Genomic DNA, 72089 nt, shown 5'->3' with positions numbered 1-72089 from the left:
ACTGAAGGTATGAAAACCTTTTTTTTTAAACAAAAGACATTAAACATAGCCTACATAGCCTAATCAAGAAAAAACTATGTTTGTCAGGTAATATTTAAAACTAAAAACATATCTTCTATATAAAAGGGTAAATGCAACCGATAGAGTTAGACTTGCAACGTAGTGCACCGTACAACATATTTAATATTATTACTATTTTGATTAGCAAGAGCTCATAAACAGTTTTTATTAATAAAGCGAGAACAATATGGACACGAAACTACGCCACTACTAGGAATATGTAGTCAAAGACACTTTCCATGACTATCTCTTTAAATGTAAATGTTAGTTCAAACGAGGAAGTCGTGCTTGGAAACACTTCCGGCTTTGCATCTATCTTCAAGATTAAAACAGTTCAAAGCATTTTAAGATTTAAAGATTAGACAAATGGATGGGCTAACACACAAGGTATGCATTCTGATCTGGGCCATGTCAAAACATATTTGCCATGCTACTTCTGAACTGTCCCAGCGATAACACGATAACAAATACAATTTGCATGGTGTCTAAATGCAAATTGTATGAATGATTTTGAATGCATACTTTTTCTGTGTATGAAAAGGCACGACAGGGGTTTTGTATATATGTTGTTCAAAAGCTGTACAGTTGGTCTCACTTTGTATTGTCATTTTTAACTGGAATTACATATCTCATACTCAAGAATAATTTGGTTTGGCTCGAGCTAGGATTTGTGTAGATGAGCTTTTATTCTGAAAATCTAAATCGGAAGTCGTTTTGTTATGGCTGTTAGCCGAACAAAGTCGTCATGTTTGTACCGTGTAGTTAGCACTGCTGGTCATGTAGCTACATACAAGCTTATGTAAATGCTGCAGTTTTTACACAGAGTGTCTCTATTTTTAACCATGAACAGGACCCAGCTGAAGCGGTCCAGTATCCTGAGGATGGCTCTAGCCGGCTCGGAAACGATGTACCCGGACGGCCATGGAGAGACGTTCATACTCCGGGCCGTCCGGATAGGAGCTGTGGTTGCACTGTACTGGTTTGTCTCCATAACAATGGTGTTCCTCAATAATTATCTGCTGGACAACCGAGAATTGGACGCACCATTGTTTGTCACGTTTTACCAATGTTTGGTGACTGTGGGACTGTGCTGGCTCATGCAGCTGCTGTCCAAAGTGTGCCCGGGTCTCATCGACTTCCCGTCGGTCAAATTTGACTTGAAGACGTCCCGGGAGGTCCTTCCGCTGTCCATTGTGTTCATCAGCATGATCACCTTCAACAACCTGTGCCTGAAACATGTCGGAGTGGCTTTCTACACGGTCGGTCGTTCTCTCAGCACAGTGTTTAACGTGCTGTTGTCGTACATCATCCTGAAACAAACCACATCACTTCAAGCCATAATGTGCTGCGGGGTCATACTAGGTAGGTTAACGGTTTTTTCCCCCGTAGGGTGTGTGGATGATATCGCAGGGTTTTATCTCTATACTAGATTAATAGTAAGGTGAATAATTTGGAAACTATTATTGACATGTGCTGAATAACTAAAAATAAAACAGTTTCTTTAGTAGATGTGTCAGAAATCTATTTATCTTCTGCATTATCCTCAAGCCAGTCAAGTTTTTCTACACCAACCCCAGAAAACAGTTGCTCTCATTGTTTTGGGGAAATAGTAAAAAGGGCCTACTTTTAGCTTTTGCAACAAAGTTTGAAGCAAAGTATTGTCTTAAACTTAAATGGGGCCGAAACAATGAACAAGTGGATAGAGTTGTATACTTACTGTTTGAAATACTCGATACATTGTTTACAATAACATGACAACCCTATTCAAAACCTATATTAATACAAATCTGGAGTAATATACTATTTAATAACTTGTATGACTTAAAAAAATACTAGAATGAAAGATTTTGGCATATTTCTGATTTAAAACTCAGCAACTTGACTGTTCAAGTGTTGAACACATGCTTTATGTGTATGTAGGCCTGTCGCCCTTCACAGCGCGCCTGGCTAAAATGCTGGTCACATCCTTATGTAAACAAACACGCATGTAAATGGCAATTTATCGAGCTCAGAAAAGTTATTGAGTCCATTTTTATTTATCGTACGATAAGTCAATTTATTGATTATCGCGACAGGTCTATGTGTATGGTGTTCTCACAGTCCTGCTTGTGTCCATGCTTCTCAGGTGGATTCTGGCTTGGTGTGGACCAGGAAGGCATGACGGGGACCCTCTCCTGGACAGGCGTCTTTTTCGGGGTGGTGGCCAGCGCATGTGTCTCTCTGAACGCCATCTTCACCAAAAAGGTGATGCCAGCAGTAGACGGAAACATCTGGAAACTGTCCTACTACAACAACATTAACGCCTGCGTCCTCTTCCTGCCGCTCATTCTGTTGTTCGGAGAGTTGGGCAGTCTGGCCAGCTTCAGCCGCTCCTCTGACCTCAAGTTTTGGGGCATGATGACGCTCGGAGGAGTGTTTGGTTTCGCTATCGGCTACGTCACAGGCCTCCAGATCAAGTTTACCAGTCCACTCACACACAATGTCTCAGGTACAGCAAAGGCCTGTGCTCAGACTGTCATTGCGGTGGTGTACAACTCCTCCAGTAAAAGCCTGCTGTGGTGGACCAGCAACATGCTGGTTCTTGGGGGCTCTTCAGCCTACACTTGGGTCAAAAGTCTAGAAATGAAGAAGACTCCACAAAGAGTCCCTCCCGACTCAGCGAAGGAAAAACTGCTGCCAGGGGAGAAAGGCAACCTGGGAGTTTAACCATTTTAAGTAGCCTGTGAAATATTTTACTTTTATACATATGACGTGAGAATATGAAGTAATGTAAGCTTCAGAACCTGACTGATTCAAATTTGTGGTTGGGTTTAATAGTTTGTGTTTTTTTAATGTTTGACTTGAGGCCTGAAGGATTTTTTATTTATAGTTTATTTAAAGCTGCTCACATGCAATTGGGGCCTTTTTACATTATTATGTATAACACAATAATGTATCTTTTATGTAGTCTACAAGTGAAGAGGGAACAAATCATGTTTTTATTGGTAGGGATGGTATGCTGATATTAAGTGTTGGCATCATAGCAAAAAGAAACTTTCTTTTATTTTTTTATTATGATTCTAAAATCTGTAGTGTATGTCACTATCTTGTTTTTTAAGGTTTTTACGGTATCATCTGCCTAACAACATGTCTGCTTTCTTAAATAATAACGAAGCCAAGACAAATTGATTTATAATCTTCTGCGGTTAGGTAACCTAGGTAACCTTACTTAGGTAATCATGAACCTTGTTTGAGAGGGACTGACACAATAGGCCTTTCATTTCTAGAGAAAACACTCCTTCAGCATTTCAAACCATTTCATGCGCTTCAACAGCATATGATGTTTCTGAGCTGGTCACATTTTCACCTGTTTACGCAGGTGATGGCACTAGGTCTATGAAAATATATTTGCATTTCAAAACAAAAGTGGGACACAGAGACACGTGACAAAATATCTAGTCAAAGGTAACAGGCAGCCATGTACACACCTTAGTCTTTTCAACTGTCGTTCGCACTTTCTTTGTGACGTACCAGGCACCTCTTTTACCAACCTGAAAATGCAACTGTCTCTTTTTAAAGCCCAGCTTTTTTCAAATGACTTTGAATTGCTGTGACATTTCAATTGAACTCCAAGAGCCAGGGAGCCTATTTCAAAGAATACATTAAAGATGATGTACATTTAAACTCTTTTCAAGTGTTCTCTTTTTGAACAAAGTGAGTTTTATAATTTGTTTGCACATATGTTTTGGTAATTCTGTCAAAATAATGTTTTTATATTGTATCCATCTTAAATTAAAGTGGACCTATTATGCTATATTTGAATAATATAGTGTAGGACCATACCTATATAAGGCATATTTATACTTTTTTTTTTTCAAAATACCAAACAGATCATGCATTTTAGCCATGCCTCATTTTGCTCAATTTGACATTTTTTATCCCTGTTTTTGCAAGGGCAGATTCAGTGAGAACAGCACCATCTACAGGCCTGGCATATGTACTACAGCGTCTCCAGCGCTTTTGAACGGCAATGGCCGTGGCTGTCTCCTCCTGATTGGTGGATTTGGCCCAATAGCCGTAGCGCCACCGTCCTGGCGTCAGGACAGTGTTCAAATCTGGATCAGTTTTTATCAGATCCGTTGCAGCCCCTTTTTTAGAGATTTGGGTATGGAGGAAAATAGAGAGGGTTGTGTTTTCTGACACTTGGTGAGTTCCCTGGAACACCGTGGACACATATTCATGTATAAAAGATGTACAAAAGTGCATTTTGCATGATAGGTCCCCTTTAAGAGACAGTAGACTGCCATTCAAGAGTTTCAAAAATCCTATATTATTCTGATATTGTATTTGTTCTCACATGATAGCTATTTTTAACAGCAGTGAATACAATATAGTACAAATACCCAATGTATTAACTGAAATGGTCTTTGCCCCCATAAAATAGAATACAATTATTACAAACTTTTAATGGTTTTAATATGTTGTTCAGTACAGAAAAGCTCAATGGGCCATAGATCATTATGTGATATCTGCCATCTACTCTTTGGTAAGATAAAATAGGTTTACTGTGATTGATAGTCCGTAGTATGTTGAGCTGAGATTCCCTGATTCAGTTGCGACAGTGTTCCAACCTTTCTATTTTAAGTGTGATGTTAAAAAACAACGCTAAAGAAACAGAAACATGCCTTTTATGCCTACTAGAGGCATTATTGTTCACTCTCATCCTCAGATAATTTCTCATCTGTGGTTGTATTTTAATTGTAATATAATCATTCAAAACCAGAACTTGTGAGCGTTGATAATGCTGTAGGTGGTGGTTTTAGGCACTTTGATGTTAAAACAACACATTGATTGTTATCTTAAAAAAATCACAATGTATCAGCACACACACCACTGGATGCCAGTTTTCAAGGTGACAAATGCTTGGCACACGGAGCAGTTGGCCACATGCAGAGGTGTCTGATAAGTGAACATTTGAACACCTCCCTCCTGCTGGAGTTAATGTTTAATATGAAGGCACAAGAACAAAGCAATGACTCCTCAGTGAAAGCATTGTTAATGTTTTTATGACCACAATGACGCAAATAAGGTGTTCATCCTCAGAACGGCTGGAATGAATACATACAAAATGAAAGGATACAAAAGGAATAAACATACTTATAATTTACTGAAATTATCCCTTTTTAAATCACCAGTAGGATTAGGTTCAAACAAAGCTAGTACATTGTTTAGTATGATTTGGGGCAATACATTACCACCAAACAGCTGTTTGAATAAAGAAAACTAAGTAATATATGTTTACCTTTTTTGGTTTGAGACTGCAATCCAAAGAGGAGTGAAATTAGATATTACTTAGTCTTAAAGCAGCTTGATAAAACATGACAAAAAGCTCAAATTGATTATGTCTGCCGGCAAAGACATACATAGATAATTGCAAGTAACTGCTTCAAAAAGATATATCTTCATAATCCTGGCTATACTGCTGGCTTCATTTGAGATGATGAGGTGTGTTTTAGTCCGATGTCCCTCATTTTTGTCACTATAGACCAGGGGCGTCGCCTGGACCTGAAAACATTCGGGGCTTAGCCCACAGTGGCGGCGGCACTACAGTGGCATTTTTCACTGCAACACTCCCCACACGCACACACACAGTACACCCGCGACTGTTACAATGAAGGCTCGATAATCAGCTCATGGCATATAGGCAGGGGTAAAGTGGTATTTTTTATGAGTGGGGGGCTCACCTCCTCTAGTGGGGTCCGGGGGGATGCTCCCCCGGGAAGATTTTTTTTTAAATATTGAAGTTAAATGCATCAATCTGGTGCACTTTGAGAGCAAAATGAAGAGATCTATGGATACCTCTCTCAACACCCATATGAAGCAGAACTGTAAACAGATGTACTTTTTCTTTATGGATATTTTACTAATCACTCCCCTTTTAAACTCTATTCTTGTTTTACTGCCATATAGTATTTCATAACTGTTTTTCCTTTATTCTCTTATTTTTTTTATAACTATAATGATCATATGAAGGTGTGCCTCGGAAATAATCTTTTGAATCATTTGTGACCGAACCGTTTGAGACCCACTGAGATAACTTAAGACTAAAGTTAACTATCTAAACACTCAGAGAGTCCTTTAGCTCACCTAAGTCTCTCAATCTGAGAGGAGAGGACTCTCCTCCAGCTTGTTGTGGAACAAACAGCTCCTTATGTCCGTTAGTGCAGCTAGCTAACCAGATGCTAACAACACGGACCCTGCTGGCACCGGTTCCTCCCTCCCCCTCTCTCCCTCTCTCTCTCTCTATCACACTAAATGCGCTATTGCCACACACACAGAGCCGAGCTTGAATGACACAAGCACACGTTTATTTCCATGCAACTCTCTGATTGGTCTGGTGTCATGCCTCTGTTGCATTCACTGAACACGGGAAATTACAGTGCTGCCGTCCTCTCTTGTGTCATGATGAGGTTCACGTACGTAAAGCACGGTTAATGTATTATATTATTGAGGGAGAATTGTCCGGGGCTACAGAAAAAACATTCGGGGCTAAAGCCCCGGATGCCCAGGCCATGAGACGCCACTGCTATACAGTGGCGTTTTCTCCCGGAGGCCAAGGGAAGCCAGGCTTCCCCTGTTTTTTCGGATTGTAGTTATAATTTAAATAAATAAATAAAAACACTTTGTTTTGTTTCGATAATTCTCCTTTGCTGTGTGTTGCTGCCGGCCCGTCTCTCCCCCACTCTCATTGAGTATTTTACAAAGAGTGAAACAAACAGCGCCCCTCTAGATGTTATGGTGAAACAGTAGATTGCATTCACTGTTGCGAGAGGAGGCCAGCCGGATCGGGCTTCCCTTGGTGAAAACAAATTGAGGGATTGACCAATCAGATGAGGCCCACGTGATGCCCCTGCCAACCTGTGATTGGTCAGGGCCATGCCAAGGGAAGCCAGCTTTCTCTGGCTTCCCTTCAGAGGCGGCTGGCGGCTGGCGATTTGATTGGACACTGCCATCCAATCGATCACCTGAATAGATGAGATTGTTTATATTTTTTAGTTACTTTTGGACTACGGACTGAGCTAATTACAGAGACGAGGACTGTTGCTGCACTTGCCGTGTGTTAGAAAGGGAAGGGAAGAAAAGGTGGACTATCACATGCAAATGTTTCTGTACATAATTGTTTTTGAATTCATGTGCTTCATACACGCCTACTGATACTTTGATGTGAACGTAAAACTTTAAAGGTCTCCTGATTTACTTTGTGAATGAATGCTTTTTTTTATTCATTACCGAATCTGCACTGCGCATTGAGCGGCTGGTATTGCATTTGGGGGGGGTGGTGTCTGCATAAATTAATAAGAAAATGCTTAAATTAATAAGACGAGAGAGTTTCGGTTGGAGAGTGCGTGCGGACCTGTCGGTTAGATAACAGGCGTGTGCAAGTCCTGCATCTGTGTGATACAAATGTGTTTAAAATGATACCGGGCGCTGTAATCACTCATCTGGTTACGTTATTGACCACCCCCCCCCCCCCCCCCAACCCAAAAAAATGGGCTTCCCCTAAATTCTTCCCCACGCCACGCTACTGCTGCTATAGATAATTGTCGGTAGGTATTGTCACACTATGGAGCTGAGCAAGGTCAGTGGAGCACTGCTGGATGAGAGTCTCTGGGGATACTTGTCAGAGCAACAGGGGGGCTAAAAATAGCTGACAGAGCTACACGGTCAATTACATGTACCAGAAAAACACTGGTTTCTGATGTCAGGAACTCATTTCAACAGTTAATGGGCAATGCAATTTGTATAACTGTATCATAATGTGTAAAATACAATTCATTTTAAAGTTCAAGTTTTTATCCTGAACTTTGAAAAATACAATGATGTATTCAAACCAAAAATAAGTATTTGAAATAATTGTTCAGGTTGAATATTATTTTTGATTCAGTTCAGCAATTTTTTTGAATAAAATATTTGTTTTCATATTTCACTTTTATACATATTTTGATATTTGAATCCTTATTTTTTTTGAGTTGCAGATTTTACGTTTTCAGATTCAAAATAATAATTTTTTCAGTTTCAAACTTGTTTTTTCAGGTTTCACATTGCTTTTTGCCTTCAGATCGTTTTTCACTTTCAGATATTTTTTTTCGCTTTCAGATCTTTTTTTTCACTTTCAAACTTTTGGCCCTGATGTTGCTTGGGGGGCGGGGCTTACCAAAGAGTAGTTTGGCATCCTGAGTGACAGGCATCCCTCTGTCATGTTGCCTTCATGGATGTTAGCGCGAGAAATATAACTCAACACTTTCTATACAATACTCCCGTGATTGGTGGTAAACAAAACTGTCAGCGTTCCGTTGAGCATCGTAGTTGGCAACAGTCGAGGTATAAGAGCAATAAACTGCTAGAATGTGAAATTATGTATCCACAATTAAGCGTTGTCCTTCCCCACTTCCACGTAGCTCAATGAACGCAGCATAATATTGGCTTGGTTTTTGCGATCAGAATCTGAATTTATTAGTCCCACTGTCCCCACAGGGGATACATTTACATTGTTACAGCAAACAAGAGCCAAAGACAGCTTAATGTTACCTAAAACATGCATAAAAAAAGTATGAAAGATTAAAAAAAGAAATGTTAAGTTTTAAAAAAGTTACACATTTTACATAATACACACCCTGTAACAGTTATGCGGATTTAGCAGCAGCCAGGTAGCCTACACAGTTTTTCACGGCATGTTATATATTGCACATATTGCAAATATTGCATAGTTGGTATTATTTATCAACAAGAGGTGTTATAAGCCTCGTCTCAATACCCTTCCTCGACTCCTCCTTTCCTTCACTCGCGTCCCTTCCTTGCGTCTTAGCTCCGCCTCCGTAAGATGCGAGCGAGAGACACGAGGAGGTGACGCGAGGACAGAGGAGTCCTCAGGTATTAATTTGGGGTTGCGGTCGAATACTCCAAAAAAACAGCTCCTAAATTCTAACCCTATCGTCTATTCCTTGACCTTGGAGTGAAACGTCATGGGGTTAAGGGATAGTGGATAGGAGAATTCAAAAGGATTTAGGAGAAGAGACTGCGGTACTTTAGAGAATCCGAGGTTGCGTTCGAATACTCCAAAAAAACAGCTCCTAAGTTCTAACCCTATCGTCTATTCCTTGACCTCGGAGTGAAACGTCATGGGGTTAAGGGATAGTGGATAGGAGAATTCAAAAGGATTTAGGAGAAGAGACTGCGGCACTTTAGAGAATCCGACTGCACTTTCACTATCCGACGTGTTTATGATGCGCCAGCAGAGGTCATAAATGTGCGCCTGCTGCTGTGGGGAAACTATGGAAACTACAGTTTTCTATACAGCGGACTACAACATGGATGTTTAATAAGAACGAGGGACTACTGTAAACTCATCTAGAGACTCTGCACCGTGCTCTGATGCTGTTGTTTTATGCTTTATGAACGGGGACAACAGAGAAACATATTCTTCATGACCAAAGTTGAAATTGAAATAAAAAAGGAAAGTGAAACTTATGCTCGTCACCCTCTCCCTCCGGTCCACATTAATACAAATGATCCCAATACATATGATTGTATGAAAAGATCTTAAAATCAATACAAATGTATTTATTATAAACGTTAGTCCTTAACATCTATCACTGTGTATATCACCATTCAAACATCTTTTAAAAGTTGAACAAACCCCACACAGCTCAGTAAAGACTGTGAAATGTTGACTTTATTTGATCATTTCAGTAAAAACTAACGTTCATATTTCTCTTTTTGATTATAATACTGATGAACGTTCAAAACAAAGCACTTTGGCAACTTACCACATACGTTTTAAAATGCTTAATAAGCACCGTAACTTTCATGATATCATTTCTCGTTCATAATCGGTTGTTTCCGTGAACGGCCGACTGTTGTGTGACGGCAAATGCTGCGGCCGCAAGGCATTGTGGGGCAGCATTTTCTCCTCTCCTTTCGGTTAGGGAGGTCCAGTGGTTCCTAGACTAAAGGAGGTTATAAAGGAAGTTTGAAACCTCCTTTCCTTTTAATTTAGAGAATTCGAACGGCACTTATCATGGCTGCCACTGAGGGACTTCCGGGTCATTTCACTCCGTTAGGAAGGTTCCTAAGCTAAATGGACTATTCGAATGCAACCCGACTGCACTTTCACTATCCGACGTGTTTATGATGCGCCAGCGGAGGTCATAAATGTGCGCCTGCTGCGGTGGGGAAACTATGGAAACTACAGTTTTCTATACAGCGGACTACAACAGGGATGTTTAATAAGAACGAGGGACTACTGTAAACTCTGCACTGTGCTCTGATGCTGTTGTTTTATGCTTTATGAACGGGGACAACAGAGAAACATATTCTTCATGACCAAAGTTGGAATTGAAATAAAAAAGGAAAGTGAAACTTATGCTCGTCACCCTCTCCCTCCGGTCTACATTAATACAAATGATCCCAATACGTATGATTGTATGAACTATGAAAAGATCTTAAAAGCAATACAAATGTATTTATTATAAACGTTAGTCCTTAACATCTATCACTGTGTATATCACCATTCAAACATCTTTTTAAAAGTTGAACAAACCCCACACAGCTTAGTAAAGACTGAAATGTTGACTTTATTTGATCATTTCAGTAAAAACTAACGTTCATATTTCTCTTTTTGATTATAATACTGATGAAAGTTCAAAACAAAGCACTTTGGCAACTTACCACATACGTTTTGAACCGTAACTTTCATGATATCATTTCTCGTTCATAATCGATTGTTTCCGTGAACGGCCGAATGTTGTGTGACGGCAAATGCCGCGGCAGCAAGGCATTGTGGGGCAGCATTTTCTCCTCTCCTTTCGGTTAGGGAGGTCCAGTGGTTCCTAAGCTAAAGGAGGTTATAAAGGAAGTTTGAAACCTCCTTTCCTTTTAATTTAGAGAATTCGAACGGCACTTATCATGGCTGCCACTGAGGGACTTCCGGGTCATTTCACTCCGTTAGGAAGGTTCCTAAGCTAAATGGACTATTCGACCGCAACCGGGGGTCCTTCTCAGGTCGATTAAATGGAATCCTTGCGTCCCTCACTTGCGTCGTTTCCCTGCGTTTAGTCCCTCCCACCAGGGAAGCATGGAGAGACGCAAGGAAACCACGAGAAGCAGGGAAATGAGTTTTAAGAGCAATGGGACGTGCTTTCCTCCGGAGCGTCACGTGAAGCGACGTCCGTTTGTGATGACGCCGCACAGCTGTTCGTCTGACAGCAGCTCTGTCCCCGTTATTTTCACAAACACCCCCGCCTCTGTTAGTATACATTTACTGACACAAACATTTGTATCATCTGTTGTAGACCCAAATACATTAAATAAAATAAGAACTCATTCTCAAAAAAGATAAACGCCATTCTTAAAATGTATAAACGAACAATAGTTGGATTAATATTGATTAGAGTGCACAATAGAAATAAAATAATTCAGAGAAGAAAAAGAGGATATTTTATCTATCAAAACCCAGTTAGATTAACATTCATCATTGCACACTTTGTTTGTGTGGATATGTAGCAAATGAACATGTTAAATAGCACTTAATGACTGACTGAATGGAAATGTAAAACGAAAAAGCGATCATGAAAATGTTTCCAATAAATGAATAAAATAATTTTTGACCACTTTGTTGTTCAGATATATCACATATTTGTAACTGAATGATGCATTAATTGAAACAAAACACAGTATAAACTGAGGAGTGAGTCCCGTGAGTTTCATGTGTTTTCTTCACTCCGCTGGGAAACTCTGCTCTCATGTCAAGAAGCATCAGATCAGTGCATGCGCTGCATCGTCCAATCAGTGAGCGATATACAGTAAGGGGGCGGGGAGAGTATCTGAGGATTTCACCGGAGGATGGTCTGGTGGTTCCTCGGTTATCGCTCCTCCATTATCGCTCCTCGCTCCTCGCTCCTCGATCCTCGGTCCTCCGGCAGAAATAAGAGCCATGGGACACTACTCAAGATGGCGCAGACAAATCAACTTCCGGTGATACCGAGGACCGAGGACCGAGGAAATGAAAATAGTCGACCTGAGAAGGACCCCGGGATGTCCTCGTTCACTCAAACGTCACTCTTGCCCCTTTCACACCAACGCAACTCCGGTTCAAGCTCCGTGCTAGAGCTTTTCTGGTTCAGAACCGGTTCTTCGGTTTAGCGCCGGCTCTTTTCACACCGCTCAGAGCCCGACTGGTGCTGCCGCTGCTGCGTCATGACGTCACAGTTTACGTCGCTGAGTTTCTCCCCAACGCCGGAGCTCACCTCACAACAACAACGGGCCGGGGACTGCGTTGCTTTTAATCATACGAAGCCAGATTAAATTAAATAACGACTTCTCCAACCTTATACTTTACTCCAGAGTGCCGTGGTTCATTGTTTATTAATGTGTTTCAGCGGCATTTACCGACCGCTGCAGTGCTGGCCGGCTGCTCTTCAACGGGAGTGTATTCTCCCGTTAGCTCCGGGTTAGCTCACACGGCTCTAAAGTATTCACTGTCTGACTGTCACACAAGCAGCTGATACATATCCCCAGTTCCCCTTAAGTGAATGTGTGTCAGTCTGAATTGACGCTGTTTGGTGTCAGTCTGAATTGACGCCGTTTGGCATCACAACGCTGTTATGAAAGTTTCTCTGGTATAACATGGGTGATGTTAGCATAGCAACCGAAGCTAAACTGACTACTTGCTAAGCAGTTTTCTACAGGCACTTTTTACCGACGTATTTTTCATTATGATTCTACTTGTGATAGTCGGACATGACAACCTGTGCAGCCCATGTATTGATTCCATCCGATAGCTGCTATAATAACAAACAAAACGTCTGCCTGCTCTCCACAATGATCAATAACAGCGAACGGAGGGTCAAAGTAAGGTACAAATAAACAGAATCACACGAAGCCTGGTTAGTGTTGCCTGACTTTATAAAGTGTGTTTTTTTTAACAAGTGTGTGGTTGCGTTCTAGTCACTTTGCTCAGCACTACTGCTTGTTACAACTTTTATTTGCCGTACTCGCCTTAAGTGTTAGCTCAGGTTAATCTCGCCCCCCTCCGACGTAAGCGTGACGTATGCGGTTCTTGCTTCTAGACGGACAACTTTTTGGTGCTCGAAACGAACCGGATTCCGGAGCTTAGAGGCTGCTCCGCTGCGGTGTGAACAGGAAAACCCGGTGCTTTTCAAGCACCAGCACCGAACCGGTCCTGAAACACCGTTGGTGTGAAAGGGGTATTAAACGACGTCTGTTAATGATGACATGTGCACAGCTGTATCCCCTCTCATTGGGTTTAACTGAATAACCCCTTAGAACCGGCCCATTTATTGTTAAATATGTATTTAAATTATGAATCTTTCTCTTTTTAGTCAAGGAATTCAATGTATGATGGTTAGTCCTGCTTTTGTGTTCCGTTTTGTTTAAAATATACATTTCAATAAAATTATAATTATAATAATGTAAAAGCCTTTACTCTGAAAATGTGTGTCCTGTAGATCCCCACATTCACCACAAACCCACATTCAGGACTGTGAATTTTAAATCATTTAACTCCTGAATATCTTAACAAAAACAATACAAATAATTGTTATTTATCAAGATCTAGCCATTTATGAAATAGCTTTCTTAATAGCTATGTTTTAGTGACGTTCAAGATCATTAAACATGACTTAAATTGTTAGCCTAACCTTAAGAAATGAATTGCACATAATAATTCCCACGGAGCTGTGAGCACTTATACATTTATGTGACGCTTTTCCACTCATTCTTCCAGTTCTCCGTTTCCCTGTGTTGAAATCGACCAGCTGTGAAGGTGGGGGCGGGGCTTTTATACGCGAGTAGTGAAAACACTTCCGCGTAGTCTGCTCTCGTGTATCCTCCCTTTCGTCTCCTACCGCACCCCTCCTCCCTCACCCCTCCTCGACTCCTCTGTGTGCATTTCAGCTATTGGGACGTCCTTCAAAATGGCGTGTCTTGATCGATTTCCGGGTCAAGTCCCGGAGGAGGGGAAGAGAGGAGTCGAGGAGGGGTATTGGGATGAGGCTATAGTCTGTGTTGTTTTGTGGGGGTAGGGGCTGTGCTGGTTGTATAGTCTGACCGCTGCAGGAAGGAAGGACCGGCTGCGGTATCTCACTAGCCTCGTCTCAATACCCCTCCTCGACTCCTCTCTTCCCCTCCTCCGGGACTTGACCCGGAAATCGATCAAGACACGCCATTTTGAAGGACGTCCCAATAGCTGAAATGCACACAGAGGAGTCGAGGAGGGGTGAGGGAGGAGGGGTGCGGGAGGCATGGATGTATAATAAGAACTGGATACAGCGTGGGAGGCGGGGCCTCATTCATTCCTATGAGAGTTGCTCATTCGCGCATGATGATAAAATGGCCCAACTTTTGAGAGAGCGAAACGTCACAGATTACCCGGCATGCCTGAGAAGTACCCGTACGTGCGCTCATAGCGCATGCGCAACTTTAACCAGGGTTGCATTCGAATAGTCCATTTAGCTTAGGAACCTTCCTAACGGAGTGAAATGACCCGGAAGTCCCTCAGTGGCAGCCATGATAAGTGCCGTTCGAATTCTCTAAATTAAAAGGAAAGGAGGTTTCAAACTTCCTTTATAACCTCCTTTAGCCTAGGAACCACTGGACCTCCCTAACCGAAAGGAGAGGAGAAAATGCTGCCCCACAATGCCTTGCAGCCGCAGCATTTACCGTCACACAACAGTCAGCCGTTCACGGAAACAACCGATTATGAACGAGAAATGATATCATGAAAGTTACGGTGCTTATTAAGCATTTTAAAACGTATGTGGTAAGTTGCCAAAGTGCTTTGTTTTGAACGTTCATCAGTATTATAATCAAAAAGAGAAATATGAACGTTAGTTTTTACTGAAATGATCAAATAAAGTCAACATTTCACAGTCTTTACTAAGCTGTGTGGGGTTTGTTCAACTTTTAAAAGATGTTTGAATGGTGATATACACAGTGATAGATGTTAAGGACTAACGTTTATAATAAATACATTTGTATTGATTTTAAGATCTTTTCATACAATCATACGTATTGGGATCATTTGTATTAATGTGGACCGGAGGGAGAGGGTGAAGAGCATAAGTTGCACTTTCCTTTTTTATTTCAATTCCAACTTTGGTCATGAAGAATATGTTTCTCTGTTGTCCCCGTTCATAAAGCATAAAATAACAGCATCAGAGCACGGTGCAGAGTTTCTAGATGAGTTTACAGTAGTCCCTCGTTCTTATTAAACATCCATGTTGTAGTCCGCTGTATAGAAAACTGTAGTTTCCATAGTTTCCCCACCGCAGCAGGCGCACATTTATGACCTCTGCTGGCGCATCATAAACACGTCGGATAGTGAAAGTGCAGTCGGATTCTCTAAAGTGCCGCAGTCTCTTCTCCTAAATCCTTTTGAATTCTCCTATCCACTATTCCTTAACCCCATGACGTTTCACTCCGAGGTCAAGGAATAGACGATAGGGTTAGAACTTAGGAGCTGTTGTTTTGGAGTATTCGAACGCAACCCATGCCCCCCAAAATGCTCGTTCACATCAAGCACGTCAATTTGCGTACACGTAACAGCACCGCACGTTCATGACAGCATGGTAATGGTTTGTTATTATGATAGATTTGAAATTAACGAGGCGGCAGTTAGCAGCTAGCGGTTAGCTAGTAATTATGCTAATTTACACATCAATCGTTATGTACTTTTATATTACGCTGTAACAGGATCTAGTGATATCCAAGCAACAGAGCTTCATTTAGCATGAAAGAATTATTGCACTGTATATATATATATATATATATATATATATATATATGTATTTATATTAGGGCTGTCAAGTTAACGCGTTAATAACGCGTTAACGCAAAAAAAAATTAACGCCACTAATTATTTTAACGCAATTAACGCATGTGTATTTTTTGTCCTCGCCGCCCCGTAGTTTCAGAGCGCATCGAGTTTTAAAACACCATCTACAAGCTGATGCTGACAGCCCCGCTCCTGCTGCCCGCTTGTGGCAGACCACACTTCCACGCTCACCGGCAGCCCCGGACTGGCCATCGGGAGGACCGGGAGGGAGTGTATGTGTGTGTGGCGCGACTCGCGCGAGCGAGGCACACCTTACGTGTTGTTGTTGTTAGCATCTGGTGCTAGCTAGCTGCGCTAAGGAGCTGTTTCAAGGACATTTCGCCGACAACTGCGCCGAGCACTTGACTTTATGCAGGTAGCCAGACAGTGGGACATTGTACGAAAAGTCAGCTCACTCAGCACGGATAGTACGCGCTACATGATTGCAGCGTCCAGGCAGCACACGTTCGAGCATATATGCCTTGAGCGGCACATAGCTCCAACACACACACACACACACACACACACACACACACACACACACACACACACACACACACACACACACACACACACACACACACACACACACACACACACAGTATTATTGTATGAGAGAGGTTCCAGGTTGAATTGAGGCGAATATTTGTAATGTTCAGAGGTTGTTGTGTTTAATATTCATGAGAATATTTGTCATTGTTCAAATGATAATAAACAAACATATAAAGCATATTTGTCCACTCATATGTTGATAAGAGTATTAAAAACTTGAAAAATATCCCTCTAAGGTACATTTAGAACAGATAAAAAATGTGCGATTAATTTGCGATTAATCGCGATTAACTATGGACAATCATGCGATTAATCGCGATTAAATATTTTAATCGACTGACAGCCCTAATTTATATACAGTGCAATAAGCTTCTTAGTGCAATAAGAAGCTACAGGGACGTTAATCTACGTCGGTAATATTAACTTTATTTAATACAACATTTACGGTACAAGATTTAATCATACAGCCCATGTAGTATACTATTTTACAAATGATGAATTACAGCAAACATGTGCAATATATCCATTATTACAGCTCTGTGGGCTGGCAGTAAGGCGATATGGGTCCGTTCTTATTGTGCATCCATGGGTAAAGATAAACGCATGTAGTGCTGAACACGTAACATGAACGTGCCGGGCGGCGCGGTCCCGTGGGTTAGATGCGCGTTCATAATGCAGAGGGAAATAACTCTCAGAATAACGTTATTAGCACATTTTTACAACTTGAGGAACGAATGTTTTTAATAAGGGCTATACAAGTGTTCATACTGGGTAGTTTATTTAGTTTAAAAAAACTCTTTCCCCATGTAAGTCAATGGGAAAAAGTGTTTCCGGGCCTGGCAACCAAAAGGAAGTGTAGTACCGCCGTTTGGCCAGCACGAATATTTTCATCTGAGTCCGGCGCACTTCCTGGGGGCTTGGGATACACGAGAGCAGACTATGCGGAAGTGTTTTCACTACTCGCGTATAAAAGCCCCGCCCCCACCTTCACAGCTGGTCGATTTCAAGAGAGCAAAACGGAGAACTGGAAGAATGAGTGGAAAAGCGTCACATAAATGTATAAGTGCTCACAGCTCCGTGGGAATTATTATGTGCAATTCATTTCTTAAGGTTATACTAACAATTTAAGTCATGTTTAATCATCTTGAACGTCACTAAAACATAGCTATTAAGAAAGCTATTTCATAAATGGCTAGATCTTGATAAATACAAATTATTTGTTTTGTTTTGTGTTAAGATATTCAGGAGTTAAATTATTTAAAATTCACAGTCCTGAATGTTGGTTTCTGGTGAATGTGGGGATCTACAGGACACACATGTTCAGAGTAAAGGCTTTCACATTATTATAATTATAATTTTATTGAAATGTGCATTTTACACCAAAACGGAACACAAAAGCAGGACCAACCATCATACATTGAATTCCTTGACTAAAAAGAGAAAGATTCATCATTTAAATACATATTTAACAATAAATGGGCCGGTTCTAAGGGGTTATTCAGTTAAACCCAATGAGAGGGGATACAGCTGTGCACATGTCATCATTAACAGACGTCGTTTAAGAGTGACGTTTGAGTGAACGAGGACATCCCAATTAATACCTGAGGACTCCTCTGTCCTCGCGTCACCTCCTCGTGTCTCTCGCTCGCATCTTACGAGGCTTCTGTGACGGCCCCTACACACGGCGGCATGCGTTGACGCTTCAACGCTTCTGCCCATTCACTTTGAATGGGGTGACGTCACGATTCGCCGAACTGCATTGTGGGAGCAAAGCGTAGCTTTTCTCGCGGTGCTCGCAAGCCCCCAGGAAGTGCGCCGGACTCAGATGAAAATATTCGTGCTGGCCAAACGGCGGTACTACACTTCCTTTTGGTTGCCAGGCCCGGAAACACTTTTTCCCATTGACTTACATGGGGAAAGAGTGGTCTGTAAATCGTTGGATCATTTTTTTTAAACTAAATAAACTACCCAGTATGAACACTTGTATAGCCCTTATTAAAAACATTCGTTCCTCAAGTTGTAAAAATGTGCTAATAACGTTATTCTGTGAGTTATTTCCCTCTGCATTATGAACGCGCATCTAACCCACGGGACCGCGCCGCCCGGCACGTTCATGTTACGTGTTCAGCACTACATGCGTTTATCTTTACCCATGGATGCACAATAAGAACGGACCCATATCGCCTTACTGCCAGCCCACGGAGCTGTAATAATGGATATATTGCACATGTTTGCTGTAATTCATAATTTGTAAAATATTATACTACATGGGCTGTGTGATTAAATCTTCTACCGTAAATGTTGTATTAAATAAAGTTAATATTACCGACATAGATTAACGTCCCTGTAGCTTCTTATTGCACTAAGGAGCTTATTGCACTGTATATATATATATATATATATATATATATATATATATACATACATATGCATATATATATATATATATATATACAGTGCAATAATTATTTCATGCTAAATGAAGCTCTGTTGCTTGGATATCACTAGATCCTGTTACAGCGTAATATAAAAGTACATAACGATTGATGTGTAAATTAGCATAATTACTAGCTAACCGCTAGCTGCTAACTGCCGCCTCGTTAATATCAAATCTATCATAATAACAAACCATTACCATGCTGTCATGAACGTGCGGTGCTGTTACGTGTACGCAAATTGACGTGCTTGATGTGGACGAGCATTTTGGGGGGCATGGTTAAAGTTGTGCATGCGCTATGAGCGCACATACGGGTACTTCTCAGGCATGCCGGGTAATCTGTGACGTTTCGGTCTCTCAATACTTGGGCCATTTTATCATCATGCGCGAATGAGCAACTCTCATAGGAATGAATGAGGCCCCGCCTCCCACGCTGTATCCAGTTCTTATTATACATCCATGGGTGCTCGCTGCAAAAGTAGAGCAATGTTCTACTTTTGAAGCTGAGGCGGAGGCGTCAGCCAATCAAATCCCGCGTATGCAAATCTGCCAGTACAAGCGCTAGCCAATCAAACCGCGTGTATGCTGGGAGAGCCAGACCGCAGTTCATTTCCTCATATCAAGGTTCAAGGTTCTTTATTGTCAATCTGACATAGCTACAGAGTAATTATGCAGTTGAAAATCTTATGTCACAGGCTTCTCCAACAATGCAACATAATAACATAACATAATAACAATAAGAGCAAGAGCAATACAAAAATAATAATAGTTATAAAAATGAAATAAAGTTATGATGTGGAATAGTGCAGTATGAGTCTATATACAAGTTATTGGAATGATATATATATATTAGGTATTAGATACATACTACTGAGTAGCAGTTGAATGTTTGAAGTTGTTTCAACAGTTCAATTTTTTAACAGTCTCACTGCCCGCGGGAAGAAACTGTCTCCGAATCTTCTTGTCCTTGCCAGGATGCTGCGGTAACGTCTGCCAGACGGCAACAGAAAGAACAGTTTGTGGCTGGGGTGATGGGGGTCTTTGATAATCCGTAGTGATTTCTTCCTGAGCCGCTGGGAGTAAAGGTCCTCCATGGATGGCAGCTCCGTCCTGGTGATGTGCTGTGCAGTTTTCACCACCCTCTGTAAAGCCTTACGATCGAGGTCGGTGCAGCTGCCGTACCAGGCCGTCATGCTGCCAGTGAGGATACTCTCTATCGTGCACCTGTAGAAGTTGCAGAGTATCCTGGAATCCATTTTGAACCTCCTCAACCTGCGGAGGAAGAAGAGCCGCTGTCGAGCTTTCTTAGTGATGGTGGTGGTGTGAAGAGACCATGTCAGGTCCTCAGTGATGTGGACCCCAAGGAACCTGAAGCTTTTGACTCTCTCCACCGTAGTCCCATTGATGGCGATGGGGGCGTGTCCCTCTCCCTGCTGCTTCCTGTAGTCCACAATCAGCTCCTTTGTTTTGCTGATGTTGAGATGGAGGTTGTTCTCCTGGCACCAAGATGTCAGGTTTTCGACCTCCTCTCTGTACGCCGTCTCGTCATCGTCTGTGATCTGGCCGATGACGGTCGTGTCATCAGCAAACTTCACGATGGTGTTGGAGCTGTGTGTGGCCACGCAGTCGTGGGTGAACAGGGAGTAGAGGAGAGGGCTGAGCCTATATGCCAAAAAATAGAGGAGAAAATAATCGTAGCGGTAGGGAATCACCCAGTGCTTTCAGTCCCTGTTCACCTACCGGGATACAAACCGGAGGAGCCAGGCATGGAGGGAGGTGGCAGAGACAGTGGGTGAAACTGGTAGGTTTTCGCCTGTTTGGGGAGTTTATATCCAGTGTACTTCGTTTGAATGGACAGCTAGCAGGCATAGACAGTATTTAGCCAGCATGGAATGTTGCGTAAAATAGCACCATAGACATTAATGTCATAAATGTTCATCATATAAAGTGTGACATGTAAAACCTTTTATGCAATTGACAGCAGAGATTCATGTGATTGGTTGTTGGTCGCGTTGCTCGCGTAAACTCCCCAAGCTCAAGACACGCCCACCGCCAAGCGGCAACGCACGCCGCCGGCGTGAGACAGCAGGGGATGGCGTCAGGTCCACCAGAACATCCTGCTGGCTCGTTGCAGATATGTAATTTCACATTTTAGCACAGTTTATAGCTCTTATACCGCGATTGTTGCCAACTACGATGCTCAACAGCTCCCTTAACGGAACTTTGACGCTGGTATCAGTTTTGTTTACCACCAATCACGGGACGGAGTATTGTGTAAAGAAAGTGTTGAGTTATATTTCTCGCGCTACTAACATCCATGAAGGCAGCATGACAGAGGGAGGCCTGTCACTCAGGATGCCAAACTATTCTTTGGTAAGCCCCGCCCCCCAAGCAACATCAGGGCCAAAAGTTTGAAAGCGAAAAAAAAAGATCTGAAAGCGGAAAAAAAAGATCTGAAAGTGACTTAACGATCTGAAGGTGAAAAGTACGGAGCCCTGGAGGGTTCATAGAGAGAAAAATAAATAAATCGAGGCCACGTTTTATTAATTTGTGCGCATGAGATGTAATTTGTGCGCACGAGATGTAATTCGTGGCCTCAATTTAAAGGGGACCTATCATGCAAAATGCACTTTTGTACGTCTTTTATACATGAATATGTGTCCCCGGTGTTCCAGGGAACTCACCAAGTGTCAGAAAACACAACCCTCTCTATTTTCCTCCATACCCAAATCTCTAAAAAAGGGGCTGCAACGGATCTGATAAAAACTGATCCAGATTTGAACACTGTCCTGACGTCAGGACTACGGCTATTGGGCCAACTCCACCAATCAGGAGGAGACAGCCATGGCCATTGCCGTTCGAAAGCGCTGGAGACACTGTAGTACATATGCCAGGCCAGTAGATGGTGCTGTTCTCACTGAATCAGCCCTTGCTAAAACAGAGCTAGAAATTGTCAAATTGAGCAAAATGAGGCATGGCTAAAATGCATGATCTGTTTGGTATTTTGAAAAAAAAAAAAGTATAAATATGCCTTATATAGGTATGGTCCTACACTATATTATTCAAATATAGCATGATAGGTCCACTTTAACCTGTTACGCACGGCCCCCCCGGTACCGGGCAGATAAACGCGTCATTTGCAGGAAACAATGTCTAAGGAATCTTAATATTTAATAAACTATGAATGTTTTATATCCATGTAACGGGAAGAAACTCAGCTAACTGATCTTTTTAATTTTTTTTCCCAAAAAAAACCCACAATGCTAACACTCAGCCTCTGAATTAGCCACGAGCGAAAAATGTAACCTATCTCTGCACCTAAACTCACTCATAACTCCCTTATTACTTATCCTAGATGCACAGCCAACCCCTCGTTTTGCATCAGCTGGAGACACAGAATCTGGGGTTGCCCACCTCAACACTCAGTGATAAACATTTGCGACGCTATAAACGAAAGCGTACATCATAACATGTGGAGCTAGGTAGCTAGAAACGCTAACATGGCTTACCTTGGTCAAAACTGGTCTTCAATGGCATTAAAACGATAAAAAAACGATGCTGCAGTTAATCCACAGGTTAATCCAATGTGTATGTGTCCTCTTTGAAATGATTTCTGATAATCCATAAGCAATAAAACTGCTTTTTCGTTTCCAAATGTCAGAGCTAGAGATAGGTCCACTCTGCTGCAAAATTACATGCGCGCAGCCCGCACCTTTTCTCTTCACAACGTGTGTGTGTGGGGGCCTCCCCCTTCGATTCTATTGGCTCTAACCGTCAGAAAGAGGTGTCAACCATCAAAATCGACCAAGGGGGGCCAGAAATATGGAAAAAAAAACATTTTCACCCAAATCACCTCAGAGGAGGGGTGGTTTTGGCTAAACCTCCCTAAAAAGGTCAAATGTCACTTGTTTTGCATCAATCTTGATACAGGGTACTTATTATATGTTGTACTTTGGATTTCTAAAGCTTTTAGTCTACTAACCCATCATCCAAGGGTAGTTTTCACTATCTGTAAAAAAGAATTTTTGGACGGACACTATAATTTACAGTTTTTTACTATGTAAAATCTGAATTTTCTTTAAAATAAAAAACATCTATATTGATTCTGACTTCTACATCCAACTCACAGATGTAACCTTGCTTTGATAAAAGAAATTATTCATATAACCCTTTTAGAAGTTAAGTTGTAGTCATTTATTTTGGGCATGTCATTTTCGAGCCTGAAACATGAAAAACAGGCCATTGCTTAACAGGTTAAATAAAACGAGGCCACGCTTTATTAATTTGTGCACACGATATACTTTCTCGTTTGCACGAGATACTTTTTCTTGCGCACGAGATACTTTTACCGGTGCGCCAAGTAGGAAGTGGAGCGCACAGGAGACAACCGTTTCATTGCAGACTGTTATGTTTATGTGGGGAAATGACAGTGCATACATTATTTTAGATATATTTCAAACTTGGACTTCATTTTAGGGACATTTCGGCCAAAGGTGTAGAGCTATTTGTTTAAGCACCGGATTCGCAAAACAGGAGAGTCTGTGAACCAGTCTGCCTTGATCTATGAATTCATGTCCGTGACTCTCACAGTATCTGCTATCTGCGCGCAGAGAGCTGTGTCTTTTACGCAGCGCCTTCACTGTGTTTACCTTCAGAACAGCTGAATAGAGATCGAGGCTGCTACGTTTTAGCCACACACACACGCACACACAGACACACCTCTAGACACATCGAACTGCCCGATTATTCCCCCTATTCGTTTTATGAAGGAGATGTCCGGTCACCAGGGCGCATGATGTGTAAATAACCCAATTTGTGTTCTGTGAAACTGAAAAGGATATGACATTGTTTTTGTTACTTTTGTTCCAGTTGTATATGTCTTAAATGTAATTTAGGTTAACTTCCTGTGTTATTTAGATGCTTTTATTTTGAAGGCGAGTTTACGCTGTTGACAGGAAGTTGTTGTTGCTATGGAAACTTGTGTGTGTGTGTGTGTGTGTGTGTGTGTGTGTGTGTGTGTGTGTGTGTGTGTGTGTGTGTGTGTGTGTGTGTGTGTGTGTGTTCGGTGTGTGTGTCTGACTCCGGCATTTGTTTTCACATCTGGCTAACTCCATATATGTATTCCCAAGTGAAAGAAATTCGTTTAATCTTAATCTCGATGTAGGCTAGTGCTAAATGCTGTTGGAGTGCACCGGAACGAACGCCATAATGTCTTCTGAAAACAAATGCCCACACATACACACACACAGACACACGCACACACAAACATACACACACACGCCCTGGCGACCGGACATCTTCTTCATAAAACTAATAATATGGCGTAATAATCGGGCAGTTCGATGTGTCTCACCATAAGAAAGTATCTCGTGCGAACGAAAAAGTATATTGTGCGCACAAATTAATAAAGCGTGGCCTCGTTTTATATAAATTGAGGCCACAAATTACATCTCGTGCGCACAAATTAATAAAACGTGGCCTCGTTTTATTTAAATTCAGGCCACGAATTACATCTCGTGCGCACAAATTAATAAAACGTGGCTTCGTTTTATTTATTTTTCTCTCTATGAACCCTCCAGGGCTCCGTAGAAACAATGTGAAACCGGAAAAAACAACATTTGAAACTGAACAAATAATTGTTTTGAATCTGAAATCAAATTGCTGAACTGAATCAAAAATAATATTCAACCTGAAAAATTATTTCAAATACTTATTTTTTGTTTGAATACATCATTGTATTTTTCAAATTTCAGGATAAGAACTTGAACTTTCAAATAAACGTATGACCCTGAAATAGCTCCATAGCTAACATACTGTAATATTAGCATTCATTTGGATTTATGTCTGACCGCCAGATGGCAACATTTGGATATTGTTTTGCCTGAATTCTTCATTGTAATGTGATCATAGCTTGTTATCCAAACCGGCTGTGTATGTTCATTGAGGTAAATCATTTATGTGGACTTGAAAGTGTGAGAGGTTTTTTTTATTGACCTTTTGCTAAAAAAGTACGGGGTATAACTTGAATGTCAGCATGAAAGCTTGACTTGAAAATGATGTCTAAATTAATTATAATTTAGATGCCGGTTATATATACTGCAAGTGTCTACTTTTCCCCTTTGGCACTAATTACAGCTTTCATTTTAGTTTGAAGCATCTGTAATTACCACATAATTTCTACTCCAGTCAAGCTGGAGAGATTTTCATGGCAGCCTAGCAACAACCAGCATACAGATAAAGACAAGGTTGTGAAGTGAAGCCAATTAACTAGCAAGCTAGAGACCAGACTTTTTGTTGTTTTTGTATTCTAGATGTGTGAATAGACAGTTATGTGCCTTATACCAGCCTTTACAACATAGTGAGATTCTAATATGTCAATATCATGTGTGTGTATTTTGGAGATCCTATGCCCTCTAGTGGTCAAACATATATAAATTAAGCTTTAAAAGAGAAAAGGTTTGGACTGAATAGGAAGATGTATTCCTTAAAGAACAAAGAATATGAAGATTTACATCTCTATTTGTTAAAAAAAAAATGTTGTCCAAAGTATCAACGTCTCTTGAGTAAGTAGTAAGTCTTCTGGCTGTGTGACAATTTTTCAGATAAACCAAAATATATATATTTTGTAACTATTATTTAAAATGTAGGAGACATTTTTATGCTAAACTAAAAAGCGCTTAATTCTTCAGATTTTGACCAAAACAATTGATATTAATTGTTATCTCCACCCATTAGAGATATACTGTATACCTAACATTTAACTACACTGTAGCTACAGATGGAGCCTCTTATTTTGGACCCCAGCATACAGCTTCCTGCCGACTGCCAGCCAGTTGCCAGCCAGTTGCCTGCCAAAGACCAGTATTCAGGAATGTTAGGCCCTCCCACTATTCTCCAATTTCAGGGTTTAACCAGGAGATGGCGCTATATATTAAATAACTAAGACTTAGTTTTTCACAATAGAAAATGCAGATATTATATAAAAAACTAAAGTTAAAATCTTGTTTTTAATGCCCCAAGAGCAATAACATCTTGTCACAAGCTTTTTGGAAGAAAAAGACTGACTCAAGAGACCTGTAGTTGACTAATTACAGGCCTCAATAAAGTTCTGCCATTGGTTGTGAAAAACAACAGTGGACATAGTGGAAAGTGAAATTGACATTGTCGAATTTAATAAAAATACAAAATAATGTATCTGTGTACGTGTTTTACTATGTGATCTGCACTTATCAAACATCTAATTAAGGCGAGACACCCCAGGTGAATAGGGTATTTTTAACTTAAAGATATCAGCTAAATATTTCTCCAGTTAATTACTTACAATAAGGCAATTGTTTTTTGTATTACAAGTTTTCTGAAATAGCATGTTTAAATATCCAAATGAACCATTATCTCATGAAATATGCGCATATTTTAACACATTTCAGGAACCGAAATCTGAACTTTGGATAAAGCCAGGATCAAAATTATTGTTTCATTTTGTAGTCATATTAGTATCTAAGGCTTTTACAGAAGGGATTTTGGATATCTCTTTGTATCACTCCATAAATCAGAAAATACTGTCAACAGCCCTAAAATATCAATTTTCACCATGTTTTTAGGTATAAAATGTTATATAATTCAGGCTATGAATTATATATGACCAAACCCTTCTGTAAAAGCCTTCATAATATTGATAGGAATATAACTGGAAGGTTTGGTGTATGTAACTGCTGAGTGATTCTACAATTTAGGGTACATTCCATGTCCATTGATGTCCATTGATGATAATTATAATTATTCTAACTATTTTCTTCAAAAATATCATATTTTGCCTATTATTGGAAAGCATGTTATAATATCACACAAACATTATGTGCATCCTATGCTTTATTTAGCTTGAAATGTGTCATGATGTTCTTAAATTGTCAGTTTTTGCTATGTCCGTTTTTCAGTTGAGGGTGTCTTGGATTCAAAATAATGAATAAAAACCATTAAAGTAAATTTAAAAAATGATTCATTTATTTCAAAAGTCTAAATACTAAAGAATAATAACATATTTTTAATTGATTTCCCCCTTTAAATAATTTAAATATCTTAATATATGAATGTCCGCAAAAGTTCTGTCAACTATGTTACTAACAGAACTTCCCCCTTTAACTCAAAAATTGTTTGTCCCAATACCATGTCACCAGCATCACATGATGCTATGTTCCTCTTTGGCAGACATTTTGAACACACTGTGGTGATTGTCCTCTACATTTTTACAATATTTTATGTATAATAGCACATGGTCAATTAATATACTCATTGACAATCAACAATGTTACGTACATTGTTATGGTTTACAATTGTTTAATGATTTTAATTCAATTATATGTGCAAATGTGATGTTAACCTGTTCAAGAAAATGACATGTGGTCATCCAGGCAAGGCCTACCATTGAAATGATGGGTCAAAATAGGGAAATTGTCAACTAGGTTACCTGTCAACTGAGTTACCCAGTACTGTAATAACTGTAGTAACTTAGTTGACAGGTAACCTAGTTGACAATTTGTATGACATGTAGACGTCATTACAGTGCAGGACTTAATCAAATGATTGTAATGACATCAAGTTTGTCCGTAACATAGTTGACAAACTGAGTAGTGAAAACATCCTTTCCCTTAAAATAAAAAAATATATAAAAATGTTTAAGCTTTGCAACTAGTGGATATGTTACACTGAGGAATATACTAACTTGAACCACTGATTGTTCTATCTATACATTTTATTTGGCATTAGTAAATAATTATGCACATTTACAGATATTTTACATGATATGAGTGATAACACGTGTTATAAGGGCTATTTCGCACAATAGGTGTGCCTTGAGATTTTTACTTGTCCTTTGGTGTGCCTTGGGCACAAAAAGTTTGGGAACCACTGCTGTAGAGAAATGTAAACGTTCACCATCCCCCACCCGCCTACTGTATGTTGCTTTTTGACATGTAAATGGGTAACTACCCCCCTCTGAGTGAATACCTGTTGTACCTGTCCGGGGCTAAGCCCATAGGACGATGCTCTGATGTCATCACCCTCGCACATTGGTCATATGTTTACAAAAAACGATGTTAACACTTTCTCGTTCTTAATATATGCTATATTTAGGGTCGATATGTGTTGAATTTACTTTAAAATAGCAGATCACTGTGATTCACTTCTCCGCGGCTCCTCCGTGCAGAGAGGCCCCCCCCCGTTGACAATTCACGAGCGTCTAACTCTCTCCCCCCTGTGAAGAGATATCACAGGGGGGGTTGGGACACACACATTCCGATGGCCAATTCGTTTTAAACAAAGAGTGGGGTGGGGGCTGGTGAACGGTATGGTCAATGTTTGTAAACACTGTGACATTTTGACTTTATTTGATCATTTCAGTTAAAAACTAACGTTCATATTTCATATTACTGTTTTGCCTGGCTGGACCTGTAATTTACAGGAAAGGAGTGCACGCTACTAAAGAGACACGCTACCATGGAAACCAAACAATGGTGTTGCTGTATTGAAGTCCGAGTGGAAACAGTCATATTTGGAGCGTTATGTTAGAATGAAACAGCGAGGTCGTGACTCACAAAAAAAAAGTGTTACTTCACTAACTGTAAGCTTGTCACTCAGAGTAACCTACAGTTAACTTAACTGTTGGAAAAGAAAGATCAGAGTTAGGAGTGTGAACACACAGCTGAGAGCTGCCGTTTCATTCTGACTGTTTAAAAAACGGTAACAACGGACTATTTTTCTTAGCGGATGCATGTAAATTTAAATCAATACATAGAACTATGTTTTAAATCAATAAAAATATTTTCTAAATCCATAAAAGCATTTTAATTAATATTGGGAGTCATGTCGTTACTTTGTTGAGAATGTGGCCATGTAATAAGCGGGATAATTTGCAGCGACTTGGTCATTATGGGGAAAAAATAACACCCAGGGATCAAGATCCCTCCGCGACGCGGAGGGATCAGTAATTTTTAGTGAATTACTGAGTTTAGGCACGTTAATAACATTTTAATGAAGTTGAATACAGTATATTCATATTTGTCAGTGATTTCATGTCAATTCGGCGAACATAAACGATTAAATTAGGATTAAAAATCGAGAGCCGGCTGCTGTTCGTTACGGTAACCCAACTAGGACACTTGACACAGTGGCTTTTGGCAAAGCACACAAAGAAAACAAAAAAAAACCGAGAGAGATGAGTTATTGTTATTAAAACGTGACTTCACTATTATTTAACAACTATTTTTATTGGGTTCTTTTATTTGGGGTTAAGTACATTGTCAGAATAAGTGAGAAATGGATTTAACTTCTGTTAGACAGCTATCATACTGAATAAATATTTATGCAAAAATGTATGGCATTAATAATGTATATCTAATTACATTTAAAAATGTATGGCATCAATAATGTATATCTAATTACATTAACTGTGAATGTCTTTCATTTTATTTAAAATGAAATAAAATTACATAAAACATTTTCCATAAAAAAGTTGATTCAAGAACAAATCAGTACTTTTCTTATATGACTATTATTGCTAAATTTGAAAGGTCTTTACCAGCTTTGGAATTATATATATATATATATATATATATATATATATATATATATATATATATAGCACCTTCTGCCATCCCATCTCTACTGACATATGGATCTTAACAAAGATCCGCTATACATTAGTACCAGATATACTGTACACGGACATTTTAGTGAACCAGACCAGCTGTTTCCGCCGGGTCTTCGCTTCCCGGGCATCACGTTGTTTACAAGTGTGTTCAGATGCTAAATGACAAGTGCAAGTGACAATTGTTGTCGTCTTCTCTGTGAACGTTTTTTTCTCCGTTATTTTGCCATTTTCAGATTTAAATTTCGAGCGGAAAGCTAACCAGGAAGTAATAATTACTTAAGCGGAGAACGGAGAAAGTAAACGTTACAGCAGGCATAACAACAGCCGGTGTTTATTTTATTACAATATATATCATTTGTTTTAAAGCTCAATATATAGTTCTATCCGTGACATATGGATCTTAACAAAGATCCGCTATACATTAGTACCAGATATACTGTACACGGACATTTTAGTGAACCAGACCAGCTGTTTCCGCCGGGTCTTCGCTTCCCGGGCATCACGTTGTTTACAAGTGTGTTCAGATGCTAAATAAAAGTTTAGCTTGTACTTTTGATACCCCGCCTCTCGGCACCACAACATCCAGTTTACTGTATTTCACATGAGCGATGTCGAACATTGAAAAGTCCTTATAAAATATCTGTTATTAGATCAGTACTTTTCTTATATGACTATTATTGACTTGAACACTGAGAATGTATTTATTAACTTCAGACATTTGAAATATTTGAAATCAGATGAAAACAAACTGTAACGGACCCTGCCGTGTTATCTATGATTACTATGCCTTGCTGTACATTCATAATTTCAGCCGGAGGTAGGTGGTAGGCGTTGCGGAGGAGCAGATTGCGAGTGAGGTGCCTGTTCTAAACGAACTATTCCAGCTGTTATAAAGCATTAAATAAAAAGTAAGCAAGGAATACAGAATGTTTCGTTACGTAACTTTGTTGAGAATGTGGCCATGTACATGTAATACATGGGATCATTTGCAGCGACTTGGTCATTGTGGGGAAAAATAACACCCATCCTGATCGTTTCAATGAAGTTGAATACAGAATATTCATATTTGTCAGTGATTTCATGTCAATTCGGCGAACATAAACATCAATGATGATGATTAAATTAGGATTAAAAATCGGGAGAGCCGGCTCGTTCGTTTTTTCCGACTAAACAACATCTATTATTTAGAAGTTGATTTCACATGACTCCAGTGTGGAACCCCACTGCACCCCCTGGTGGATCAATGATCCATTGCAGCTGGCTTCACAATAATTAAATGTATTTATCATGGGGGCGGTATCAAGTCTGACTGGGGGCCGGCCGGCCATCACGGAACGTGCATGAACCGATCACGACCCTCGCACTTTAAACTGTCCAAAATAAGACGCTTCATCTGTATGTACGAATGACAATAAAAGCCTTGAATCCTTGAATCTTGAATCTACATTATAATTATTATTCTTATGTATACCAGCAGTTATGTAACCAAAAAAAGAACAGAACACACTTGTTGTGGGTATATTTAATGTAATTAGGAAGCCAAGAGCAGATTATCTCTCAATTATCTCTTACAAAAGTAGCCTACATTATAAAAAAAAACAGCTGATCTTTAGTATCAGATAATACATATCCGATAATAATACAAATCAGATATTTCAAATGAAAAAGACAACCTCCTTTATAAACAGCAAACAACAGTGGACATCATGTAATATGTTTCAGCTTCAATCTGTCTGCTTACAAGCTGCTGTAGAGGAAAAGATGAGACAGATATGATAACATGGAAACTCCTGGGTAAACGCCAAGTTAATGGAAAAGCAACCTTGGGCATGAAATAGGCTGTGACTATCCTGTCAGCGTTACTGCTCCAGGCAAATCTATGAAGCCTGACATCATAAACATTTCATAAAAAAGACATCTGTCATCTGTCTACCAAGAAGTTGTGAAATTCTCGTGTCCGGCATGACAGCTGCTGTTTAATGAAGCAACAAGACTGATCTACCTGGAAATATATATGTATGTTTATCTGCATAGGTTTTGAAGTATTTTGGAGAATAAGAATATTTTTAAATATATAAATAGTTGCCAAACCGAGATTATGTTTCTTCTTTCCTTGAAACCCCTAACAATAAACTGATGGATTTTTTCCCCCTGGACTTCCTTCTTCACTGTTTTCCTCATTATCATGTCTTGATTCCCCCAATTGCACTTTCCACTTCCTCTGCCAACAAGTATTTTCCCCCCTGTCGCTATTCCTCACGCAGCACTCATTCTGGACTCCCAACGAGAGCAGATGAACAGGAACTAGTTGGAGACTTAGCACTGATTTGAACTGAACAATTTCAAAGTGAATACAGATGAAAGCATCATGGAAGGAATGGGTTAAGGATATCTGACCATTATGCTGAAAGGGAAGAATTAATCATCCAAAGCGACGTCACATTTTGAGAAGAAAGGAAGATCTGGTAACAGTGAGCTAGGTCTTTATTCTTGGGACATCTTTGGAAATATATTGCTGTGAGTTGGCAGCCAGCATGCTCCCTTTCCCTACAAGGAGATTGCCCACATCAACTTTTCTGAACCACAAACTCTACTACCTACTCCTAAATGTCTGTTTTTGTGCAACAGCTTGGCCACGTGGTGAGTATAAGGGATTTGTTTTAGTCGTTACTGAAAATAGTATTTGAGAGGCTTTTACATCACATGGCCTCTTCTTTGTGAAAATGTTGCTACCTTTAAAGAAAAAAAGCCTGTGGACTTTATTGCTGACTAACTGTGGAACTATTCTTCAACAATGAGTCACTTCTGCTGCTAAGACTTGTCTCAGTTCATGTTACAGACTCTGTGTTCGTCACCAACATTTGAATGACACTTAACTTCTCCTGGTAAAGCTAATTTACAACCCTTAATCTTGCTAGTTAATGAAGGCATTGAACACATTAGTGAGGGTTCGATATCTGGGAGGCTTTTATATTTTATTTAGCACAGAAATCCATAATTATTGATGAGAAGAAATAAACCTGTGATGATGACAATTAGCTATAGCTTTTGTGAGCTTCAATCCACTTTCCACTGCTCTGTTGTACGTTTATTCAAACCAAATTGGGGGTTTGGGACATATCCCAAGCTGTGAAAACATGGTGGATCATTGCAGGTCAAAGTTCATAGTATTCCATGGCAGCTCAAGGTTTTGAGATTTGGTTTGCAAATAGTACACGGTTTAGCTTGAGCATAGTGGTGTCATCTGCAACAAAATCACCTGCCATAAAATATTTCACAGTTCAGGAGTTTGTCCTGTCATCATTATTTGTTATAGATGTGTTTGACCAGAATTTTGTATCTCCATCATCATTTAAGTTATGCTAAAAAGGCACGTTTGAACACTGTTTCCTGCGTGTCTATAACCACACCAGAAGAAAGCCCTTTTTAAACATTAACATATCTAAATGTTTGTTATCTGCTGTAGTCTTCCTCATCCACCTTCTAAGAACTGTGAAACATGAGTATCAGAAGTCAGAGGTGTCATTAGGTGCATTTGAGGTTTATTGCTTCCTTTCTCTGCTTTGGTTCGACATTTCTTACAGGGGACAACTGCCCAAGCTTTCAGTGGAACGCCATGTGTCGTCCGTGTTGTGAGTACCAGCTAATCCAGTGTCGCTGTCCCTCAAAAGGGTTGAGGGTTGGCTACACTGTCCCCTGCTGCCGCAATGCTCTGGATGAGTGTGACCCCTGTATCTTTCACCCAGGTACACTCTCATCAACCCTTATATATACTATTATTATATTATTTATTATAATCTATTACATTCAATACTTAATCTTCTTTCTGCCTTTGTCTTTGCCAGGCTGCAGTCTGTTTGAGAACTGTAAAGCTTGCCACAATGGAACATGGAAAGCTAATGACGACTTCTTCGTCAATGGAAAGTATTGCACAGAGTGTCGCCAAGGCTGGAGCGGAGGGGACTGTAAAAGTGAGTTACTGTAGGTTGCTTGAATGCAGTATGTGAGACTCTTTTTGGCACAGTACCATTTATGTAGGCCGAATATTCTGAATCAAATTGCTGATATGAGAAAATATGGTGCACAAGGTAAATATATTTTGGAAATACACATTGATGCAGTTTTGAACAAGATGAGATAAGATGGACCTTTAGTAATAGCATGGGGAAATTCCGGAGTGTTGTATTAGTGTTTTCTTGTATAACATCCGCACAACTCTTTGGCTGAATGCATTCTTACATTTTTTGATTAAAATGTAATAAATTACATGCAGAATCTAATATAAAGTCAACATATGAAATTAATAGTTAAGTCTCATATGCAAGGTACTCATTCCACAATGAGAGGGCTCTTGAAGACAGACAATATCTGATAAATGTAAAACTGCTTAATGTATTACAATGCCTTAAATAGCATTTGTAAATATTTATTGGAATTGTTTTAATTATAAGCCTATTGTAAGTTAATGATCCATCACATAATGATTATAAACTGTGGTTCACAGTGTTCAGATTGCTGCACCCAAATCTGTAAAACACCTTTAGAACACTAGGTGGCGACAACGTTTTTTGGTTTGGTTTCTGACAAGCTTCAGTGAAAAATAAATACATGTAATTAAAAAATAATGAAGATATAATGGATACTTTTAAATGTTGTTAACAATTGAAAACACATCGAGCTACAGCAACTCCCATAAGGCACATATGTACTAGTAACATGTTGCTATTCATAGTGGAAAGAAAACAAGTTTACCTGCTGGTTAACCGCTCATTACATTTTACAATTGTTATCGTTGATGGCCCATAATTGGCCCTTTCATGCCATTCTTGTACTAATAGTTTAAATAAATAAGGGGAAGCTTATGTTCAACCTCAATTGTCCTAGATAAGCAGTTTAGAGTCTTTATAGGTAAAGTGGCCAATCATTCAAATGTAAAGGCTGCATGATTTTCATTATCTGTTAAGGTAGCAGTGTTTGCAAACATGTTTGTGAATGGTTAAATTGTTAAACATTTGAAAATCTTTAACCAGTAAATGTCAAATTAAACCCAAATGTCAACCTTCACCCCAGTCCCTTTTAGCAGCAAGGACTGAGAGAACTCAATTTGTTGAATATTTAATATCTTGTTTAGCTTTTTTATTCATCTGAAAAACACACATAACAGCATGACTCCCAGCATGATGTTTATAATCATGGTTTTTGAAGTGGCTCGTTGTATCCCGTCATCCCAATAATCTTTTTGGAAATGATCTGCCCTCTTACACAGCATGCCACATTACTGATCCTGCTTTCAACTGTAAAAATATTCAGTGCTACTGTGATAAACACACATTTGTTGAGAATGAAAGTATGAATGTACCAAGTGAAAGTGATTACAGTTCTCTTGTTGGTAGCATGTGGAGGCGTCATTCAACGGGCCCAGGGTCACATATCCATGGAGAGTTACCCAACAAACACCCGGTGTGAATGGACAGTGCAAGTCGGGAGGGACAGCAGCATCGAGCTGAGGTGGGTCAATGTTTTAACACTTCCATGAATTTGTGTAAATAACTGTGTCTGTCTTTACCAACAATACAGTTTTATCAAAACATCAGTTTAGATACTCGCATATAACTTGAGCAGCAAATCCAAATTGTGTATTCTGTACTTCCCAAACAGCGCCTTTTCACTGTAACCTTATTGTTTAAAACACTGGTACATTCACCAGAGGCATGCAAGAAAAAATCACAAAAGGATTTCAACATGGGGAGTGTCACAGATACATTCATCGTTTAAGCCTTTTAAATTGTTTAAAAAAAAAGTACATAATATGTGTTTGGTTATGCTGCAGGTTTTCACTGCTCAGCCTGGAGTCAGACCATAACTGTCGTTATGACTATGTTGAGTTGCGTGACGGCAACGATTTGAGCTCCCCTGTGATTGGAAGATTTTGTGGGGATCAGCTGCCTCCTCCAATTAAAAGCTCTGGGAACAACGTGCACATCATGTTCTCTTCAGATGGATTCAACAACTTTGATGGCTTTGTTCTGACATTTCAGGAAAGTTCAGGCAGGTATAATTGTTGTTAGTAATGCTTCTTTCACATAAGACAAATTAAAATAATTACACATCAGTATGATGCAATCTTATACAAGTACATGAAAATCATCACCCTATAAAAAAATAGAAGGTCATTTAATATCTGGATTGGAATCTATCTATCTGGAATTTATCAGTCTGATTTATTCTCATTCAGGATATATATATATATATATATATATATATATATATATATATATATATTTTTTTTTTTCTTTTTTAAAAACCTTTTACGCTCTTAACCTTTTTTCTTTTTATATTACCATATTTTACTCAATATGCTCCTTTAGATATCTTTTTTTTCTTTCTTTTTTCTCCTTATAGCTTTGTGAAGCACCTTGAGATGACGTTGTCTTTAAAGTGTGCTATATAAATCACATTTTGTATTATTATTATTACATGTATTATACTGTACTGCAGGTACTTACTGTGATTCTTCCTTCATGAGTACATGATACAGATAATGCTTTGCTCTCCCTTCATGCATGCAGCACATCTCTTTGAGTGCATGCACCATGTTTGCTCCAGGACTTTTTTTTTAATATTCTGCTGTGTGTGTGCGCAGGCTCCAATACAATGCAGTGATGTGAGACGGACAGTCAGTGACACAGATTTATCACTTTCATCCCTCCCCATTTGCCCCCTTTGAATAAAATTATGCATCAAACTTACATCCCATTTATCCAGTTTTTCCCCTCTGGGACACTTTTGCTATAGCTAACCTGAACATTATCACAGTGTTACGATCGCAATTGTTAACACTTTTAGTGCCCCTCTTAGCAATATTAAAGTAAAGCTTATTTTAATAAGCCAAAGAAAGGTTAAAGTATTTTAGCATATAATCAATTATTGGGGAAAAAATGTATCATTTTTGGGCAGGACAACTTTAACTTTTGGTGGCCTCCAGGGCAGTGTCCTGGGCTATTATTCTTTTTACTGTGTACGTAATAATTTAATAAGCAAATTGCTCATGCGGTGAATACAGCAATATTAGAATCATCTGCCAAAAATGTATCGACCATGAATGTCAAAGTAATAAATACTGGATCTCGTTGAGAAAATGAATAAGATCTAGTTAGATAATCTCAAGGATCTTATGCAACAACCAACACTAGAGAGCTGGGCTTTAGTGCATGTTTCAAGAATTCACCTTCTGCTAAAACAGTTTTCCACAATATATCAAAACAACAATCTTTACTTCCCCACAAACATAATTTTGAAAAAGTTAGGTCTTCTTGAGAGAACTATACATCATACACGGAATGGTTGCTTATCCAATCAGTGATTGCCATAATTACGCAGCAAGAGGTAACTCAACTTAAATTGTTTCCTTTTAAGGCAGAAAATGTGTTTACATACCACAGCAGTTTTTCAACAAATCTGGCTATAAGAGGATTGATGAGATTTGAACCGTTTTGTGAACTCAGTGAACTGTAAACATTTTGGCTGTACCTATATTGTGATCTTCATTGCAATGGAGGTTTCTCTTTAATTTATCACCCACAAATTATCTTCACAGGTTCAGCCATCAAGAATCCAGAGTGTATACTTCCAGAGAAACCTGTGAATGGGTATTTGCTGCCTTTATATGGATCAAAGGAGGACCTTGTATCTGTACATTACCGGTGCCATCTACCTTTTACACTGATAGGCTCCCAGCAGAGGAGCTGTTTGCCTAATAGCACATGGAGTGGCACAGTTCCCATGTGTGTCAAAGGTAAACTCCACTTTCCACCAATTAGCACCTGGTTCTTATGTCTGATGTTTTTCCAGTTTAAAACCCACACAATTATTTGTCTTTGTCTCAAACACATATACTCATGCAGGCCGAACAAGCAGAGTCCGGTGTGCCCCTCCCTCTAAGTTGCTCAATGGCTACCACAGACCTGCTAGTGACACAGCTGGAGGTGAAGAGACCATTGGGTTTTTCTGTAAAAACTCTTACATCCTAATTGGAAACCACCAGAGTACCTGCCTCTCTAATGGATCCTGGAGTAGCAGGCCACCCAAGTGTTCGAGAGGTAGCTGTTTTCAAAAAGTCATTAGGGTTGACAATAAAATGTTACATACCCAAAGTAGCATATTTTCCGCATCATTACAATGTGAGGACTGTACAACATGTGTCCAACATGCTGGAGGTCGTTTGCTTATCTGACAGCCTTATACCTGGAAAGCCACATTTTCCTGAGTGAAAAAGTAAAAATGTATAATGAAAGCGCTATGATGAATATACATATATATTAATATAATAATAATAATACATTATTTTTCAACAAACAAGTTAGTCCCTTTTAATGCATATAATTGTTTCAATATCCTCTAAATAATACATGCTTACAATTATTCATGCTACTAAAGTCATATTGTTAATGTCGAGGATATTCATAAAGCGATACCCATACAATGAGTCACCTGCTTTATTTGCCCCTACAGCATGTCGGGAGCCCAAAGTGTCGGAACTTGTGCGACAAATTGTTGTGAAGCCACATCGGATATCAAGGTATTTTGATCCTGTTTTGTTTGAATAAGCATAACTCAGTCTATAGCAGCATTATTTAAAAAAAACAAAAAATGCCTCTGTTTCGTTTTTATTGTTCACTAACACGAACAAGTAGGCTATAATAAGTAAGTAGTGATTAAATAAGTAGTATTATTATTATTATTATTATTATTATTATTATTATTATTATTATTATTATTATTATTATTATTATTATTATTATTATTATTATTATTATTATTATTATTATTATTATTATTATTATTATTATTATTATTATTATTATATTATATTATTATATATAGTATTAGTAGTATATATTAAATAAGTAGTGATTGGAGGTTCATCATTAACCTTCAAAATGGTAGTTTGACCAAAAAACAACATTTGCACAAGGAAATTAGCAATCAGTTTGCTTATAAAGGCAACACGATGTGGTTGAAAGCTCTAGAACAATCTGTGAAGTGAAGGCTACCTTTAAGTATGCATACTGTTAGAAAAATAGCAAATAACAGATTTTATCTTTTCCACAGCGAGAATCCAGACCAAATAATCCCCCTTTCATCAAGATACAACATGCATGATCTTTTATCAGCTGGCTTTATTCCACTCAAATTGAATACACAGTCAGAAAAAGACGACACCGGTTTCCTGGAGTTTCCTAAAGGTTTTCACCCAGAGCACACGAGGATTGAGTACAAGTGTTCCTCCCCGCTATATCGCCCCACAGGTAGCACCCGACGCACCTGTCTGAGATCTGGCAGGTGGAGTGGGCGCCATATTTCCTGCTCACCAGGTGAGAGCAGCAGCATTATAGACCCAGCTATTGAACTGCAGAGTGAGACTTTATCAAAAGTAGTTATAATGCAAATTAAAAAGCTAAACCTGTTTCAACCAATACTTTATGGTGGGTAATCTTTAGACAGATATTGTTTATAAATTGACTAACAATTCATTGACAATTTCCATGACTCTTATATGCCATTAGCAGCCCAGAAGAAACAGATTACACTACATTTTAAAATGAACCATCAACCCTGCAATTCCCACTTGTGGCCACAGTGTCAGTTTAAAGTTAAATAGGCTCACTTTAGAGTATTACAGTAGTTTGGCGTTTTGGCAAATAGCTTTCTCTACAGTGTTAGAAGAAAAGATCGATACTTATTTCACGTCTGCATGGTGAATATTAAGCTAGAACCAAAATGTGGTTAGCCTAGCATAATGACTATAAATCAGATTTACAGATCGAATTAAGATTACCTTATACATGAAGGGCCTTTAAATGTTTGAGAAGGCAGATGAATGATATTCATATTGTATTACCTTAAATTACTTTATAAGAAATGAAAGGTTCTAACCAATAGTATGCACATCCATTCAATTAACATTATTTCTCCTCTGTGACTGCTTCTTTCCCACAGTTTGTGGCAAATGCAACACTTCCAATCTACACAACCTCACAGACACGCCGTTGCCATGGCATGCAGCCGTCTATATCCGCACACCTGCTGAACATACTGGCAGCACCCACAGGCCCAGTGGAGAAGCCATTTCTCTCCAGCAGGGGGCCTCAGAGGAGTCCACATTCTGGCACCTGGCCTGCAGCGGGGCTCTGCTCACCCAGCGGAGCGTCCTGGTGGCCGCTCGGTGTGTGGTAGACAAGGACAAGCAGCAGACCCTCCACCCAGCACATGTAAAGGTTGTCACAGGCCTGCAGTACCAGACATCCAGGGGTCGTCAGAAAAGCCTGCACCACCTCAGGGTAAAATGCAGTCCGTTAGAAAACACAGTTTGGGGGAAAATCATTCAGACCCTTTTATATTTTGAAAACTAGGCTGAATTAGTTTAACCCTCCTGTTGTCTTCGGGTCAAATCTGACCGATTTACTACTTTCATCAATCATAACTTTTTTGTTTTACATTCGATTGCATTAAGGCTTTATGATATCCTTCACAGTAGACATTTGAACATATAAAATTGCTGATCACCACGTTCATTGCATTTTGGATGATTTAGTCAACTTTGTAACACCCATGGTGTTCCCGGTCAAAAATGACCGCCATAAAGAAAAGGAATTAGTAACCATCCGAATCAGATAAAACACACACACACACACACCCACACACACACAAACACATACTCTAAATGTGTCCCCCCCCTTATGTGCCCAATCCCCCCATGTGAATCACACCCGGCACACACACACACACACACACACACACACACACACACACACACACACACACACACACACACACACACACACACACACACACACACACACACACACACACACACACACACACACACACACACACACACACACACACACACACACAGAACAATTTGACACATGTCCCGCTCTTATGTGCCCATCCCCCCACATGGATCACACCTGGCACACGCAATACATGTTCAGTGTCTGTTCTTTGTATATTTACTACAGTTTTTCATGTATACCAGTACTGATACAATATGTACAGTTTGAAAGGGTGTTAAATGAAATTTGGTGATGATTAATGGTTTTTGTGTTAATGTAATAGGAGGTAAAACAGGACCGGTCAAATTTGACCGCGAACACCAAAGTACGAAGAGGGTTGGATTTAAAGATGTGTTTTCTCTCAAGATAATTTAAATGGCCATATTTCAGAGTGTAAAGTGCCAGTTGAAATAGCACTTTAAATGGTGGTAGAAATTGGAGGTATTGATGTCTAAATACCCAACAGCATTTATCCTCCCTTTAACCAAGAAGCCTAAACTTTTAAATTACAAACAACATGCTTATAATGTTGTTTGTATTTCAATAATATGCAGTGCTAAAAAGTTTCTCTATGACTGCAAAATATACCAAACGGCAGATGCCGTGATAAAGTAATAAACAAGGAATAGTCATTAAATAAATATAATCTTCTGGATAGGTTTTTGTCAGTACCGTAAACGGAAAAGGAAGAAATCCTTTGGGATTTAGATGTACACTTAAAGCTTTACCGGGATACAACTTGAATTGATTTGGATTTGAAATCTCTGCGCATCCTGGAGCATCTAATCTAACAAATAACCCAAAAACAACAAACGTTGGCAAATTCGAAGTGACTTTAGGCTCTCTCAGGTATTCTAGCTTCCAAGTTTAATCTCTTCTTCTCTCTTTCAACAGGTTTCAGATATTTTAGTCCATCCAGATTTGTACTCTGCACCAGACTCCCAAGTGGCTGTGCTTAAGCTAAGAGACAAGGCCAAGATCAGTGAGCATGTGTTGCCAGTGTGTCTACCCAAAGTTCAAGGTGGAGAGGTCACAGCGTTTGAGGCTTACACTTCGAGGTGGATTTTACCAAACGATCACCTTAGCGGCAACACGCCCTCGAGCCAGACAAGACTTGTTGAGTTGGTTGATGTTGCTCAATGTGAAAGGGAATTTGCAGAAGGAAGAGCCCACACAACAATGATCAGTGACAATACATTGTGTGTCATGAGGAAGTCCAGTCCTCAAAAGCCCTGTTCCAGTGTTATTCCAGGTATCACAACCATGCCAGCTGTGTTGACATCAACAAGCGGTGACTTGCCGGGTCACAAGGAAACTCAGGGAGCTTCAGGCGCTGGCTGGCAACTTCTTGGTTTAGAGAGTTATAGCTACAAGGAAGAGAACTGCCACCAACATACTTACACAGTTCAAACAAGAATAGCTCATTTCCGAGACTGGATAGAGAGAAATATGAAGTAGGTTTACCCTCTCAATATTTCATGTAGAGCTGATTTATCTGCAACCTCTTAGATGGTCATTTATTTCCAAGTAAAGCTCACAGTGATGGTGGAGCGGACAGTGAAAGCACAACATTTGGCAACATTTGTATCTGCTCTCTGAGTCAATATCATGAAGAGTGGAACTCTACTCGTATATCTTATGTGTGCATGTCATTGTTTTGGATTTGGGCCACTTCAAACAACTCAACAGGATCTGCTTAACACACACAATCACATGCTCATGATGTGTGAATGTAATGTGGTGCTGTGTATTTTTCATAATTTTAATAAAAATGGTTTTAAAAATGTAAAGAAACCCAGCAGATGCCAGAATTATGAAATAGAGTTATTAATGACATTATCACTGTCAATTAAGAAATGTTCTTAAATACCTGATTATCCTTTAAGCCCTGTCTGGGTCTAGCTATCTCCAGGCTTCATTCCAAAGGTGAGTTAACCATTAGCAGTCAGGTGTTATTGTTTTTTATTTGGCATTTATTTGCTCTGGATTACTTTTGATGTATATCTTATTTTGTTTTGTTACTTTAATTTGTTACTTTACTTTAAAATGCAGTTTATATTTGTTATCATATAATGATTTATAATATTAAACAACACCATATAATATAAATGAATATACTATACTACAAAGCCATTTGAATATCCCAAAAATGCTCCATCCCTGATCACTGCTGGCTCCAGGCTCCTGACCTCTGAGTATCCAGGAGATAATCATTTTCCAAGAAGGATAAGTCATTATCTGCCAAGTAGGGCACACAATGTGCAGACTTATCTTCTGCTGAATTGTTATGAGACATAAGGACATTTTTCAATTCAGTTTGCATGTAAAATTAAAATTCCCAATTTAAATAGTTTACATGCATTTTCAAAGCAAAACTCCTGATCAGTTCAAATGTAATGATAGATCCTTTCCTTAATTTGTATGCATTTCCAAGCTGTGCATGTGTGCAGCAGTACATCACATATGGAAAGCATGTCCTAGCATCTATCACAGAACATACTGTATGCAGTACCTGTGTGTCTGTGGCGATTGCATGTGAAGCTATGCGTTCGTTCCTCTGTATACTGTCAAACATGTGCTGTCATTCAGAAACACACTGAGAGGATTTGCTAAACTTAGCCATTACTCCTGAGACGTACACACCCGCTGTGCTCTCCGCGGCTTTGTGCAGGACACCTTTTAATCCCGGCCAATTATACAATGAGTAGCTCAGTAGTCTGTCTCAGATACTCGCAAAGTGGTTCCAACTGATGATTGTTCTGCTTAATTAAATTACTGAACAAAAGCTGCAAAGTCCGGAAAATGCATCAGACTCGACACAGAAACAAATCTCTAATACTGCAGAGCCCCATTCATGCAAATTATAGAAATGCATTGCAAAGAGTATTACATTATCAACATTTATACATTTGAATTGGAATTATGGGCTTTGGCCTTTAAATAGCAGTAGTCTACATTTTTCTGTATGATGTCAAAATACAACAAAAGGGGAAAAGTGTGTTAATCTATTTCATCCTTTAACTGAGAGAACACCCCAGCCACAACTGAGAGCAAGCACTGACCTCTCATCTCAAATCCCCACCCTTTGCTGTACATCAGTGTGCACACTGTGCATGTGCAGGGTGTTAACCAATCACTGAGGGGAGGTGGACAGGATTTGTTTACCTTAGAACATGAGAGGACGAACCTGCTGCAACACCTGTATTATTTCTCTCCATAAACTCTGCAAATCCTAATGCTTCTTTAATTTGACCAACAATTGAGGGACATTTTCAACAATTAGGAAAGCCCACTCTTTTGACGAAGACAAGACTTCTACAGGTGAGCAGTTTTTATCGAAAGATGCCTTAATGAAAATTCTTCCTCTACAGTAACATCCATACATGCATCTTAATAGAAAACAGGTTATTACAAGTAATGAAAATGTGAAGGAAAACAACATAGTTAGATAGATAGATGTTTTCTCAGGGTGACCTGTGCTTTATCCTCTGCAGAGTCATTCAGCATGTTGATGCTCCTCGTACTTAAGATGGTTGCTTGGTTAGACAAACTGTATAACATTAAGCTAATGTATTAGAGAGGATTTGTAACTATTGTTCTAGTGCTGTGACCTAATTCTGTGAACACCTGATTGTCATGGTTGGTGCAGCTCTTGGTTGTATTCCTACTCCTACTCCTGACTGAATGGCTTTTTGTAGGTCAACTCAGGATACTGGCAAGATGCCTTGAGTGAAAATCATCAGTGTGCAAAGTCTTGAAAATAAGCTATCTGCCTAAAATGATACACATACAAAATGTTAGTGAATTTAAAGATGAAGGACTTCACATCTCGGGACAGGAACAAGTGCATTTTATGTTAGCGACAGTCTCTTAAAGCAATGCCAAACTGCTGGCCTTGGGCCCCGTGTGCATCATTAGAGATATGGCGCTCTTTGAGATTCACTCCCACCACACTTCCCGAACTTGAGACAAGGCTGCAAGACGATGCACTTCAAAAGAACAGCCCAAAGGGTAACACTGTAAATCAAGTTGAATTAACTAGATGGGTCACGCCACAGACCGTTTCTTTTTTCATGCTTTGTTGTTGGGGAATTGAACTGCATACATAATCACAACAACCTAAAATAAATAAATTAATGCCATGCCCATTTCAATCATTTTCAAGTCACACACCTTCCAAAATATACAGTGGACCCTTTTTATGTATGTTACATCATTTGGTAATGTCTTTTTTTACCCATCTCAAGAAAAATGTACTTGAGTGATATTAAACAAGTATTAAACATATTCTAAAAGTTTCAGATAGGTGAATTATTATGAGATTTTGCTCTGTAGACTTTCCTAACTACTGTATGAAACCTCTTGTAAAAAGAAAACACATATATTTTTAGTTAAAACGACAATATGTCTTTTAAATCTTGCCTACAAAATCATTCTGTCTCATTGTCTCAGATGAAAAGTACACCTTCAAATTGCTCAGGAAATCTTTTTCAATTATTATTTTTTTTTTCTATGATCCAATTGGGCTGTGCACACTTACAGTCAGTGGCGGCGCCAGGGTATGGCTGGGGTAGGCTACAGCCATACCAAGAAATGGCTTAGCCCCACCTTAGCCCCACCATGAAAAGTGATGCAAATTCAATTAAATAATAAGCAAAATGCTAAATGTTGAGAACACGGATTGCGAAAATATACGGGTCGTGTCCACAGCACACAAACTGATCCTGCTGTAACAACAAGTGCACGTTACTGATCCAATATGGTTGAGACCATTCGGGCTTATGCTATAAGAGGGGTGCAAGGAATAGTCTAAGTAGTGGGGGAGTTTTATACACTAAAGGTGTGGAAATTCTCTGGCGTTATAATATCAGCGCGGCCGCGGTCAGATCAAAATGCCTCCGAATGCAATTTGAATAGACCTACAGCCAATCAGAGCAACGCAACGTTGGATCTGCGTCATGCCTTATTGATTGAGATCAATCGAAACCGCCATTCAGTATCCCCATTGGATCTTCAACGTGTACTATCATACGTCACGTTCACAGTGATCCCTTTTTATTTACTACAAGACAAATGTGCCGTTTTATTTCATACAGTTCAATTTTGATTGAGACAGGGAAATAATCTAAACCTCACGCGTGGCGTTTCACTGTCAAGGGGGGCGATATAGCGTGTATGTAATTACATTGCAAATACTGACTTGAGCACCACCACTGTATGGGTTAGCCCTACCATAGATTACCCAACAAAAATGCTCTGGCGCCGCCACTGCTTACAGTGGTAGCATTCAGTCTCTCAGAGGTCCTGTCTCATTGTGAGGTTGCCAGCTTTCCAAATGTTTTAGCAACACCCAAAACATATCGGGTAAACTTGGATGCAGTGGGGGCTAACCATAGACTGTATAAGGGGCTAACCTGCTAGCTAACAAGACACAACACGTAAACAATATTTGGGAGATGTTGAAATATGGGAAATTTGGAAATATGGGAGAGATGTTGAAATATGGGTTTTTTGTGTCAATGGTGGCTTGTTCCCACTAGTTCCTGCTAAACATGACTAAATACTTTCTGGAACAAGCTTATTTAGTAGACAGATAGAAATTCCTCAATCTTCCCACATGAGAAAGTGAAATCCTAGCTGCAAAAACTGTGAAAACGGCATTTCCTTTTCAACTTCACTCTCAAGTGGAGGGCCTGATGGCAGAGCAAGGCAAAAGCTCCTCATCCATCTGAAGTGTTTTAATTGTACATTTCATTGCATAAGTAAGAGCAGCTAACTCTCATAATCATGAACTGGTGCAGAGCTCATTCTCCGATCCAGTCGACACATCTTACAAGACAGATGTAATTAAAATCATCAGTGTAACAGGATCATCAGCCGTGAATCATGCATCTTAGGCCAGTGACAACACTCTATGCCGTCTTTCTTTGGTATGTGCTGAATTTCTGCATACATTTTATAGCATTGTTAAGAGACTCTAAAAACCCTAAAATTATTTGTATTCAATTAACATTTTAATTTACAGTTGGACCTTAAAGGTGGGGTAGGTAAGTTTGAGAAACCGGCTTGAGATCGCTAAAATTTGAAAATACACAACCGGAGAAAATCTGCCACTTCCTTATAGAGCCCCTCCTCCAACACACACGAACGCGCACATGACCAATGAGGGCACAAGATAAGTTTGTGCACAGATGGAAGGCTGACAGGCAGGTAGGCCATCCAGTTATTTTAGCCGGGCCGGCTAAAATGATTGGTCGTGCTTTTACAGTACTACGGCTTCCACAGATGACATTTTTTTTATGGATTTTTTGTCAAAGCACTTAAGATATTCATTGCTATCGGGATGTGAAGAGCATTTCATGGAATATAACAAAAAGTGTATCTCGAGCCGGTTTCTCAAACTTACCTACCCTACCTTTAAAGTCTGAGCCAAAACCTGGATCCATTTTGCTAATGTTAACCTAAAACGTAATGCTCCATTCTTACATTGTCTTTAGTATCCAGCAAGGTACCGCTCCACTGATTGGAAAAAGAAGACCCAATGTTTAGAGGTTAATGAGAACAATCTTTTACTTCTCACCTGTTTTATTAACTTTAAAAAACATTTTCCCTTTTAGTTTATGGTCTTAATCCGAGTAAGAATAACTTTATTATTCCCACAGAGGGGAAATATAAATTGTGACAGCAAAAGTGAAGACAGAGAAAAAATAAATAAAACACTATTAGATAAGAACATGCACATCATCTGAAAAAATAATTTACAAGTAACATTTGTAATTTATTTCTCCAATTTGCACAACAGTGGTCTCGTAGTCTTTGTTTGTTTTTTTTGTTGATTTTACATTATTAGATTTTGGTAAAATTACACAAAAGTGGTGTCTTAATCCCTGGTTCAAAGACTATTTCAATACAGCAGGATGTTCATTTTATAAATGACGGTCCCATTTGCGATGAAATAGGAAAGAAAGCAGGTTATATTTTCCTACATGGCTACGTTATGACTGAGAAGTCGTACCACAACGTTATCTATCGTGGTTTTGTTTGTGTTTTTGTCTTACAACTTAAACTATTTCAAAGCATGTTTTCAGTTAATAATACATGTTGGTGGCCTACACATTTTTCAGCTTTCCTTTGTGCTTAGCTACACCCTCTTACGTCATTCCTGGTTCCTCAAATCCCAACCCGAGGCTCCAAAACCATAGACAACAAGCTGGTGATGTCACAAGGACTACATCTGATTGCTTTACACATATTGGTTGTGCTCTTTGAAAAGTTATTCAGTCAGGCTCTTTTTTCCTCCTTGGATCTCCAATAGGCCAGAAACTCACATAATATATCTCATTGCCTTAACTGGGAAGATTCACACCAAGGATCTTTAGACTTATTGTAACTATTCTGCTGTGACTGGAATTTAAAGGGCCCATGTCATGCTTTTCCGGTTATTACCCGTCCCCTTGTGTGTTATGAAGGTTTTTATGCATGTAAACGGTGTGCAGAGTCACAAACCCTCAAAGTACACCCTGTAGCGAGTACAACTCTAACACAGAAAATACCTCCCCAAAACGCCTCGTTGGAGATACGTCATTGTCAATTTGATTCTTCCATTTCGTTCCGGGTCATGCCGTACCCGGAACGAAATGGACCAATCCATGGAGCCGTTACGTTACGTCTGCGGAGCCGTTGCGTTAAGCCCCCGCTGATTAGTCCAAATTGACCAATCCACGGACTTCCTCACACACACAGTGCAGGCAGCTCTGCTGATTTCTCCTCCCTGGCTGCAGGCTGATAACAGACAGTTGGGATCGCGGCGAAATTCTCTCTGCAGACCCATTCTCACAGCGTTTATCAACCTTTTTCTTACTCAATATCAAGCCACACTTATTGTTTTTACTTCGGCTGTGAGTTTGTGGTCATGACTTGTCAATGGCAACTTTCAAAGTTGTCAAAGTTTGGTTATAGATCCGTCTCCAGAGATAATATCCATGAAAAGATGTTCTCTCTCTACATTTGATGGATATCCCTAAGCTTGCAGTGAAGCATATAATAGTTAACTGATCTGAAAGCATGAAATCCCAAAAGCGATGACAGTTTGACACTTTGGCACAAGGAACCATCAGAAAAAGACCATTAATCCTATTGTTTCTGGCCCATTGAATTATCACTATTTTACCGACTCACTGACCCCTGGGTTGTGGTATCTTTAGGCTAAATCCCTGAAGTCAATGGACTTTTCACACTGACAGCAAACATATGTCATCAACCATTAGATCATATTGAATAACAGGAGATGGTCGATGATGAAAGTTGTATTCTTCTTTTAAAATATATTATTGGGGCGAAAGAGTGCCTTTATTGGAGATGCAGAGGTGAAAGGGGGATATAGAGGGGATGACGTTGCTTGACATTTGGGCTTGGGAGTTGAATCCACGTACACAAGTTAATTCAGTCGTCCATAAGACATGAATTGTATTCATTCATTCATTCAACTGTAGCCAGAGTAGCAAATGAATAAAGAAATCAATTCAAAGTGCTGCATTGTTAACGCTGTTTCTATTCTAATTCTGTAGTTAGTTATAGTAATGGATCATTAGTGATGTGTTGCTTTGTAGATCTTTGAAAAAAATTGTTTTTAAAATTAGTATTGGTGGCACACAATGCAACTTTATGAGGAAGGGGAAAGTAAAACAAAATACAATGACTTAGTGAAAAACAAATCTTTAATTTAATCTGAAAGATGTTATTTTGCTCAACATTTTTCAAAGCATGTCCCCAAAAATCAATATTGTTTTCATAAAAAACCTCAAAAGCACTCAATGGAGAATACTCAGCATCACCTTATTTGATTTTGCAGGGCCATTGTAGATCTCTTTGTTTATGTCTGTGTGTGCGTGTGTGCGTGTGTGTGCGTGTGTGTGTGTGTGCGTGTGTGTGTGTGTGTGTGTGTGTGTGTGTGTGTGTGTGTGTGTGTGTGTGTGTGTTCTAATTATAGTCTGTGGAATTCCTTGCAGTGAAAAGGTCGGAGAAAGACACGATTTTTACCAAGGAGAATGTCTCTTCATGTAAAACTATAAACTATTATTTGTTTGGGAGCTAAACTGTGTTTTATTTTGTAGAAGGCTTGGTTGTGCCCACGTGCATGAGACCCCTGCTTATTTTGACCTGCAGTCACACCTTTGAATTATCAGTTAGAACGCTCTCCTCTGCTATTATTAGGTATTAATGCTCCTGCTCCCAAACTGTAGTTAAAGGTTTTACGAAAGGTGAAGAAAACTGGATTAATCGGCTGCTAATTTCACCACATAAACAAAGAACCCGACAAATAAGACCTTTAGTTATTTCTGTAACTATGTTCTAAAATGTCCCCGGTGTGGACGGTTGTGGACATGTTCTCTGAGTGTGTCTGATCCATCTCAGTGTGTATGTGTGCTGGATTAGGATGGCTCAGAACAGATTAGTTAATTATAGACACCTGCTGTCTAAGCGTGGTGTGCGTTGTCAGGTGTTGCAGCATGAGGTCGGCTTGGGACTGAGGAAAGAAATGGAGGACCAAGATATGGAATTGCATAGACAAAATCTTTACCATGTGTGTTTTAGATTGGATCCTTTCTCCCTGATAACTAAGGAATGGAAATCTTCATGCACATTTCACAGATTTAAACTCTTACAAACTCACTTGCAACCAACAAAAAGAGGTGAAACGCTTATTTCCAACAGCAGCTGTTTATTCTTTTAATAGTTGATCACTCTGTAATCAGACAGCTGGCGTTCCATTATTTTTTGATTATGAACAAGCACTTTGATTCCCACTTCAAGGGATAAAGTATAACATGTTCAATGTGTTTAACTGTAGCCCCATTCCAACATCTAAATTATAGCGGGGATAAGAATACCCTTGTAAGAGACCATCCGTCATCATGATTGACTTTTAAACGAAGAATTGCTTTCAGAATTGAAGTTATAATGGTTCCTATTTCCACACACACCTTATTATCAGTGCACAGAGGAAGTCCCAACCCAACATTAAAGAATACATGCTGCCATGGCAACACAATCATGTACAATGTCACACTGTGAAAACTAAAAGAACAAATGGTCTCTCAGGAAGAGTTTAATCATACCGAGTCTGCCACTCAATGACTAATCAGCACGTATCGGCTGCACCACTGCAACTAAACCTCAAATCAAATCTAGATGTGGTGCTGGGGCAGGCAGTATGGGCAAATATTCAGTTATATTATTGGAATGCATCACACAATTTAGAAAAATAATAATCATTTACTTTTATTTGCCTTTATCTGAAATGTCATCCCAAGCGGTTTGATGTTGGTGTAAGCTCAGGAACAGACTGCCTCAAGCACGCTAAAGAACTCCATTAAAACTGGTAGAAAATATACAAATGTACCCAAACATAGGCCATACAGTAATTGATGTCTGATTAAATACTCAAAAATGTGTTGAGGACACAGCTGCAATCAGTTCTTCTGTTTTGCTCTCATTATCAACTTTTATTCTGCTAAATGGGTTCCCATTGAAGCCTTTTGCTTAATTCGGAAGTTATTGTTTACTGTGAAGTTCATGCTTGACATTAATTGAGAACCTGACATCAACCCTACAATATTTCTTTTCACTGTCTCACATACTTATGAATCATGAAACCATAACAAATATATTGCTTAGTTTGTAAGAATCTTAATAATCTTTTAAAGACCATTGCATTTATGGACTGCACCCAATACATTGTCAGTTATCAGATAAACAGCACTCGTGTGATCAGCTGTTATATGTTCCCTGAAATTGATCCAAATCCGGTAAACCACATCTGACCAAAAAGGTTATCTATTATATAAAAAACAGTATACTGTATGTTAAGCCAAGGTGGGTAAACTACACGCAACATATATTGAAATCTATTAAAAAATGTTGTTTAGAATATCCCAGAACAAATGTGGTGTTGGTGAAGTAAGACCAGTCAAACAAACTACTTTGTTATACTCAATCAGAACCGAATGAGACTACTGTATGTGGATGACCAAAACAAAGTAATTGACTTTTGCTGGAAGAAAAGTAAACAAATAAACCAGGCAAAAGTCAGCAGCAGGGATTTTCACCTCCTGGCTAATCTTAGCTGGTTGACTCCACCCTTCGTGTCTGCGAGACTCCTGTCAGACCTCTGGGATATTCAGTTTACCTTTACGTACCTCCCGGAGGCTGAATGAGCAGACATCCAGTGGATATACCTTCAACGCTGAGGAAAAACATAATCTGCAGATTTTAATTGAAGTAGTGAACAGCCCTTTCTGGAGGGATAAAAAACTTTTTGGAAGTTCTGACTGGATTTACTGATGCATGAATCATGACTTCGTTAATTTCTTTCCCGAAGCGGATGGCTGTGTAGTAGCTCTCCACAAATACAATTTCAATCCAGAACAACATACAAAACAACTGGTAAGCATCATTTGTAGCACATTGTGATGTGGTAGTTCTATGTGAATAATCATTGAAGAGGTGCCATCAAAATAATGTTCTGCGGCTCCTGTTCAGGTTAAGATGATGCAATAATATCCGTGGCCTTCTGTCAAGAAGTCATTGCTATAATGGTAAACTTCCATAAATGTAATATCTATATAATTCCTCTGGTAGTATTCCAATGGTGGAAGTATGATGTTTGACTTAATGATTTGTCATTGCTGTTTAAAAACAGTACATGTACTTGGTCGTTTGCTGCCCTTTGACCTTTTGGATTTAGCCTCTTAACCATGGTAGTTTATTTTGTGTGACTTTTAATGGTAATAGCATCACATTTCCAGCATTGGAAAATATATATGATTCTAATATAATTTGTTTCTTTTGTAAAGTGTGACTGACTAAAATTGCACATTAATTTACTTTTATAAGACTTGTCAAAGGATTTAGGACAAGTAACTCACTGATAAAAATGAAGAAATGGTCTTGGACACTGAAGTTTGGTATTTAAATGTGTAATCTCCTGCATAACATTGGTCAGGTGGGTGGTGGTGACACCTTGACTTTTCCTGGGAAGCCCCTTTTCTGTTGCATAACTCAATCACTTGTGTGCTGGAGGTGCTAATTTTATCCTCTTTAAAAGGCTTAAGTCTCATGAATGCTAGAGCACAGTGTATCAGACAGGCGTGATTGACTTGGCAGTTGTTCTGTCCTCACATTTAGACAGAATGTTCCATATTCCCTATTATGCTTGGTAAATTAAAAATATTGAATTATCTAATGTGTTATTGAATCTTCGAGGTACATTTTGTTTCCATAGTGCCTATACAGTAATTAAGGCTTTGTTGCCTAACTCACCTATGTATTGTCCTGAAGAGAAGTCCTTATGTTGAGGGACAGTTCACTTAATACAACTCTTTTGCCCACAGAAACGTAGGCATTTTTTGTTGTTGTGGTTGCTTCCAGCATTAATAATCCAGGTGTTAAAGTCATGAAGGTCGAAAGAATCCAAATGACACGAGCATTTGCAGTTACGTAACTGTGCACGTCTGTGCTTTACAGGGGATTTAAAAGCTGCACAGGGGAAAGCTGATCTTTAAGTCAAAGAGGCTTTACCGCATACCACAACAAACCTGAGATACTTGGTGGTTAATTGAGATGATAAAGCAGTAAGATAAAGAGCTGGATTGAAGATTTGGTTGGATCATTCTCTGAAATTAACTCACAGAAAGCATAACACAAAATCGAGGACCACATTACACAAAAACATACGTGTATCAAACATTTAATTACTAAAAATACCTCAGAATACCTAAAATTACCATAAATAACTATGCACAGACAGCCAGCAGAAGCAACAGAAGCCACGGGGAGGATATGAGTAACAGCTGGTGTTCTGTTTATTCAAATTGAATAAAACTGTAATAATTAGTTTATTATGCAGATGAAAACAGGCTATTTATTGATTCTGCGTTAATTGTCCGGGAATGTCGGTTGCTAATTATGAAAGACCATCTGCATACCTTTTAGAACGTTGCATGCATTTCAAATGCATAGGATGCAGATATTAATGGAATTGAATCATGTGTCCAAGAGCCATCATTACTTACCTAATGACACAATTGAACACGTTTTTGAAATAGTAAGCTTGCATGCAATATTGGGAATTCACTTTTGCTCCTTTTCTGAGAGCTCTTTGACATAATGCTCTCAAAACTAAATATGATTTCATTTTCTCCTTAGTTTGGAATCACCAATACAGTGGGTTAGCTGTTATTCTTCACTTATTGATACCCACTTTTCTTTCTTTCAGTGCCAACAAAATGCAGAAGCAAGTGGAGGTCAGGATGGGCGAAAGCCACATGGAGCCCATCGTCGAGACTCCTGACAGTATATGTGGCTCTATGTGTGATAAAATCATGAAGAACATGGTTCTCACTCTCACAATCCTTGGTACGTATATCTGGTCAGCTATTTACATCAACACTCTATCCTATGTATGGAGCCTTTCCCAACATGTATTAGAGAAGACAAGATGTACATTCTGGATGGGTTGTTAGACCATCACTGCACTAAAACAAACTAACACATTTAATAAGTGGGCATTAAGCCTTACCTGGTCTTTGGACAGTGGATGGCACATGGAGCCTCAGTGGCAATCTACCCAGAAACACACATGGAAAACATACAAACTACTCTCAGGAAGGCCCCAGTCTTTCCCTTGCTTAGAGGAAATATTACTAACCACTGAGTCACTTTTGGTTCCCTGCGTGAGGCCATACACTTGACCAAATACCTTTTAATATAAATGGATCACAGTATCTTTCTTTATGTTTAAAGAAGTGCAAAGAATAGTTGTTTAAAGTTCTCATGGAACCAAAGGAGACTGGGTTTTCTGTATCACATATGTATGTAGAAAAATGTGCAGTATCTTGCCCAACATGGCAAAACAGTGATTTAGTAGGTATTCTTAAAATTCCCCCAAAAGATGTGAATGACTCATTCCGAACTCGGGGGCGTATTCTAAAACCCAAGTGACCTTATAAGGTTAAAAGTTGTATTACAGTATAAACACAAATTATCACAGTATCTACTGTAGGTAACACCATGCATCTGTGTCTCTTAGATGACAGGCTGTAGTGTGTTACTTTAAAACCCCAAAGAGCAAAAGGTGTTGTATTTATCCCACCAATGTTCATAAAATCCTTCCGTGTTCACAGTTAGTATCTCATGACTCACAGTCAGCTTGCTTTGTGTTTAATGTGTGTTTTCTCGCCGGCTCAGGTGTGTTTCTGGGCTCCATTTCTGGAATGCTGCTGCGGCACATATCGCCTCTCCCGCCTGATGTCATTATGATCATCGCCTTCCCTGGAGAGATCCTAATGAGAATGCTGAAGATGCTTATTTTGCCTCTTGTTGTCTCCAGTCTGGTCACAGGTGGGTGAGGTACAGTAGCTGCTGCACATGTTCTGCTCAATTAGATGACAACTGTCCTGAAATGAGGTCGCACGGTCCGACTTGTTGAGAGTTCAGTTGCAACAGGAGAGATAGGAGAGTATAGGCAGGTGATGTGCTAAGGACGCCAGACACCAACCAAGGACTACATCTTTTTTTTTAATATACAGTTTATATAAATGTATTTCAATTCTCTTGACTATGCTCTTGAGGGCAACATGTCCACTAAAATATGCATTCATGCAGATTAAAGCATATATAATTGGAATATAGGACTCACATGTGCAACACCTATCCATCTATTGTCAACCGCTTATACGGAGTCGGGTCAGAATTTGTTATTTCCAATAGATTTGGAGAATATGTCCTCATAAACAGAGCAATCACAACACTCCTCTAAATGAGTGTAGACTAATGTGTTGATGCTTCACTATTTAAATTCTGCAACCGGTCCGTGGAGCTAATCAATGAAAACTGTGATGTCTAAATCAGATTTTATTACAAAAAAACAGACCAAAAGATATAGTTAGATCTGCTATATAGAAATGCATATCATTTAAATATAATGACTTTAACAAAATCTCACTTTTTAACTATCTGTTTAAGATATTATATATATATATATTTTTTAAGATAAGTAACTTATATTATTTCCTACAGGACTTGCTGGTTTGGACGCTAAATCCAGCGGTCGCCTAGGCACCAGAGCCATGGTGTACTACATGTCGACCACTGTGATCGCTGCGGTCCTGGGAGTGGTCCTGGTGCTGGTCATCCACCCAGGTAACCCCAAGATGAGGGCTGGCCTCGGACAGGGAAAGAAGAACGGCGATGTGTCCAGCGTGGACGCTTTCTTTGATCTCATGCGAAACCTTTTCCCAGAAAACTTGGTGCAGGCCTGCTTTCAGCAGGTAGGAGTCTCACAAAAATAAGTTGCCCAACATATATTGTATGATTCATATGTCAGTTCCTCCAAGTGTGTGTTCTTTCTTTGCTTCTTGTCCAGATCCAAACGGTAATCAGCAAAGTGCCAGTGCCCACTAACAGAACAAAAGCACCTCCACAGTTCACAGTTAAAAGGACGCTTCAGTTCAAGAGTGGGATGAACGTCTTGGGTAGGTTCAAAGTCTAAAGAACCACCCACTGCAGGACTGGAAATAAAAAGCAGTAGTTAAAGTTCGTTAACATCCTTCATCCTTCAGAGCTAAAAACAAAACCTCCTTGGCGGATAAAACATCAATTTCCGTTTTTTCCCTAATATTATTGTTTTATTGAAAACAAAGGAATTACCATTAACATATGGCTTTTCGAAGAGTGGTTAACCCTCATTCTTAGCTATTTATTTTCTGAAAGACACCATGATCCAAGACTAATTCAATATTATCTTATTTTTATAGGTTTGATCGGATTCTTTGTCGCGTTTGGAGTTATTATGGGAAAAATGGGAGAAAGGGCCAAGTTGATGTTGGACTTTTTCAACGTCCTGAATGAGATTGTGATGAGGCTTGTTGGTGCCATTATGTGGTAAATTGTCAAACTATTTAACTTGTTTTTGCTTACATAAAACATATATTAATGTATATTGAATAACCTAAATATCATTATATACCAAAACAAAAAATATTCCTGATGAAATATAATCTGATCAGATTAATCCTGTGTCTATCTTCAGGTACTCCCCTTTTGGTATTGCCTGCCTCATCTGTGGAAAGATCATCTCCATTGCGGATTTGGAGGTGGTTGCTAGGCAGTTGGGGATGTACATGGTAACCGTGATAGTCGGGCTCATTATCCATGGAGGCATCTTCCTCCCGCTGATATATTTTGTGATAGTAAGAGAGAACCCCTGGACGTTTTTCATGGGAATATTCCAAGCTTGGGTCACGGCACTTGGAACAGCATCCAGGTAAGATGTCTTCATTTCTTTACTCTAGGATTCAGACTTTCTGACCCTGGTGAGCTCAGAGTGTGTAGTTCAGGTTTGTTCTTTAGTGTGCTGTATGATTTCTGTAAACACTCAGATTGACCTTTTCTCCTCCAGGGCCATATGGTAAATAACAAAAGTAACCTTTATTTCAAATGATAATAAGTAGTCTTGCCAGCAACGGTTTCTCACTTTGCCTCAATGTGAGATAACTTAATGTTTTATTTATGACACACTCCTTCCCCTCCTGAGGTGAGCTCAGTTCTCTCAATTTCTGTGCTGCTCACTGCTCCTCCATCTGCCAGACACACTTGATAATTATCAGACAAAAACATACAAAACAACTGCTGAGTCCCAACTGCAGTTTTCTCTATGGGATTCCACTCAAAGTTAATTCAAACTAGTATAACTTATTTATTTGTAATTCATCAAAGTTTTGACCTAAACTAGTCTATTTTGTTCAATGATCAAATAACCAGAGTTGATTTATTTCAGTACGTATAAAGGAATTATGCCATTTTAACACTATTGCAAGATGAAAGTGTGAACAAGACAGATTCATCTCTGCACGTTTTAGAGCCGAATTGGGTGCAAAGTTTTCAAACTGAACGATATATGATGTTGATGACGATCACAACAAAGCATTTCTTTATGTTTTATTTTCCGCAGTGCTGGAACCTTGCCTGTCACGTTCCGATGCTTAGAGGAGAACCTGGGCATCGACAAGAGAGTAACTCGCTTTGTACTCCCAGTGGGTGCCACCATCAACATGGACGGCACAGCGCTTTATGAGGCTGTGGCTGCCATCTTCATCGCTCAGATGAATGGGATTCACCTCGACTGGGGCCAGATTGTTACTGTCAGGTGAACATGCGACTACACATATAGATAACAGCACATTAGCAAGGCAACATTTGGAAACACATTATCCACATTCTTCACTCCCTTAAATCTGATGTAGCACAAATAATTCTTTATAAATGCTTGTGAAACATGTGAACATCCAACTGTTTTCAAACACAGTCATTTGATTTATTTCGTTATTTTCACATCATTTTATCCACATTTTCTTGTCCATGGTTTAGACTCTTTCTAGTTTAATTGATTGTTTCAAAACTATAATTTGTTGTCAAAGTATTTCTTTAGAAACACAGAATCTGCATGTTTAAAGTGGCAGAGGTATGTTGATGCTTCAGAGCCTGTGGTTTGTCCTACCTGCTGAGAGTTGGATTTGCTTCCTAATTAGTATGACAGCCACCCTGGCCAGTGTTGGAGCGGCCAGTATCCCCAGCGCTGGACTTGTGACCATGCTTCTGATCCTCACGGCGGTGGGGCTGCCAACTCAGGACATCAGCCTCCTGGTTGCTGTCGACTGGCTGCTGTGAGTTCACCATGAACACAAACACTATAATTATAAAAAAACATTCCAATACCATACAGGTGTTTCTTACATTAAGGCTTGAAAAAGATAAAGAGAATAATGGTAACTTCCCATAATTATTACAGTACAGTATAATGTTTGGACAATTTACTTCTTTACCCCCAAAAAGACTACATTGAAAATAAGAAAGGTATCATTCTCTCGTGGGCTAAATAACAACGGTTATACATGACAGCTTCAAAGCACAACTCTACCTCATTGACTCATATATCCCCAACAGTCCTGAGGCCTGTACTACAAAGCTGGTTCAACCTAACCTGGATATGTTTGAGTTAGCCGGTTGGCCCAATCCAAAACATACGCGCTCTCGCTAAACTGTACTACGACGCTGGTTATCAAGTGGATCGCTCAAGCCAGCCGTGTCCTATCTAGTTAGGTGCACGTTCACATGAAAGGGGTGGTATTTGGAGCATTCGACCAATCTCAAACATGGACAAGCGTACTGACAGCGCAGCGTCATACTTCCTGAATGAAAAGTTAACTTTAATATTAGTCAAATATGAAGAAGTTAAACTTTAAACATCCATGACTTAAACACTTTATCCAGGATAAAAGCCACATAGCTGCACCTGCAAGGTGAATACAGCTGGTAAAAGAAAAAGTGTTTGAATGCGTACATTAACAGGTTTATGATATCACTGCCCCGTCCAAGACACGAGTGGATCTGACTTTAATTACATTTGACTCGAGTGTTTCGTCAACTTAATGTGTTGCTTAAAATAATACTTCTGCATACAGTATGTGACACTGTGAGTGTTGCACGGCCAGATACGGCTCAAGAAGCTGACTCAGATAAGGAAATATATGATACATTATGATGTGATATGATATGAATGATAATGGGACACATCGCCGTCTGCACTCACAGTGCCGCGGACTGTACTTAATGTTACTCTGATCCGGTTACTTATGTTGTGGCAGATATTTAATTAAGCTTTCTTAACGCTAATGTTATAATAGTCAGATTGCTCTGAAGATGGGAGGTGATATTCTATTAATTTTCACGTTCACACAGTCACACAGAGAACCAGCGTCGTAGGACCGGAAAGCCCGAGTTTTCCCTGAAGTTAGCCGGCTAAGCAAAAATCCGGCTTCGTAGTACAGGCCTCAGTTGTCACTAAGCATAAACACTCACTTGTATCATGCTTGCCTGGTTGTTTGGTACCAACTTGCTTTTGGATGCTTTGCAATCTTAAGGATGTAAAATCACCTGAACACCTTGTTTTCTTAAGCTATTAACATCGTTTCACTTTGTTAGACATACATGTGTTTTCAGCATATGTTCTAGGAATTTCATTCCAGGACATTCCATGTACACACACACACACACACACACACACACACACACACACACACACACACACACACACACACACACACACACACACACACACACACACACACACACACACACACACACACACACACACACACACACACACACACAATGTATAAAGCATAGAGCTTAACCACCATAGTCAATACAGATGCTTGGATTTAAATGAATTAGTTAGGTTTTTGCTAGTGTGACTCATTACAGAGTCGGTATTGAGCACATTTTGCCGGCATCTAACATTTATTTTTATTTCGCTGTTTCAAAAAAACGATTTTCTATATCAAATCAAATCAAATCAAATCAAGTTTTATTTATATAGCACATTTTTAAAACGATTTTTGGTCGAGCCAAAGTGCTGCACATATAATAATTACCTTACAGTATGGACACTTTACAGCAAATACAACAGCACAGTTTGTGCAGAATATCAGTATGAGAAAACGACACCCTCTGTCCTTAGACCCTCACATCGTACAAGGAAAAACTTCCGGAGAAAAAACCCACAGTTTAAGGGGGAAAATGGTATGCCCACACATTCACATGCTTACTTTTCTGTGATGATTTAGAAGCCTAAATAACAACATAACTAAAACATTTAAATTAAAACAAAAAGAAGACTCGCTCCATTTAGCTTTTTCTTTCATTTATCATTCACACTTTAAACACACCTTCTCTTCATGCAGGGATCGTTTCCGTACCTCAGTCAATGTGGTCGGGGACTCCTATGGAGCGGGCATCGTGTACCACCTTTCCAAGCACGAGCTTGACCTTTACGATCAACAGGCCCGGATGGAAGAATTTGAGATGTCAAAGACACAATCCTTCATTGAAATAACACCAACCAGAATGTATACACACACCGCAACTCAGTCTTGATAGACGACTGCAAGGTACATTTCACGTTAACGGACATAGAGACTTGTATGTAGAGAAACCTCCCCTGCTCTGTGTGTGTGTTCCCCTTTCTTTTCCTTTCTGTGCGTGTGTTTCTTTTTTTATACATCAGTGTATCGGTGTCTATGTAAATAGTACATGTTACATTTTCTTTGAGGAAAATGTTTTTTTGAATAGGGTGAAGAGCTAAATAAATATTTCCATATTTATTTATTCACCTGGCACTTGTATGAAAAAGCAGTTTTTGTGGTACCAGGTTCAACAAAAGCAAAGTTTGTTCTTTTGTATACTACACTTTTGTTTTTTATAATTTCCAAAAACTCAGTTTTATTCTCATGAAACCCAAATGACAGTAAGCATCAACCATTCCTAATGTGTTGTCTTGTACACAATTATATTTCACTTGCATTTTGTTGTGGTATGTTCTGATTTCATTAAGAAACTGTTGTTGTTTATTTATTTATTTTGGTCTACATAATTGGACATGTATTTCTGGCAGCCCTGACCAAATCACAATTTTCAATCATTAGCTTTTTTTCTCAAATACTTTTTGTAGCCAGTGGTATACATAAAGACTGCTGTTTCACCATGTTTCACCCAAAGTGATGCACACGTTCATGACATGCCTATCAAAGATATTTTAAAAAGTATTTCACTCAATTTTGTTGCTATTTCATTGTTTGTGCAATGCAACTTTCGCATGCTGATGCTAAAGTTGCTGAAGTTGCTCTTTGATTATTGTAATTCGGTTGGGCGGAGAATCCATAAAATACATGGCCAACTCTGGGAACTATCCTTGTTTTAATATCATCTTGTTACCACATTGACATGTAAACAGCATCACTGCTTCATCGCATGTATTTCAATGTTGGGGATTCACTCAATTATTATACCCTAAGGTCGATGGCCTGTACATTCATGTAATGTAAAATGGCCTGAATTTAATGATGCATGGCTTCTCTGCTCCCAACCATTGACGGTGTAAATAACAGTGCCTTGGCCATAAAGTTAGATTTTCTCAATAATTGCTTACAGGTCGGCATGGGCAAAAATGGCAGGACTGGAGGGTTCTCTCTTGTTGAGGAAGGACCATGGAAATGCGAGTAAAGCAGATCCAGATGCTGCCACGCCTTACCCTGAGTTCCAGCTTTAAAAATGAACCAAAAAATAATTACGTAGAAAAGAAGGGGGGAAAAGTTAACTGTACCACAAGAACTAACAGTCGGCCATGTCTCTTCCTTTCAGTTACCCATCAGGGTAGCTCCTGAGCAAACTACAGATGACTCAACAACTTGTATTATACACAAACTGTAAGGAACTGGTGCATTTCATTTCATTCACTTTGTAAATAAGAATAAATCCTTCGGTTGACAACACATTACTTGGTGCTGCTGCAATCCTCCTGTTCTGTAAAAGAAATTATTCTTCAACCTTGTGCAAAATCAATTTGTTCTTTTGTTTTGAAGCATTTTCTTTGTAGCTTTAAGGGCGGAGCGATGAAACGTGGATGATGGCCTTGTTACCTTTGATACAAGGACCACTTAAGAGAAAATACAAAGGTTGGTGTTATTGACTCAGAACAAATGTACCAGATCTGCATATCAGAGTCTGACAGACTTCCTTACTGAATCGTTGTCAATATCAACATGTTTGTGTATTTTGTTTTCTCGTGAAATGTCCAAATCTGGACTAAAGGTTCAAAATAATGGGAACTGTGTTCATGAAAATAGAACATGAACTGAATGAAACAGTGCTTCTGTCATTATGAGTTAAGTAATGGTTCAACACTGTGCTACCTATGACTCTTTGACTTATGGGATTACTCCTTGATGTCACACACATGGCCAAGCCTAAGAAGCAAAGCTTAGGACTTAAAGCATAAGAGCAGAGCGTTTGACCTCTAACTGTGGCAACAAACAGCACAGGATGTGTTGCAGAGAGCTGTAAAGCAGAAATAGAAATGTATGTGAAGGGTGCCCTCACAGTTATTTATTTATTCCTTTTGTATATATGTTCTTTATTGGTGACGCACTGTGTTTCTGTCTTTAGTCAAGAAGTATGCCTGTGTACTGGAATTTCTGTGTTTGTGTGTGTTTCTGAGAGCAAGGGGAAGATTCTGAAGGAAAGGAAGTCGGAGGGTCAACAAGAGTAAAAGGGGGGGTAGGGGTGTGTCTCTCAAACTCTCGGCAGGCCAGTGCATTGCTCTGTGTTTTATTTCAAACGGTTTATTTCTTTGCTATATGACAACCTTGCCTTGACGATGTCAACTGCAGAGTGCAGTCAGTGTGATGACTAACAATTTTTGAATAACATTTATTACTATTAATTTCTTTAGAATATTGGGACACACATTTCAATAGAAGAAGTAAAGTTTTTCCACCTTACATGCTGGATTTCCTCACAAGGTATCAGTGCGATTTCGCACATTATGATCAAAAGTGCAGATTTATATATAAATAACACGCTTGCGTATACACAGAGTTATTTAGCTGTGGTCTGTTTAGCAATGCACACTAAATTCTGCCTCCAGCACTCACAGAAATCTGAAGCCGTAACAACAAGGTCATTGGATGTCGGCTGAATATGTTTTTGAGTTTGACTCCGTGTAGAAACTCTATTCAAAGTTAAAACAGGTTATTTATTTCCCTTTTCAGATAAGCGACAGATATTCATGTTTAAAGTGCCTCCTTGCACTTTGTGTATATATCATCTTTAGATAAAGTGTATAAATCAAATGTGTAGGATTTGACATTTCATGTCAAGCATCAGAATTGTTTTTGCTATGCTAAACGTTTCTATAAAGACTTTAACAATATTATTTAAAACAATGTAAGTACAATGTTAATTTTCATTTTATGAGCCACTAGTGGTCCCTATAGGTTATACGTTTAGAGTTATTTATTTAGAAACAATGCATTCAATTTATTTGTTTTCAAAATAAACTACTGATCTCTGAATGTTTTAGGGGAAGGAAGCCCAATATTGCTCTCCTCTTCAATCAGAGAAGGTTGTTTTTAAGTATGTAATGGTCATCAGCACATTGATTCAGTTTTGTGTTGGCAGCTATACAGTATGTCACCATGCTGCTGTGACACCTTTGCAAGTCATCCTTTGTTTGGCTCAAGCACTACCTTTCTCACACATTGAAGACTCTTCCTAGGAAATTATCATCGTAGCCTGACTTATGTAAAACCCATTATCTAATTATTTATTACATCACTTCTGTTGCATTTTTTCCGGGCCTTGATCTAAATGTCCTTAGTTGACTGGCCTAGTGTAGCATAGTTGTCCAACCCTAACATGAACATGGAATCGTTCAATCGTTCCAAAACAAAACATATATTTTCTATCTTCCTTTATGATTTGATGCACATTTCGGTCCAAGAATGTATCCAATATTTCCCTTGTGTCTGACATTTATTGTGATGCAACATTTCTTGTAAATTAGAATGAGCAGGATTGAATGTAGCACAAACAATATTTGTCTGGCAAATGGACTGAAGGTGTGTAAATGTTTTAATACCTGTGTGTAAATATTAATGGAAACAAATAAATGTTTATTGATGATAAGCTGTGGTTGTGTTTATTTCTCAAAAAAAATGCGGTGTAATTCATCATATGAAGATGCAATAACGACAGATGGAGTGCTGTGTAGGTTGTCTAACAGTCAGTGGGTCGGGCACTGTTCAGGAATCAGAGGTTTTTTAATAAAGGTTGGGGAAACAACACAACAGCTTAAAATAAGTTACAATCCACAACACCAATAATGTTATTGCAAAAAAGAGATTTTCACAGAATCATTGCCAGTTAAAAAAACATACAAAAAACAAACAATAAAACATCTAACAGTATTTCTTTCTGGATAATACAATGGCAATAAAAGCATAAACATGAATATTGCTGTAGTTTAAAAGTAAATGAGAGTTTATGAAAGTTGACAGGAAAAGCCACATCATGTTCAGACTAGGATCAGAGCTGAGAAGTTCACAGGAACCGTTTGTGCTCCACAGCCCCGACCCTTTTGTTGCTCTGATCAAAGCGTTCTGTTTCAAACTCTGACTTGTGTTTCTGTGATGAGTCTGAAGCCTCCGGAGAGTCTGTGTCTGAACCTCAGTGTGAGGAAGGTCCTGGAAGCTCCTCCAGGGGGATGACCGTGTACTCTCCCGCCGTTCCATTCTCCCTGGGATTGTCTTTGTGCAGGAACGTATCCATCTCTATCTCCCTCTGCTGGTTGGAGGAGCTACTCTTGGTCTTGGATGCCTGGCTTGGTGCATTCCACCTGCACAAATAAGGAACAATAAGAATGTTTTTCTAGACTTAACCAGTTATAACAAAACAAATATAGCTATATTTTTTCTTTTTCAAAGCCTTACTTGTCTCTGGTAGCGATGGCAACAAATAGCACTATCAATGCTGCAAGGCCCACAATAAAACCGACGATGATGATCCAACCTGGAGATATGGGAGATAAGAAGTTAGGACAGGGACTGACTATGGCAGAGTTTGATCATGAACAAAATATGGTTTACAATTTTTTCAAAACTTACCTGGTGTGCTGTGTACTGTGTTAGTAGTGTCAGGATCGCCCAGTTTCTGACCTAAGAACAGAAAAAAACAGGTTTTATATTTTCCGTTGGCAATCAATAAAACACAATGTTCATGATTGTAGGCATAACTATTGAGGCAGGTTTTGGATACTTACTATTTTCTTTATTTATCAAAGGTTCTTGCTTCGAAGGTGTCTCATTGATTGGCACTATACTGCTGTTCTCAATATCTGATCCTGATCCTTCACTTGATCCTTCGCTTTCTGCAAACATTCCTGGTGGGATAAAATCAGCCATGGAGGTTGATGGTGAACTGGTTGTAGTAAGGTCCTGGGTAAACATCTCTCCATCTCCATCTCCAGAGCCTGAGGTCATACTGGAGGTTGTAGTAGGGTACTGGGTAAACATCTCTCCATCTCCATCTCCAGAGCCTAACGTCATACTGGAGGTTGTAGTCGGGTACTGGGTAAACATCTCTCCATCTCCATCTCCAGAGCCTGATTCAGAACTCAGGGTGGACCGGAAGGCAATGTCGAAGGCAGTCGTAAGGTCAGTAGTTTGAGGGACTGTGATGTGGGTGGCCGTGACGCCTGACTTGGCTTCATTTGGCTCTTCTGAAGAGGTAAAGCTAAGCTGAGGGTTTGGGGTAGTGGTTGAATCTGAAATGTTGTCTTGAGTGTCCTCTGGCAAGATGGTGGATGTAGATATGTGATCCATGGACTCCCCTTTAGCACTTTCCTGAGTGGTGTCAGTTATCTGCTGAACGGAAGTGTTTCTTTTGGGCGATTCAGTTGTCAATGTTGGGAGTAAAGACTGTTCGACGAGGTATCCGTCCGTCAAAGCCTCTCTGATAACTTCATTTTCAGCTGTGATCTGGGTCGTAGCTAGGACAAAGAGAGACAGAAAAATCCACTGTTCAGCTTGAGTGTTTACCAGCCCTGACATGAGTGGAAAGGAAAGTTACCAAGGCTTTTTGATTCATTACAAACATTCTCACACAGGGCTTATGCCCCAAATTCTTGTATCAACTTGTTTTGTGTTTTTCGTTGATGAGGTGCTTAGAGACAGTAATGATTAACCTCTGTGACTAATCATCTATCAGAGAGTTTACAAAAGAAAGGAAGCCTCATCAAAGCATCAGTTTCACAAGAGCCAACCACGCTTGACACACCCAGTTTTGTCTGGAAGGAAGCCAATCCCAGAGTTTTGTGATAATGAGGAAAACAAATTAGGCACTTTGCTAGATTGAAGTTTTTGCTTGTTACTAGTCTGGATTTTTAGATATTTCACACTATAATCAGTTAGCATTTAGCATGTACTTATCTACTGTTTGCAGGTTGTTCTTTGATTGAGTAATTCCATTTTATTCTTCTACTTCACTTCACTACATAAAAAAAATTACTCCCTGAGAGCTATAGCTACATCTTACTAAGTATACAATAAACGTTTAAATGCAATACATAATAACATAATAAACTAGTGTTTTCGAAAAAATGTGTGTTTAAACTACTTACACATTGATACTAAAGTTGCAATATAATATACTATTATAAGTTAAAGGTACCATTCTTCTCGAGAGCAAGTACTTTAACTGTTGATACTAAAAAAGTATGACATTGATGATGCTTGACCTTCAGTAGTACAGTGTATTTGTGTATTTACACTTGAGCAAAAATCAGAAAAATCTCAATAAAGTGAAAAGATAAGTGAACTGAAATATATTACAAATAAAGCCTGAGAATTGAATCAAACATCTTCACTCTCCATTTCTGCCCCATCACGTTCGGCTCCAGTGTTCCCTATGAGGTTACCGGATGCCCAAACTTGTGTAACAGCTCTTAGCTGATCTTTGGTTTCACCTTACTCCAGACACACGCTTTAATGCACCTCCTGGAGGGGCTCAGCACATATTTACAAAGATCCCTGTGTGTAATCTGGAGATGCCAGGGAAACCTGTGCACCCATAATGAAATACTACTCTGGAATTTTTACAGAAAGACCTGAAACATAAAGAGCATCTTGGGTAAGGAGGGGAGTGCTGACTCACAGGGTAATAAAAAGGACACGATGGGAATTATTGAAAATGTAGAGGTCGGTACAGCATAGAGAAATTACTGTGTCTGCAAAACCCATGAATATGGCCTCATGAGTCCTGAGGTGGAAAGGTGTTTTCAACATAATTGTACTGACTACCGTTGAATAACTCCTATTAGGATTAAAGCAGAATTAAATGGACCTGGATTACGATCTTATAATGTAAAAATGTAATTATATAAAGAAACATTTAATTACCAAATAAAAACAAACACATGCTAAGCTAGAATAGAAAGTGTTTGCTTAAGTATTTGTTATTAAAAGAAAAAAAGACTTTCACTTACTATGGACAGGTGTTGAGTGGACAACAGCAAGAAGTCCGAGAAAAACCCCCACAAGAAGATTCCTCATCTTAATAGAAACCTGTGACAAAGCAATGGGCTGAAGTTAGCTGTCAGAGAGCCGAAAAGGTATTTGGCACACTGAACTGATTATGAAGCAGATGAATCATGTGCTTGCTTTTATACACAAGCAGGTATAGGTGTCATGTCAGTACAACAATGAGTCAATGACGACACACAGACACACACGTACGCCGAAGGGCTGGCACACCTTTGAACACACCCTCTTCCTCAGACATTCTCACGCTTTTTTTTCCTCTTCCTTTGGCATAACAAACAAATACTGAGGGGAAAAATGATATATCCAGTTTTTCGGGAAGTTATTCTGTTTCCAGATAATTTTTACTGGTAGATGATAAACATCAGGAACATTGTCAGTTACTTAAGAAACTTGGCTGAATGATCACATTTACCCCCTTTAATTCCAAATAAAACGAAATAATAAGAAAACAAACACCACTGATGAGGCTAAATCTAATGCACTGTATTGATGCCATAAAACAAACCATATCAGCAGAAATAAAAAAGAGAAGCACCAGAAAAACCACGTTACTGATTTTCTTCTAGTTTCCTTAGATACATGTTGTAGGTAACCAGACGCCAACAAAGACACACTGGTGAAATTACAAAAGTGGATTAAAAATAAGTGTATGTAAGCTTACAGTAATACAAATTAAATGTCACTGGTTATATCTAAACAATTAAGACTTTTGTTTCAGTATGACAATAACATGTTTCTATTGGTCATGTTCAATTTATCTGTGTATTTATATACAGAATAGCAAAGTAGAGTATGTATACATACATAAACAGATACAGTAGATCTAATATGACAGTCAGTGGTATGCAAATACATGATATATCAACAAACATACATGCAAATGTACAAGATATACAAACAGAGGATAAACAATTGAAAAGAAACAAAACACCCTGAGGGAGAAAGCTAACCTGATTATGTAAGGAATGGAATTTCTTGCATAATTTTCACAGTCTTTTTGGTCCATATTCACTCTACTAGCAGTTTTTATAGCAGTTAAATGTAGTTAAAATGATGGTAAATGTGATCAAGTAATCACCTGGTCGTAAAGTACAATTAAAGGTACTGAGGATAAAAACTAAGCAAAGCTTATTGTAGTTCTTTGGATAGGGTGTACAGGGTTTACATATAAAATAAATATGTAAATGCAGCAATCAGGGCATTGCTGTGCGAGTAAATTAAGTTTAACCAACAGTTTGATTATGCGCAACATAGTAAAACTACACACACCACAGCATTCATTGAAGTATTGAAAACAATGGGTGACAGTTGGGAAAATAACTTTGATGAACCGCTTAATTAAAGACAAACAACAACACACACTTTCATATCAGTTTTTAATTATCAATGTACCTTTCACATTTCCCAGGTTACGGGGATTAGTTTCAGCAAAACAAGAGCCTTCATTTTTGGCCTAGATTCAACCTTCTCACAGGCAATTATATAATTCACCAGGATGATTTTGACACAAACTCAGGTCAGTAGCCTCATTCTCATCTCCCTGTAGGCAGTGCATATTGTTTACAATGACTGTTGTGGTTTTTGGCATCGGAAGAAAATGGGTGTGTCACAGCAGGGCATTAGCCCAGGTCTCTCTGTAACGATCATTAATCTGAAACAGTCGTCGTGAATCACTCAGCATTTGGGTGAAAACTTGTCCAGTCTTGCACTCTACACCCACAAAAGGCCAATTTCCGTTACTGTTTAGAATGAAAGGTTACAATACACAAGTGATGATTCATAACAGGTATAACCTCAAGGCTCAACACATTCAACAGCGTGCAATAGTCAGATTTCACTGGCAAGACACTCATAATGATTCAGTATTAAAATTATTCTCACAGTGCTTCCTCCTGTGAGTGTGTTTGTTCTCGAGGTCATAACATGTTATATTGTGAAAATATTGCAACCATATGAGGCAAAATGTGGGAAGGTCAAAGTAACTTTTGATGAAAAAAAAAGATTGTTGTCAAATTATTTCCATATGGGTCAGAAAAGGAAAAACTTTATGTGATTAACCCTTATAGAATATTGCCCTTCGAATGCAAAAGTGCATTTTAAAGAATATTCTAGTCAGGCTCCTGGGACAATACATGTATCAGTAGTTTAGGGAAAAGGCTGAGATTTATGAAAGCTATGTTTCATTATCCTAAAAAGCTTCAATGGGTTTTCAACTTACATTACGGTGAATCAGTATCTTGGAATTTCAAAACATTTACATTAAAATGTTGAGATAATGTAGACTCGGAGCAGCATTTCACTTTGATAAAACCTTTTTCCTTTTTCTTTGATGCAAATCTATGAACCCAACGACTCTGAACAAAGGTTTATCTTCAGAAAGTGTTTTTGAATGTTTTTGAAAAAAGGTGAGATACATTTCAAAAATATCCTATGAACATGAGCTCATTTGACCATATGCTGCACAAAGGAGGAAAATGTGCAACACAAAACAAACATGCACATCTATCTCAGTAGTCACAGATTTTCAAACTCTGAAAAAATAATGTTTTTTCTTCTGTGTTCCTGTACAATCAGATGCAGTTCAAAGCAGCAGAACACAGGGTCTTTTAAGGGCAAGTCCACTGGGCATGTGTAGGCCAATTAGCAGCCATTGTAAAGCCCCCCCCCCCCTCACCTGTTATATCATGTTTCATGGCAGCCACCATTGTTCCTTTCTTCAAAACCCCAGCTCACTCTCTCTGCTGCTCTCACATATATTACCACCATTATTTGAGAAACTGGTCAGCCTTTATCACTCCATTCTACCATGGACAAATATCCGCTTTTGCACATTTCTGTAGCAGATTAATAACAAACACATAATAGCAGCGTTCATCAGCGCCTTACAACAGTATCGTTGTTGCTTGACGACATTCCAATTCTGACTGTATCAGTCACGACAATTACAAATATAGCATTATTTCCTCTAGATTAAGGTCTCATTTTGCATCTCACTGATTTTGGTTTAAAGTGGACCTATCATGCTATATTTAAATGATATATTGTAGGGCCATACCTATATAAGGTATATTTTATACGTTTCTGTTTTCAAAATACCAAACAGATCATGCATTTATGCCTCATTTCGCTCTATGTGCTGTTTGCTATCTACTGGGCTGATTCTGTGAGCTGCAGCTGACCACGCCCCCCTGCAGGAGAGGGGAGCCGTGCTCTGATCAAGTCAAGAGGGGGAGAAAAAAAGATCTCCGTCCTCCGTGTTTTATTATATTGTTATAGGCCTATAGAGTCGTTATTCATTTGTTTTAAAGCTCAATAAATAACAAAGAAGACCTTTGACCGGCACTTTTCTAATTTTGTCCGGAAGATTTAAACTTTAACGGACATCTTGACCGGCGAAAAAAACTGAAACTCTGCCGCACGGTCCCCTCGTTCCTTGGAAGAGGCGGAGAGGTGGGTGTTTGTCATCTGCTGGTGGACTAACCGGAGAGAATTACAGTGCTTGCCTCGACGGGGAGGGATTGCATTGAATTAAAGCAGCGGGAGCAAATGCTTGCCTCGGGGAGGGAGAAAAAAAGCCACAGCGGAGAATAAACAGAAGGGTAACCATGGTAACTATGGGCGGGAAGTCTTCTTCGCTGCTTTTGTGGCAGACTACAGCGCCACTTACAGGACTGGAATATGTACTACAGCGTCTCCAGCGCTTTTGAGCGGCAATGGCCGGCCGTGGCCCAACCCCACATTCCCCTGATAGGTGGAGAGTTGGCCCAATAGCCGTAGCGCCACTTCTGTGACGTCATTGAAGTGTTCAAATCTGGATCAGTTTTTATCAGATCCGTTGCAGCCCCTTTTTTAGAGATTTGGGTATGGAGGAAAATAGAGAGGGTTGTGTTTTCTGACACTTGATGAGTTCCCTGGAACACCGGGGACATATTCATGTGTAAAAGACGTACAAAAGTTCATTTTGCATGATAGGTCCCCTTTAAGCAACAGGATATATGTGTAAAATAAGTGTTCAGCATGTTGTGTGTAAATGAAGGGATTTTAAATTGCCTCCTTGAGGGAAGAAGATGATATTGGCTATTGTAAAATGCTTCGGATCAAGGTGTCAACTAAATGAAATATAATGTAATCTGTTCTCTGTTTAAATACATCATTTTATTTCAAGGCACTGAAGTGATTAGTCTTTATTTGTTGGCACAATTCAAACATCAGGCTAGGAAACATACAATCCTAGAGCTTAATTGATATATTCAGGGGAGGTGGAGATCCAAAGGGCTTATCAATTACAAAGTACTCCCCAATAAAAACATAATCAATTTAATTGCAACATTAGCGTTGTTACACATCAGTTACACAAATAGAGAGGAGATGCTTTTCCTCTCCCCTGCAACCTTTCTTTAAGAAACTAAATGAATGCTGGGACCCTGGACATTAAAGATCTGCAAGGCAATGTCAAGTACGTATAAAATAATGACATAATGCTAAAAACTACATAAAAAATGAACAAATAAAAATGACATTAGCCGCAACTGTTGCCATTTTAATGTAAAGTGTGTATAACATTAGATAAGCAGTGTTGTACAAAGATGTTCTAGAAAAAGGGAAGACCCGTGTAACATGCTGTAATTCAGTTTACATACTTCACGGTTCTCATTCAAAGTCATAATACCTGTTGCACAACTTATTTCTT

General features: G+C 39.1%; 4 protein-coding genes across 5 annotated transcripts in view; 3 read left to right on the top strand and 1 right to left on the bottom strand.

Moving 5' to 3' along the window:
• Positions 1-3727, top strand: part of slc35c1 (solute carrier family 35 member C1) — a 3820-nt gene extending 93 nt beyond the window's left edge. The window contains exons 1-3 of one of the 2 annotated variants that reach the window (XM_034116977.1): positions 1-7; positions 911-1422; positions 2186-3727. The exon at positions 1-7 is cut by the window's left edge and continues 93 nt beyond it. In XM_034116977.1, coding sequence (XP_033972868.1) covers positions 942-1422; positions 2186-2766 — 1062 coding nt within the window. In that variant the 5' untranslated portion in view covers positions 1-7; positions 911-941 and the 3' untranslated portion in view covers positions 2767-3727. Of the gene's footprint in view, positions 8-755; positions 1423-2185 lie in introns of those variants that run through there. The other variant, XM_034116976.1, reaches the window with a different exon arrangement.
• Positions 3728-32108: 28381 nt separating this feature from the next.
• On the top strand, positions 32109-42187 carry si:ch211-102l7.3 (inactive serine protease PAMR1). The gene is made up of 11 exons (XM_034116906.1): positions 32109-32205; positions 33150-33311; positions 33411-33536; positions 34959-35073; positions 35396-35607; positions 37163-37360; positions 37470-37664; positions 38077-38143; positions 38677-38939; positions 39565-39905; positions 41298-42187. The coding sequence occupies exons 2-11, from the start codon at positions 33182-33184 to the stop codon at positions 41859-41861; spliced, it is 2211 nt and encodes a 736-aa protein (XP_033972797.1). The 5' UTR covers positions 32109-32205; positions 33150-33181; the 3' UTR covers positions 41862-42187.
• Positions 42188-53683: 11496 nt separating this feature from the next.
• Positions 53684-61608, top strand: slc1a2a (solute carrier family 1 member 2a). Its single transcript, XM_034116715.1, is given in 11 exon segments — positions 53684-53819; positions 54651-54803; positions 55482-55732; positions 55828-55936; positions 56219-56345; positions 56494-56727; positions 57415-57609; positions 57992-58126; positions 60206-60348; positions 60351-60412; positions 61452-61608. Coding segments are annotated over 11 exon segments (1611 nt in total). The 5' UTR covers positions 53684-53689; the 3' UTR covers positions 61524-61608.
• Positions 61609-64101: 2493 nt separating this feature from the next.
• LOC117471864 (putative protein TPRXL) lies at positions 64102-67506 on the bottom strand. Its single transcript, XM_034117118.1, has 5 exons — positions 67342-67506; positions 65119-65847; positions 64964-65014; positions 64790-64868; positions 64102-64695 (listed from the first exon to the last, which is right to left on the bottom strand). Exons 1-5 carry the CDS (start codon positions 67406-67408, stop codon positions 64527-64529), a joined length of 1095 nt encoding a protein of 364 aa, XP_033973009.1. The 5' UTR covers positions 67409-67506; the 3' UTR covers positions 64102-64526.
• Between the last annotated feature and the right edge of the window lie 4583 nt (positions 67507-72089).

Source organism: Trematomus bernacchii, unplaced genomic scaffold, assembly GCF_902827165.1.
Source record: "Trematomus bernacchii unplaced genomic scaffold, fTreBer1.1, whole genome shotgun sequence".
Lineage (NCBI taxonomy): Eukaryota > Metazoa > Chordata > Actinopteri > Perciformes > Nototheniidae > Trematomus > Trematomus bernacchii.
Note: the sequence above shows the minus strand (reverse complement) of the source record. Positions and strands in the feature narration are given on the sequence as shown.

Excerpts from the sequence above, each read along its gene's own strand:
- LOC117471864 (XM_034117118.1), bottom strand. The coding sequence starts at position 67,408 with ATGAGGAATCTTCTTGTGGGGGTTTTTCTCGGACTTCTTGCTGTTGTC. Across the intron at positions 64,869-64,963 it reads CACAGTACACAGCACACCAG|GTTGGATCATCATCGTCGGT; the intron begins GTAAGTTTTGAA and ends CCATATCTCCAG. Across the intron at positions 64,696-64,789 it reads GCCATCGCTACCAGAGACAA|GTGGAATGCACCAAGCCAGG; the intron begins GTAAGGCTTTGA and ends TTATTTGTGCAG.
- si:ch211-102l7.3 (XM_034116906.1), top strand. The coding sequence starts at position 33,182 with ATGTGTCGTCCGTGTTGTGAGTACCAGCTAATCCAGTGTCGCTGTCCC. Across the intron at positions 33,537-34,958 it reads GAGCGGAGGGGACTGTAAAA|CATGTGGAGGCGTCATTCAA; the intron begins GTGAGTTACTGT and ends TCTTGTTGGTAG. Across the intron at positions 35,074-35,395 it reads GACAGCAGCATCGAGCTGAG|GTTTTCACTGCTCAGCCTGG; the intron begins GTGGGTCAATGT and ends GTTATGCTGCAG.